Source organism: Mus caroli, unplaced genomic scaffold, assembly GCF_978045245.1.
Source record: "Mus caroli unplaced genomic scaffold, Mus_caroli_1 scaffold_3, whole genome shotgun sequence".
NCBI classification, from domain to species: Eukaryota; Metazoa; Chordata; class Mammalia; order Rodentia; family Muridae; genus Mus; species Mus caroli.
The window spans coordinates 71,283,825-71,353,516 of NW_028227258.1; the positions used below are offsets into that span (position 1 = coordinate 71,283,825).

At 46.9% G+C, this 69,692-nt stretch overlaps 5 protein-coding genes and 1 pseudogene across 6 annotated transcripts; 1 reads left to right on the forward strand and 5 right to left on the reverse strand.

The window, feature by feature from the left end:
• Window positions 1-15,579: 15,579 nt before the first annotated feature.
• Window positions 15,580-16,930, reverse strand: LOC110291598 (protein S100-A6). The gene is made up of 3 exons (XM_021158816.2): window positions 16,795-16,930; window positions 16,097-16,258; window positions 15,580-15,804 (listed from the first exon to the last, which is right to left on the reverse strand). The coding sequence occupies exons 2-3, from the start codon at window positions 16,232-16,234 to the stop codon at window positions 15,673-15,675; spliced, it is 270 nt and encodes an 89-aa protein (XP_021014475.1). The 5' UTR covers window positions 16,235-16,258; window positions 16,795-16,930; the 3' UTR covers window positions 15,580-15,672.
• Window positions 16,931-18,247: 1,317 nt separating this feature from the next.
• On the reverse strand, window positions 18,248-21,536 carry S100a5 (S100 calcium binding protein A5). 2 transcript variants are annotated; one of them, XM_021159160.2, is made up of 3 exons: window positions 21,494-21,536; window positions 20,067-20,217; window positions 18,248-18,517 (listed from the first exon to the last, which is right to left on the reverse strand). In XM_021159160.2, the coding sequence occupies exons 2-3, from the start codon at window positions 20,202-20,204 to the stop codon at window positions 18,374-18,376; spliced, it is 282 nt and encodes a 93-aa protein (XP_021014819.1). In that variant the 5' UTR covers window positions 20,205-20,217; window positions 21,494-21,536; the 3' UTR covers window positions 18,248-18,373. The 2 variants fall into 2 exon arrangements, with proteins under 2 accessions (XP_021014819.1, XP_085691458.1); XM_085835332.1 differs by having other exon boundaries at window positions 20,067-20,222.
• Window positions 21,537-23,945: 2,409 nt separating this feature from the next.
• On the reverse strand, window positions 23,946-26,151 carry S100a4 (S100 calcium binding protein A4). Its single transcript, XM_021158926.2, has 3 exons — window positions 26,131-26,151; window positions 24,803-24,958; window positions 23,946-24,214 (listed from the first exon to the last, which is right to left on the reverse strand). The coding sequence occupies exons 2-3, from the start codon at window positions 24,941-24,943 to the stop codon at window positions 24,050-24,052; spliced, it is 306 nt and encodes a 101-aa protein (XP_021014585.1). The 5' UTR covers window positions 24,944-24,958; window positions 26,131-26,151; the 3' UTR covers window positions 23,946-24,049.
• A 1,127-nt stretch (window positions 26,152-27,278) lies between these two features.
• S100a3 (S100 calcium binding protein A3) lies at window positions 27,279-43,320 on the reverse strand. Its single transcript, XM_085835333.1, has 4 exons — window positions 43,288-43,320; window positions 41,680-41,700; window positions 28,161-28,306; window positions 27,279-27,751 (listed from the first exon to the last, which is right to left on the reverse strand). Exons 3-4 carry the CDS (start codon window positions 28,299-28,301, stop codon window positions 27,587-27,589), a joined length of 306 nt encoding a protein of 101 aa, XP_085691459.1. The 5' UTR covers window positions 28,302-28,306; window positions 41,680-41,700; window positions 43,288-43,320; the 3' UTR covers window positions 27,279-27,586.
• Window positions 38,778-40,028, reverse strand: S100a2 (S100 calcium binding protein A2). Its single transcript, XM_021158899.1, has 2 exons — window positions 39,921-40,028; window positions 38,778-38,984 (listed from the first exon to the last, which is right to left on the reverse strand). Exons 1-2 carry the CDS (start codon window positions 40,026-40,028, stop codon window positions 38,778-38,780), a joined length of 315 nt encoding a protein of 104 aa, XP_021014558.1.
• A 12,706-nt stretch (window positions 43,321-56,026) lies between the features above and the next one.
• LOC110291487 (nucleolar transcription factor 1 pseudogene) lies at window positions 56,027-58,396 on the forward strand (annotated as a pseudogene).
• Window positions 58,397-69,692: the final 11,296 nt, after the last annotated feature.

Consider the following 69,692-nt stretch of genomic DNA (forward strand, 5'->3'; position numbering starts at 1 on the left):
GTTCTAAGGACTGAAGCTTTAATGCTGTGATCACTTTCTCTTAAAATTCCTGTTAGCAAACCAAAATTGTAATGTGCCATTTTTTTACCTGCAAGATATATGTTCTCCCATTAATGAGCTATCCTCTTTGTAAAATATTAGCACTGGCTTTAGTATATCCCAGTGTATTTTGCTTGTTTTGAACAGTTAATCTCTCATGGGACTGTAATGTCTTGACCTGCACCATCTGACAAATGTCACCTTGTCCATACATTCTGTTGTGACCCACACTTCTCCAAGATAACTAAAAGGAAAGTTTTTGGTTTTTTATTGGAGAGTGTTTGCTTGGGGTTGGGGGGGGGGGGATCATTTGGGAGGGGGTTGGTATGGTTTGGTTTGGTTTGGTTTGGTTTGTGTGTATGTCCAGGAATCTCTGTCCAGCTGTAAACTTTGGCCTGGAGAAAAAAAAAAGAAGTTGCAGAAAATGAAACAGAAGAGGCAGAGACACAACTGTGGAAGGCTTGATGTGCAAACTCAAGGACCTGGCCCATGGCTGAAGCCCATAGAGAGTTTGAGGTGCAGGACAAGTTTGGTTTGAAAAAACAAAAGCACTTTCAAGAGCAACATGAGAGATACATGGGCATGTAAAATCTTAGCTCGGCTCTTCCCTCTGGGAGCCTATGCCCTGCTGTGGCCCAGTGACTTCGCCCTGAAGAGGAACAAATGGGTCTAGCTTCTGCTCAAACCGCTATTGTCCAAACATCTGGCCAATGGGATCCCCCAGCAATAGCAACCTAACCACCTCAGACGGATTTCCCTGCAGGACCATAGTGAGTGGGGATGAAGTGGCCAGAAGGAGGTGCCAAAGGATGGGTTATGAGACAGCACAGGCTAGTCAGCTCCCCCTGTCTTTCAGAGAAGATACCCAGTCTCCTGGCCTTATGCAGATAGGCTCCATCATTCCTCAGGCTCTGAGCTCAGAGGGGAGCACAATAGAAAGGGGGCATTTTTTTTATTCCAACATTTGGAATACACAGTATGAACTGGAGTTCCCAGAAAAGAAGCTACCCCTATGTTACAGATCCACAAGATGGACTGACTGTTTAGACCTTCGTGGTTAAAGCCCTGGAACATGGCAGATTCAGAGCCAAAATATCTTGGGTTATCTTTAGTTCCCTTAATAATCATTCATTTCTTCCTCTGTCTCTGACTTAACTTCCTTATGACTGTCACATAAGTCCTTTTAAAATATAGTGACAAACCACTAGTTCTTATCAAACAAAAGTTAAGCACACTATCGGCCAGCGTCTAGAAGCTACAAGAGATTAGCTGCAACTCACCTGATGTCCCCACACACCTCACAGCAAATTTTCTGACCCTCTGACTTTTGCAACCTTTCCACCCCATCTTCCACAATGATCTCTAAGCCTTAGGTGTGTTGTACATGTGTCTGTTAAGACTGGGACTTTTTCTTCTTGATAGAGTTTCTCACTGACCTGGAGCTTTCTAAATAGGCTAAGATGTGACCACAGTGATGGTCAGGGAAGCCCAAGGATCCCTGGGACTAACCATCTCCCCGGTTCTGGGATCATAAGCACCATCACCACACTCAGCTTTTTTAAGTGGGTTTCAGGGACCCCCACAGGAGATATCCCCTCAGCTCCATCTTGGGGTAGATTTTACTTACCAAATTCGTACATCAACAAGTGGCCACGTCTCAAACAATTAGATGTGAGTGTTCCTGACCTAAGACTGTGGCTCTGCACTGCCAGAATGGCTTGTCAACACAAAATGACATAGCAGGGCTCAGCATTAGAGAGATCTGAAAACTGCTTCTGCTCTGGAAAATCACCACCACAGTGAAGCTGCCTCCACTGACACATTCTCCATAAGCAATCCGTAACGCAGGGAAGTGGAACCAGAAACCGTCTCCAGAGTCCAGAAGGAAGGGGCTTTAGCAAACACCGCATACCAGCAGTTTATGTTAGCAGTCAGTTAACGCTATGCTTTTTCTAGGAAGACTTGATCAGGAAACACAAGTTCAGGGTGGGGCTGGAGATATGCAGTGAGAGAGCAGGTTGCTGGGGCAAACCCTGAGTATCTCTCACCAGAGACTAAGAGAAGGCACAAAGAACTTCTTGCTTGGTCCGAGATTTGGGTGGATACAGATTATTTTTTGCCTTTTATGTGATGTTTTATAGTATGCTTTTAATTTTTCCCAAAATATACTAGGTAGGTTGTTCCAATCACTTAATAGGTTCTGAAAACTTCTACAGAAAATATGAGGAGTATCCATCCATATTTTGAACTGTGTGAAATATAAAAGTACAAGTACTGACCTTTGCCTCATGAAACAATCACTAAGAATGGGGCCTCCCAGGCTCAACCGGTTTTTCCATTGCTTTATATTTAAACTTCAGTTAACACTGGGGTTCTGTAGTGGAGGATAAAGGGAACTTGAGGTTGTCAGGAAAAAGGATAAAAGAACCAGGGCATCAACATGGGGGTAGGGATGGGGAGACTTAGAACTTGCAGAGCTGGAGGAATTGTTAAAGAGACACCAGTCACCTGCTGAGGGTGTGGGATACAGGGCAAGAAAAGCCAGACCCTTGGAGGAAGTGTACAACTTGGCTTTTCCTGCTGACCCTTCAGTCTTCAACCCTTTGGTCTCTGTTCAAACCCCTTGCTGTTCTGCCCAGTGAGAGCCCTCACAACCAGACACACATACCAGCAGGACAGCTTTCCTGAGACCCCTCAGGACAACTGTGCAGAAAGGGGCACCCTCAGACTCTAGGTGGGGTAGTGGAAGGGACGCCCTACTGCTGTATGAAGAATAAGTTAAGCATGTGGTGGGGACAGTTTATGCCACGGGTCAAGGCGAAAATGTAAAATGCCCAATGATGATGTCACCACGTAATGGTGACATAAGTGCCTTGGAACACAATATGAAAATTCATCACGGTTAGGTGGTAGAACCCGAAACATTTAGTTTTATTTTTTTCATCTGTAAAATTGTCTTTTCAAATTTCCTATGAAGTTTACTGCCCCTGCCTTTATTCCTCAGGAAGAGCAGAGCTGACTGTCCACCACAGTCCATATCCACTGTCTATATCCACCTGGGCCACCAGTCCCTCACCCTGCAGACGGTCAGCCTGCATTACAATGTCATTCACCCGTAACAGCCTCTTCCTCAGACAGGCCACACGGCCTCTTCCTGGATGCCCGCATACACACACACCCCCTCCTGGAAACTTCTCAACAGCTTCCCACAGCCTGCTCTCTCCCCACATGCTCCTCATACTCGGGATCTCCCAATAATGGGCTCGCCCTCCCACCTTGCTCCATCCCAGCTGGCTTCACTCTTTTGATGATTATTGTTCTTATGGTTTGCAGCAAAAACAACAGCCAGTGACAGACTGAGTGGTCAGCTCCCTTCCCCTGGGCCCTGGGCCCTGGGCCCTGTGACTGGAATTCTAGAGTGGCATTTGTGTTGACTACCCTGCCACTCCATCCATCAGCTTTTTGGTGTTGGTGTTGTGTTCACACGGTTCCAAACAAGGAATACCAGCATCCCTTACAAGGAAGGCGACTTTCCTCACCATGGCCCTAATTCACTTCAGTCACTCCTCACACTTTTACTCGCTACTCCTGGTCTAGTCAGTCCCAGTCTCCGTCACTTCCCCCCCCCCCCACCCCCACGCTCACTCACCAGATCCATAATGGTTCCTCTGCCCACCACCAGGATGTGGCTGTCTCCTCCATGGGGTGATGGTTGCTTGGCTCCCAGCTGCCCATGCCCCCGAGCTGTGATAGATCTAATTGTGGAATGATATCACTATTATCTTTGAACCTACTCTAACTACTACCTAATAAGTACTTATATACTAAGTAATAACATTTTTAATATGCTAATAATAGTTATCATTTACTGTGTTGTAATGCTAAGGATTGTAAATGCATTGTTTCCTTTCATTCTCAAAACATCACTAACAGGAAGCTGAGTGTATCGCAATTTAAAGAGGATCAAATTGAGGCTTCAGGACTTTTTTCCACCTAAGGCAAAGTGAGGGTTTGATAATGGTTTGGTTTGAATCAGGGGTTGTTTTACTTTGTGGGCTTGGTTGGGGAGTGCTTTCTTTTGTTTTCATGTGGTGTGGTAGGTTTGGTTTAGTTTGGTTGAGCTGGGGTCTCACAGTAGCCCTGTCTTGCCTGGAACTCACCACATAGACCATCCTGGCCTACAACTCCTGGCCCTCCTACCTTGACCATTGAGTGCTGGATTTCAAGCATGAGCACCACACCAGGCTCACAACAAGGTTTAAACTTGATTCTGCCTATTCCAAAATCTAGGTTCTAGCCACTGCCCTTTACAACAGCCCTTCTGAAGCAGTCGACAGAGTCTACCGTCTGTCTCCAACCAGGTTCTTGTCCCACCTTTCTCAAAGAATGAAGTAGGCAGACAGTGAAGAGCACAAACTGGGGGTACTTTATTGTTCGTTCCCTTTAAAGGAGATAGAAGTTGAAACAGGTGTCCATGCTAACTCTGAGAAGTATTAGAACCCTGGGAACTGGTACACCTCAAAGGCTGGAGCCCTTCGAGTGCCAATAAGGAGCAGAGCCTTGGAGAGCAACCCTGCAGGTCAGCAGTGGGAATAACAGAAGCAGCAAGTCTTCTGTCTCCAGAAGGCAGGAGCGGAAGGTCTCTGGAACAACAGGTCTCCAAAGCTGGAGTCACAGGTCTCTCAAGTGTCAAGATCTGAACATTTGGGGCTTCCAGGCTCAGAAGCCAAGTCTCAGAGAGTACAAACAGCTGCAGAAGAAAATTCCCTTCCATAGCCCACCAGGCAAGGGGAGCCTTGAAATATGAGATGCGCACAGGTCCCCCACCTGCAGCTGCTCAAGTCCCGGAATCCAGCAAGCTTCCTGCCTAAGACCCAAGGACCTTCCTCTCTATGTCCCTGGTGATTATGGAAGGCACTCTTCCTTCTTCAATGAGCAAGCCAGCTAAAAGCCAGACACTTAAGTCTTCAGGAAGAACTTCTGAAGAAACCAGGAACATCTGGAGCACAGCTGCAGGCCAGGGCCAGGGAGCAGGCTTTGAAGTCTTCCTTCTGTTCTTCCCGGGTGGGCTCCTACAGCAGCTCTGGAATCGAGGATTCATAGAAGTGCCAGGGTGCCAGCTGGGCTTGACTGGTTGGATGTGGGTGTGCCAATAAGGTGAAAAAGGTAGCATCAATCAGGGAAAATGTGTCAAACCTGGGGAAGAGAGGGCAAGCAACATGAGCAGCCAAGAGCTGCCAAAAGTTCACAATGAGGTCCACAGGTCTTTTATATCTTCAGGGGCAGGGAAACTGTATGAAGGTTCTGTCTGTTTCTGGTTGCTATGGTGACCTTGGCAGCATGCCTACTGCTTCCCAGCTGCTGGGTTCACTAGGGGATTTCACTCAGCGGGCGCTTTTGTTTCTTGAGGCCTTTTGTTTCATTTTGCAGCTACTGTGACTGTTCTAACACCACAAAACCTCTGAGACCCCTTTGCCCTCCCAGCTTCAGAAAATTCTGGGTGTGGGATCAGGTGAACCCACAAAACACTTCTGCTAAGCTAGTAAGGACCACTGAGCTAGGGGAGGATAACACAAGTACCTGAATCAGTGATCAGGATAAGATAACACATTAGAAACCAACCTAGGCTACATGGTGAATTTCAGGCTAGCCAGGGATATATAATGAGACCCTGCTTCAAAAAGGACCCACAAATCCACAAATCCACAAAATGTCAGAGTTCTGCATTTTTAAATCTTTAAAAATGTGTTTTGCCTATATGTATATCAGTAAGCTACTATCGTGGGTTCTGAGAACCCAACCTGGGTCCTCTCTAAGAGCAGCCAAAGCTCTTAATTGACAAGGCACATCTTTGGCTTCAATTCAAAGGCATTTAATAAACTCAGCATTCTATAACCACTACCATGATTTGATATCAGCCCATTTTAACCCCTTTAGCAACCTCATGCCCACTGACAGTCCTTCCCTCTGTCTCAGACAACCACTAACACACTTTCTGTCTCTGCATGTGTCCGCTCTGGGAATTGCATAGACATGAAACCACTCACTAGCCTTTAATGACTGTCTCCTTCACTTGCTTTCAGTTCGTCTCTGCAGCACACATCAGTACTCAGTTCTTTTTATGGCTAGCACTCCATCAGGTATATACCACACTTTGTTGACACATACAGCAGTTGATGAACACCTGTGTTATTGCTACATTTAAAAAATTACAAGTCATACTGTTCTCAGCATGAGTGTTCACACGGCTTTTATAAAGATACACCTTTTAATTAATTCACTCAGGAACATACCAAGACATAGATAGTCTCCTTGTACACAGAAAGCAAACTACACAGCTTTTCATGCCATTCACCTTCTTTGTGAAGTAGTGTGCTGACTTTGTGTCAACTTGACCCATCTAGAGTCATCAGAGAGGAAGGCGCCTCAGTTGAGGCAATGCTTCCATGAGACCCAGCTGTAGGGCATTTTCTCAATTAGTGACCAATGAGGGAGGGCCCAGTTCATTGTGAATGGTGCCATTCCTGGGCTGTGGTCCCTGGTTCTACAAGAAAGCAAGCCATGGGGAACACATACACACATACACACACACATGCACACACAAAATAAATACGTGCTGGAAAAAGAAATTACAATGACTCATAGGTGTCAGTGAGTCCATCTTAGCTTGTTGATGCTTTTCCCAGAGGGGAAAGTGCATGGAGCAGACGGAAGTCATCATGAACCTTCCTCTAGAGCTGTAGTTCTCAACTTTCCTAACGCTGAAACCCTTCAATACGTTCAATACAGTTCCTTTCATGTTGTGCTGACCCCAACTATGGAGTTATTTCCTCGCTACTTCATAACTGTAATTTTGCTACCGTTATGAATCACAATGTAAATATTTGATACTCAGGATATCTGATATGCAACCCCAAAGGAGTCAGAGGGTTCTTTACAAAGGTTAAGAACCTCTGCTGTAGATAATTCATGAGGAAATCAGTAGCAGCCTTTATACAAAAAAGAAGAAGGGGAATCAGTATCCTGATCATCCTCCACCTTGGGTCTAGACAAGGAGGCATGGGGAAATTCCCTGAGCTTTATTCTAGCACACCAAGAGGCTACCACTGGGATGTCTTTTGTAAGGAATGAGGCAGAGTGACCCAAGGGAGAACGTGAGCATTCGGAACTGTAGAGAGAGGAAAGGTGTCACTTCCTCTCAGTGAAGAGGAAGCATCATGTGAGATCCTCCCCACATGAAAGTCCTAAATGAGTCTGCAGGCAGAAGAGGGTCCTACTGATGGGTGGTTCTTGTTTTCCTCTGGAGGAAGGATGGAAGCAGGAACCCACGGTCTCTCCACCCCCTCCTCCTTCTTCTGGAATCAGAAATGAGTTGAGCTCCCAGAACTCTGAAAAAGCATTGCCGTGGGGTGGGCAGTAGGTGACTCTTGACGTACCCCTGCAACATCCAGTGGCTCCCAGGTTCCTCTCTGCTCCCAGTTCACCTGCCACACCCTCAGGAAGAGCTCCACTGCGAGCTTCTTCCCCACCCCCTCTCCCATCTCAGCTCCCCAAGTTCTGCCCCCTCCCCCAGCTCTGTCTATGAGGGTTGGGACCGCTTGGCTTTGAGACAGGGGTTTTAGATATATATTTGAGACTGGCCTTGAGCTCACTATATAATCTACAATGGCCTCACACTTGTAGGAGTCCTCCTGCCTCCACCTTTTGAGTGCTAGGGTAACAGGAATGTACCATCACTCCAGACTCAAGACACTTTCTAAGGTAAATGTGTATCGTTTTGAGAAGTGCCACAATTCATGCAGCCCTCTGCCAACTCCCTTTCCTGCTTCATTTTTTTTTCACCAAAAGTAGTTAATATTTCAACTGAAGTACTTATATATTTAAATCTTTAAGGAATGATGCTTTTATTTCAATGATGTGGTTCCCATGAGTGAAGATGCTGGATGCTAGGCACATGTATATTTAATTTATATTACTTTCCAAAACAGTAATAACAGTTCACACTTCCATTAGCAGTCAATGAGGACAGCCTTTCCTGGCATCTCTGACATCTATGAAAAGCTTGAGCAACTCAAAGGCACTAATGGAGTTTGAAAGCCCCACTTCCAGGCTGAGGGTGAGGAATAGCTTGGGGGGCTCTTGAAAGATGGGGAAGGCCTGGACAGCAAGGATATCTGGGGCCTGAGGAGGGTAGACTGAGGCAAGTGCTGCTGGCTGCTGGTGAGATTCTACCCAACCTGGGTGGTCTGGAAAGGTGGGGGCCAGGCAGGGAGGAGAGTAGACACACACTCAAAAGTGAAGAGCTGCTTTGCTGGACATAGACCAGAAGGGTGGGGTCTTGGCTGGAGACTAGGATGGTGGGGCTTGGCTCCTGGGAAGACAGAAGACTAGCAGGGATGGTGACATTCCTGAGGACCACACACACCAGTATCCTCTGACCTTGGGTTTTTTTCCATGGACCTAGTACACATTGTACACAGGGACAGACTTACTGGGACCAAATACATAAATATTTTAAACCACAAAATTTGTAGTTTAAGGGTGTGGGAGCTATAACTCAGTGGTAGAAGAATTGCCTATCACTCAACACACAGGGGGAAAGTGTAGAACCTAGTGAGATGTCTTCTTGTCAGTGGAGATATATCCCTAAAGGGGATATTGAGGCCACAGCCTTACTCTTCTCTCTTACATCTAAGTCATAAGGCAAATTGTTTCATATGTGTTCCCATTACAGTGCACTGCCTCTAGGGTCAACCTACCATGAACTTAAGTCTTTAACACTGTGAACCAAAATTAACCTTTCTTCTTAAGTTGACTGTTTCACATCTTTTGTTACAGTAGCAGAAAGCTAATACAAGTACCTACTTTCAGGTTAGATATGATTCCATGTCATTCAAAGATATTGAAAATAATCCTTTAAAATGAAGAGATGAGATGGACATGGTGGTACATAACTTTAATTCCAGCACTTGAGAGGCAGATACAGACAGATCTCTGAATTTGGGGCTAGCCTGGTCTACAGAACTAGTCCCAGGGGATCCAGGTCTGCACAGAGAAACCCTAACTCAAACCAAACAAATGAAATATAAATCATATTCATGGGTTTCAAGGGTCAACATTCTCTATAAGTTGCCCTACAAAATCAAAGCAATGTCAATCAAATTCTAAAAGGTTTTATTGTGGAATTTGTTGTGGAACATCTCACACTGAAGTATATATTTTTTTAAGATTCATTTAGTTAATATATATGAGTACACTGTAGCTGTATTTAGACACACTAGAAGAGGGCATCAGATCCCATTACAGATGGTTGTGAGCCACCATGTAGTTGCTGGAAATTGAACTCTGAACCTCTGGAAGAACAGTCAGTGCTCTTAACCACTGAGCCATCTGTCCAGCCCCTGAAGTATATTTTTTTAATATTTGTTTACTTGAGGGAGGGTATTTGTTCAGGTTTTATTTTATTTTGTTTTGAGAAAAGGTCTTCTTTTTTTTTCTGCAAAAATATCTTTTTAATTACCAGTAATTGGGGGACCTAAGATTTCCCAATGATGATTTTGTGTTACTTCTTTTTTTTATTAATTAGGTATTTTCTTCATTTACATTTCCAATGCTACCCCATAAGTTCCCCAAACCCTCCCCCCCCCCACTCCCACTTCTTGGCCCTGGCGTTCCCCTGTTCTGAGGCATATAAAGTTTGTGAGACCAATGGGCCTCTCTTTTCACTGATGGCCGACTAGGTCATGTTCTGATACATATGCAACTAGAGACACGAGCTCCGAGGGGTACTGGTTAGTTCATATTGTTGTTCCACCTATAGGGTTGCAGATCCCTTTAGCTCCTTGGGTACTTTCTCTAGCTCCTCCATTGGGGGCCCTGTGATCCATCCAATAGCTGACTGTGAGCCTCCACTTCTGTGTTTGCTAGGCTCCGGCATAGCCTCACAAGAGACAGCTATATCAGGGTCCTTTCAGCAACATCTTGCTAGTGTGTGCAATGGTGTCAGCGTTTGGGGGCTGATTATGGGTTGGTCTTCTTAAGTAACCTTGGCTAGCCAGGAACTCATAGAGTTCTGCCTGCCTTTAGCTCCAGAGTGCTAGAATTAAAAGTCTGTGGCACCATGCCTGATTTAATCATTTTTATATTATGTACATTGGTAGTTTGCTTGCACATATGTAAGCGTACCACATGCATGCCATACCCATGGAGAAGGCATTTTTCTTTTTTTTTAATTTTTAATATTTTTTTATTACATATTTTCCTCAATTACATTTCCAATGCTATCCCAAAAGTCCCCCATAGTGCCCCCCACTTCCCTACCCACCCATTCCCATTCTTTTGGCCCTGGCATTCCCCTATATTGGGGCATATAAAGTTTGCAAGTCCAATGGGCCTCTCTTTCCAGTGATGGCCGAATAGGCCATCTTTCCATACATATGCAGCTAGAGACAAGAGCTCCGGGGTACTGGTTAGTTCATAATGTTGTTCCAACTATAGGGTTGCAGATCCCTTTAGCTCCTTGGGTACTTTCTCTAGCTTCTCGATTGGGAGCCCTGTGATACATCCAATAGCTGACTGTGAGCATCCACTCCTGTGTTTGCTAGGCCCCTGCATAATCTCACAAGAGACAGCTATCTTTGGGTCCTTTCAGCAAAATCTTGCTAGTGTATGCAATGGTGTCCGCGTTTAGAAGCTGATTATGGGATGGATCCCTGGATACAGCAGTCTCTAGATGGTCCATCCTTTCATCACAGCTCCAAGCTTTGTCTCTGTAACTCCTTCCATGGGTGTTTTGTTCCCAATTCTAAGAAGGGGCACAGTGTCCACATTTTGGTCTTCATTCTTCTTGAGTTTCATGCGTTTAGCAAATTGTATCTTATATCTTGGATATCCTAAGTTTTGGGCTAATATCCACTTATCAGTGAATACATATTGTGTGAGTTCCTTTGTGATTGTGTTACCTCACTCAAGATGATGCCCTCCAGGTCCATCCATTTGGCTAGGAATTTCATAAATTCATTCTTTTTAATAGCTGAGTAGTACTCCATTGTGTAGATGTACCATAATTTCTGTATCCATTCCTCTGTTGAGGGACATCTGGGTTCTTTCCAGCTTCTGGCTATTATAAATAGGGCTGCTATGAACATAGTGGAGCATGTGTCCTTCTTACCAGTTGGGACATCTTCTGGATATATGGAAGGCATTTTTCTTAATAAATGATTGATGTGGAAGGGCCCAGCCCACAGAGGTGGATGCTGCCACCCCTGGGCTGGTGGTTCTGGGTTCTATAAGAAAACAGGCTAAGTAAGCCGTGGGAAGCAAGCCAGAAACCAGCACCCCTCCACCACCTCTCCATCAGCTTTTTGCCTCCAGGTTCCTGCCCTATTGGAGTTCCTGACTTGACTTTCTTCAGTGATGAACTACTATGTAGAAGTATAAGCCAAATAAACCTTTTCTTCCACAACTTGGTCATGGTGTTTCCTCCCTCACAGCAACAGTAACCTCAGGACTGTACACTAATGAGATGTCCAGTGGCCCAAGACAAGATGGAGTTGGTCATCAGAAAGACCCAGATGTTCATAACACTTTCATCCTCATGTGCCAACCTCCAGAGCTGAAGGCAAACTTGGTCAATGGCTAAGGATGTAACCAATCATGCTTCCTAACGAAGCTTCCATCAATAACCTGAAAGGATCAGGCTCAAGCCAGGTTTAGTGTCATGCACCTGTTATTCCAGCACTCAGCAGTGAGAGGGAAGAGGATCAGGAATTCAAAACATGCCTCAACTACAAAGCAAGATCAAGGCCTCTGGGACTACATGAGACTGTATAAATAAAGCAAAATGAATAAGAGGGCTCAGATAGCAGAATATATAAAGGTTCCTTGAGTGTAAAGTGCTCAGAAGGCAGGAGAGTCCTTTACTCCTCACATGCCTGGCCTTGGGCATCTTTATCATCTGGCTGCTAATCGGCTTCCTTCATTAGATCCCTAATGAACCAGTACACCAATGTCTGCCTGGCTCATTGACCCACTCTAGAAAAATTAATCAACCATATATCTGTTATAGTATGTTTAAAGATTTAAGATTATTTTTTAATTAGATGTATATATGTATTGGAAAAAATAAAATGTGCAACTGAGTGCACATGGCTGCAGTGACCAGAAGAGGGCACCAGATATTTCCCTTGGATCTGGAGTTCAGGCTGCCCCACGTGGGAACTGTAAACACAGTTTCAGTTCCCTGCTGAGCTAACTCTCTAACCCTATTTCTCTTTTTTTATTGTATTACATTTATTCATTTCTGTGTGCATATGCATTGTGCACACATATATAGGCACACATGCCACAGCATGTATGTGGAAGTCAGAGACAACAGGAATTAGTTCTCCCCATCCACCATGTGGGTCCTAGGGATTAAATTCAGGTCAGCGGGCTTAACACCCGATGTTTTTACCCACTGACTCACCTCAGCAAACTGGTCAGGGGTTGTTTTTGTTGTTGTTGTTGTTTATTTGGTTGGTTGGTCTTTTGGGGTGTTGTTGTTGTTGTTGTTTTTAGTTTTGTTTGTTTGTGTTTTGGTTTTTTGAGACAGGGTTTCTCTGTGTAGCCCTGGCTGTCCTGGAACTTAATCTGTAGACCAGGCTGGCCTCAAAATCAGGGATCCACCTGCCTCTATCTCCCAAGTGCTAGCATTAAAGACATGTGCCTCAATATTTGTTTCTTTGACTGGGTGTTTTGTGTTGCAATTTTTATATTTTTGGTGTAGTCTATAAGCTGTTTGTACATTCTTGACATTTAAATAAAACATTTAAGAGACAGGCATGAAGAAGAAAGAGTGACATTAAATCCTGAAGCAGCAGAGGAAAGCATTGATGAGCTGGCCTGGGTCAGAAGAGTTCATTCCCTCCAAGAACTTCTACTGTCCCTCCTTGGTGGACAACCTGCAACTCTAGCCTTTAGTAACCCACACTACACATAATTCGTTGGAAGATGAGGCCACAGTGACTGTAGTAACACCCTGTACAAATGCAAGTACTGTGGAACACAGACACTGTGGGAAGTGGTGCTGGTGTTCTTGACAGTTTCTGATATTCATGGCAGAGGACAGATAATACATCCCAAGTCAGTCCTACCCCAACAGCCAACCTGGGTGACCACCCAGTTTATGGACCCAGTTGCCACTGTTCCAACCTCCCATGTGTAAGGGTAACTAGATGATAGGGTTAGAGCTACTTAGGCAGGGCAAGGAAAGAATAGAGCTGACTACAGGAAGAGGGAGAGCAGGACCACGTCCTCTGCCTAGCCTCTGGGTGTAGTCTTGGGCCATGTGCAGGGAAGAAATCCGCTGCAAAGTTCCCAGCTCCAACCCTCTCCTGGGAACCTAGACGATGCTCAAAAGCCAACTTGAAATCGTTTGGACTAATGAAAGTCAGTCTACATCTGACCACACCCAATTCCACCCCTTGCCTTCTGCCCCCACCAAAATTTCCAGTGTCAATGGCCCTTCACGTCTCAGTTTTAATTAAACTATATCCCCAACGCAGGCAAATGTTTTGCTACTCATTTTATCTCACTTTGTTTTGTTTTGTTCCTTTTTTTCAAAGCTCCCCCCTACCACTCACCCCACCCCACCACCCACCTCACTTTTTCATTAAGACTGGGTCTCAGTATGCAGCCCTGATTGGCCTGCATGTCTCTATGTAGACCAGGCTAGCCCCAAACTCAACAGAGATCCATTTGTCTGCCTCCTGAGTACTGGCATTAAAGATGTGCACCATCATGCCCAGGGAGGTGAAGTTTTATTTAGCAGATGGGCTCTGCACCTTCATCTCCTCTCTAGCCTTGTGATCCTGATACACAGCAAAGCCTGCCTGCCAGCCTCCTGAGGGACCAAGCATCTCCTTCCACCACCAGACCCTGTACCAAAAAAAAAAAAAAAAAAATCCCCCTTGCCCTCCAAGAGCCTAGCTGATTGTCTGGTCATCTAACCACAGAAAGAAGGGGGCAGGATGGGACTGGATTCCACCTGTCTTTATCAAAACTTTCCCTCCCTTGACTTGCTTTTAATAGATGTACCTCAGATGAAGTAGGGTTAATTGCTGAGAACTAAACGATGGCTCAACTCTTACATTCCCTGAATACCTAATTCTGACTCCCTCTCACAGCCCAGACCTCTTAAGCTTTGGCTCCCATCCACGGTGCCGCCAGTTCTTCTTCCACAAGGCTCAGAAAATTAACTGACTTTCTTCCTATGCCCACCTGCCAGGCTCCTTCCCCACCCCCCTCCTTCTTGACACGCCCCCCACCCCACCCCCACCCCCACACAACCGCAGCTTCCCTACCAGTAACCTGCTCTCTGTCCACAAGAGGGCAATCCCTCCACACCCCAAAGTATCAACAACTGGGTGTGGTGTACTTTTCCAGAGCCACTGAATAGAGCCTATACTGAACAGCATGGAATGGGGGTGGCCCGCCCGGGGACCCTCTGGCTGTCCAACAATGTGGTAAGACCAGGACACTGCTGGAGAAGAAAGGTTTTTAAGAAATATAGCTGTTGCTGTTTACTTGCCCTACCCGGAGCAAGGGAAGACCATTTAACGTCTTAAGCGGATTGGAGAAGGGGTGGGTAGTAAGAAGTGAAAACAGCTATGGTCTCCACGTGAAGTCCAGATCTTTGCCCCTTGGGGCTTGGCCAGGATGTTGTCCAACTTGGGTTAGGCCTTCCCTGGAGGAATGGCAACAAATGCTGTCTCCATGATACCCAGACACATCACACACAGCTTTCCCCACACCTATGATTTAACTGTACACAATAGACAGTTACTCCGTTGGCCATCTACTCTGATAGGGATTGAGGGTTCAACTAGGTTCCAGGGAAGTAGCTCCATGAGTCATTCTGCAGGGATAGGCTGGGTCAATATTGACAGAAAGGCCTGATGCCGCATTTGGCATGTCTCAGGACCCCAGCCCTGCCCTGTTTACGAGCACCTCGTGAGTCACATGTGCGTGGAGCTGCCAGCTCCTTAGCTCAACAAAAAGGACCCCATACCTGACACTAGGGACCGTCTCCTACAGTCTCCTCCACCTCCAACTGGAACACAGGCAACTACAGAAAACTCAGTCATCCTGTGTCCCTGCTCACCTCAGATGTGCCTCTCCCCACCCCTCCCTCATATAACACACAAACACACAGTGAAAAGGTGGATTGCCCAACGTCAGGGCCCACCTAGTACACCCTGTTTCACCACACCCAGACCAAAGTGTGTCTGCCAGGAGACTGCTGGGACTACTGCAGACCTGCTTCTAGAGGCCACTTTCTCCTGAAGGTCACTTGATTGAGCCTTTGTTTAAAGTGGCTTTGCCTAGAGGGGCCTCCTCTTCTAATACCCATAAAGATTCCTGGTCAGCTGGCAGACCTTGCCTGCGTGGGTCAATGAGCTACTACTCCCAGAGATTAACTGTGGCTAAGACCACTGGGTGGTGGGTCCAGCAGCAAGGCAGGAAGCAACTGGAAATCAGTGGGAAGCCAGAACACATGAGTAGGCATAACAAAATCGAAATATTTATTGTATAACTACCCACCACTGGATTCGACCAAGATAGGCCCCTGGAAGTCATCTCAACCGTCCCATTTTATTTCAGAGCTTCATTGTAGATCAAAGCCAAGGCCCCCAGGAAGGCAACATACTCCTGGAAGTTTACTTCCTGATCCTTGTTACGGTCCAGATCATCCATCAGCCTTGCAATTTCAGCATCCTGCAGCTTCTAATACATTAAAAAGGAGAAGTCCACACTCAGTGGTGGCCAGCACCCTAGATTCCTTTCCCCTTCCCTGGAAATCCGCTCTCACACAAGTAGCTCTGCTCGTTGTGACCAAAGATGGGCCTTCAGTTTGGGTTTACCTTGATTTACTCTCCTCAGCCCCTGCTCCTCCCTCAGGGGACAGGGCAGCATGGAGGCATATGGGCATCCCTCCACAGGAAGTAAGATCAGGAACTGTGATTAAATGCCACTCAGATGAGAGGCGGGAGGGGGAACCGGGACAGGCGCTACTCACAGAGCCAATGGTGAGCTCCTTCTGGATCAGCTCCTTCAGCTCCTTCTTGCTCAGGGTGTGCTTGTCACCTTCCTTGCCAGAGTACTTGTGGAAGATGGCCACGAGAAGGCCAATGGCCTGATCCAGAGGGCATGCCATGACTGATCACTGGGCTAGAAGAAGCTGTTTGACAGAGGGGCTATTCAGTGCTGCTGATAGCAGAGAGTTCTCTCACCATCGCCTGAGCCGGGTGACTACTTGCCTGAGGCAGCCAGTCTCAAGCCAACACAAGTGGCAGCCAGAGCAACTTAGGTGAGGGATATAAGAATGGAAGGGACTTTGGGATCTGTGAGCACTGTCCTCCAGGGCTTCCAAGAGAACTAGGGCATATGACTGAGCAAGGAAGAGAATGGAGACTGCCCCTGGGCACCTCCTGACAGAGCCACACACTGGGCCGGTGACACACCCAGGCCAAACCCTCCTGCACCCCAGAAGAGCAGACTCGGGTTGCCGCCCCATAGGGATGCATTAGCCTCTGGGTAGCTGATCATGGCTCTCCCTGCCTCCCTGGGCTCCAAAAACTTGGATCCCAATGCATTCCACCCACTGAGCGTGCAGAGGCTGACGGGGGAAGGAAGTGGCTTAACCCCTTGCCCAGGAGCGGATAGACCCTAGAGGGACACCCCCACCCCACCCTCCCACCCCCAGCGAGAGCTCACCGCACGGTCGACAGCGAAACGCCAAAGGAGTGGTCGAGGGGATGGACTGTGTCGCAGTCTGGCTGGCCTTATAGTGGCCAGCATCCGTGAGGTCCGCCCAGGGAGTGCTGGCACGCCCCGACCCCACCCAGCGCCTGAGGCTAGGCAAACGTACATCCCAGCCCCCTCAACTTTCCACGCCCCTGTTGCCTGGACTGTCCGGGATTGGGAGCGGAATGAGGGAGTTTAGCGGACCCTGACGGGCCCAAAGGAGACCAGTGCAAGTCAGAGACATTAGAGTTTTCTCTAATTCCGTGTTTAGTTTTCCCTTCTGGCACGTGACTAGAAACTCTGGCTTGTGTGCTGAACCTGCCGGCCGGAGAGCAGTGTCCTTAAAGTTAGCATCAGTGTGAGGGGGACTGGGAACCACACTGATGCTGTTGCCCTCTAGTGGCAAGGTCCCCAAGTGAGGGAGGGGAAGCAGTCAGTCTACCACATCCTCTAAGATAGTGGTTCTCACTCAACCTGTCTACTGCTGCGGCCCTTTAATACCGTTCTTCAAGTTGTGGTGGTCACCCAATCATAAAATTATTCTCGTTTCTACTTCATAGCTATAATTTTGCAACTGTTATGAATCGTAATGTATATATCTGTGTTTTCAGATGGTCTTAGGCAATTCCTGTGAAAGGGGTCTCAACCCACAGGTTGAGAACCACTGGTCTAAATCTTGATAATATAGCTAAAGATGTTGAACCCAAGAGGTAGAATTTTGAGCCTTGTCTCAAAGGGGGTGTGGGGGGAAGAACACAGTCTAAAAGATTTTAAACAGCATCCCCCACCAACCATAAATTTCTAGCAACATCACTCGCCTCCTCCCACTCACTGCCTGGAATTTCATCCTTAGAGCAGCTTATGCATGAATGTGCACACAGTAGAGCCAAGCCCAGTGAGCGTTCTCAGTTACTCATCTCAAGTGAAAAGTTTTGAACATTTTCTCCTTGGGGGCGGGGGGGGGGGGGGTAGGGGGAGGAGTCTTGAGAAGAGGAAGTTGGTATGGTGTGGGGAGGGATTAGCATCCTGAAGTCACTCTTCAGTGAGTAATGGGAGGGGTGTTCCTGGAAGGGAGAGGAGAAGGGCTCCTGGGGTGGTCTCCTGCGGGCTATCCCCAAGTCAGAACTGCGGGACCATCACTGCTGGACAACAGCCCATCCCTCTGGCCTCCTAGCTCTCACGGCCTTTTCTCTTGTTTTCTCTGCATCTTTGCTGTCTGGGCAGCTTTGTTATTTTACAGGAGTGCAGAACAAAGTCAAGACACCTCCAACAATGTCCATGATGAAGGACTGCCAGTGGAGTGGGATGAGAGCCCAGCTCCTGCTATCCACAGACCATCTGTGTGTGGCCCAAGGCTGAGTGGTCCAAAATGTCTGTTCTCCCCTGCCTCAGCCAAGAGACAAACCACCTTAAAACCAGTGTGTGCAATGGATAAGGCTTTATTTCTCTGCTGGAAGGATTCATCTGGGAGAAAGAGAAGGGCAGGGGGCATAGGAGGGGCAGTTAAAGAGGCTGCAGAGGTCAGGATCAGGAGCTGCCAGTGTCCTGGTCATTTGTTATCCTCTAGGAAGAAGTCATTGTAGGCCATGCACAGCGTGGTCAGGAACACAGAGTACTCCTTGAAGTCAATCTCCTGGTCACTGTTTTTGTCCAGGCTCTTCATCAAGTTATCAATGCTGCTCTCCTTCATCTTCTGCAAGGGCCCAAGGGGAGGAGACTAGTCAGCAGCTCAGCCCCAGCCCACACCTTTACCACAGGACCAACATGCTTATTCCAATTGAATTACAGTAGGAAGGCTTAGTCTAGCCTTTGCTCCTGGAACATCTTCCCATCCAAAGAAATAATAATCTGTAATTCATACCAATTCCTACTGAAAACAGCTTGAGGTCTGGCTATGTGGCCCTGAGCATCATCCTGAGCTAAGTCCTAGACTTATCCTGCCTGCATTGTAAGGCCAAGCTGGTAAAGGATCCGGACAGCACCACTCTCTGTAAGGTCAGTATACTGGAACTGAGAACCCAGCATGCCCCCTGCCCTAAAACCTGGCCTGGCACCAGATGTCCTCCTCCCAGTTTGGTCCCTGCACCCTGGCTCTACTAGAAAGTTGAAGACAGAGCCTTAGGGTAAAACAAGGAGATGCAAATGTGTAGACCCTGCTTTTCCTCCATTGCAATCAGTTCTAGGTCTCCCTTGCAGGATGTTGCTAGTCATGATGCTGGAAACTGCTTCTCTGGAACACGATCCTGGTCCCAAGACAGGATCCTCCCCTGGGGCTCTGTCCCCCTAATTATCACCAGATGAACCAGAGGTCCTCCCCTCTACCTTTATTAGTTCCAGGATAGCAAAGCAGTTTCTGGGATTGACGGTGTATGGGCCAGGCCAGGTGTGGGGGCACTCAGAAAGCAGAGGCAAGTGGATCTCTGTGAGCTAGAGGCTGGCCAGGTAAGGGATTACAGAGTGAGTTCCAGGGCAGCTAAGTCTACACAGAGAAATCCTATCTCAAAAAGAAAAGGAAACGTATATACTATGGTAAACTTCATGTGCCTTGGAGAGAGAGGTCACAGAGGCCTAGGAAGTGTGGCAGCTGCTTTGCCACTGCCCGTGGACATACTCCAGGAACCTTGTCTCCAGGGAGACACTGGTATTTAGGACTTCATTGTAAAAATAAATAAGAGGTTGGTACCCAGGCCTAGAACTCCAGCTCAGTCCCAATGGACAAGGTCTCAGATGTTTCCAAGGTTCAGTTATTCTGTGGAGTAGACCCTCACAGCAGCCTATCATGGCCAGCCAATCAGATTCAAAGCTCTCTCCTCACCCCATGTTCACAAATCAGCCTATTAGTCTATTTGTTAGCATCACTTAGGTCCTTGGCTCTGCCAGGCATGGAGGAGAATCAAGAAGGATCCCTACCCTCCAGTCATACATAGCCAAACCTAGCACCCCACATCCCTCAGACCCTCAAGATCCCTAACACAGGCTATGCAACCCGTCATCAAAGTCTCCTGTATCTGATTCCTTAGCCTCCCATGGACAGAAGTCCACCCCCAGACTCACCTCCTCCTTTCCAGAACAGAGGTCTAGAGACTCAGTAGCCAGGGATTCCCCAGCTCTTTCCTTGTCTCTGGCCCTTCAGCAGTCCTGGCACTTAAACTGCTTAAACTACAGTACCCTGAGAGTAGGTGGGTATCTCCCAGAAGGAGTGCTCAGAACATGTAGTGGGATATGGAAGGATAGTCACCTACCTCTGCAAGACTCAGCTCTGTCTTGATCAACTCCTTCAGTTCTTTCCTACTCAGGGTCAGCTTGCTACCCTCTCTCCCTGAATATTTATGGAAAGTGGTGACCATGGTGGTCAGTGCCTTCTCAAGAGGAGTCTCCATAACGATGTGTACCCTGGACTAGGAGAGAGGACAGTCACAGCACTGGAGAAGCTAAGCTTGCTCCTCACCAGTCATGCATACCCAAAGACCCTCTTGCAAACAAACCACCACTGACAGGAGTCCACAGTGAGACCAACAAGGAAAAAAATGTGTGTGTGTGTGTGTGTGTGTGTGTGTGTGTGTGTGTGTGTGTGTGTTGTAATGAGAGCCATGGCAAACACTAGAACAGCTAAAATTGTAAGTCCAACCCCCAAAGGAGGTGCAGCTTCCCTGATCAAGACATGCTGACAAAGAGAGTATAGGGTCGCCTCTTCAAAAGAGCAGGTAAAACAGATGAAGGGTCAGGATTTTTCACTTCCCTACTCACTTCCAGCCACAGTTCTCACCTAGTCACCCTCCTTTATCCTGAGGCACCTGAGATGGAGTGTCTCACAGTAAAGGGGGTCAAAAAAGAAGTCCAAGGGTCAGAGGGGGCTGGGGCTGAAACTGGGAGATAAGGTCTCAGCAGGAAGTCGGAGAGGGGGAGAGGAGTCTGGACTTGCTCAGTAACCTCCAGTCTGGTGCCCAGAGAGCTGTACGCAAAGCCCGGCACGGGCAGGAGATGAGGGGCAGGGCTATCAACATGGCCAGGATCTTGTAAGAACTAGTTCTAGAAGTTAGGTTTGATTGATGATCTCAATTCTGTCAGTATAGCCACTCTAGCAAAAGAGCAGACAACTGAAGCTTGTGGGACCCAAGACTTAAAACACATTTCCCCTTAAAGAGGAAGGAAGCAATGCCCACAGAACCGGAGGCTTCTGCAGATCCTGTAGAGAACCCCGGGCTGGGTGGGAGGGTGGTTGAGAAACTGACAGCCTCTGGCTCCAACCCAAGAAGTTCTTGGAATGGACAGGACCCATCCTTCATCTCCTGCCACTCAAACTGTCAGCTTCTCACCTCACAGAGGCTCAGCCAGGACCACAACTCAAGGTAAGGAAGGAACTCTGAGCATCTGCAGGGACATCTGGCTGGTTTCCCACACACACCCACCTCTGACAGTGTCTCACAATTTATCTTAAGATAGCTGGCCTCAAACCCATGATCATCCTGCCTCATCTTTCCTGCTGCCAGGGTTGGATCTCAGGGAATCTTACAGTCACAATTCCAAGTCCTCTGTCCTCTCCTCCCCGAGCATGCTCCCACTCGCAAGGCCAAACCTTCCTTGTGAAGGGGCTCCATGTCTTGTCACAGTTTTCTCCCCCAGACTGACCCAGCAGAAATGAAAGAGGTAATCTGAAGGAAGGACTCACCAAGGAAGAAGTGAACCTGGAGAATCTATTCTGCAGCCACAGCCTCCCCACCAGTGCCTTTATTCCCTTGTCCCTAGTACCCAGGAGATCAGGATGGGTGGAGCCAATGAGAAGGGTCAGAAATATGAGGGCTTCCAGACAAGGTTGGAGGGAACCTTCACTGGAAATTTTGACTTGCTATTTACAAACAGAGCTAGATATGGCACATGAAGTTACCCAATGACATGTATTTTCAATAACAGAAACCATTTTTCCTATGAAGCCTCACCATCTGGTGAAGTAATAGGCAGAGAAAGGGAAAGTCTCCAGAAAAGAAATGGTAAAAGGTGTGGGTCAAACACAGGGTAACTCCCCATATGCTAGGATAAACGCCACACTGAAACCTTCCATCTCTGAATCCATTCCAAAAGCAGAAAGGACCCCTCTTGGGATGGGATCAGTGAAGGAAGGTAATTTCTGCCAAGGACATGGCTAAAGTCACTAGCTAACATAAAGTGAAAGAAGGAAAATAGTTGTTGGAGACTTCCTGGCTTGGAGAACTAAGAATCCAGGATTGGGGGAGGTCCAAAGGAAGGTTTGGGACTGGAAAAGGGATTGAGAGTATGGACTGGGGAGGAGGCTCAGGTTAAGGTACAATCATTGGCACAGAGGTCAAGGCAAGTTGCCTGTGTTCTGCAAACACTCACACTGAATCTAAGAACAGAATTGGGTTAGGGGCATAACACTCATCTTGGCTGAAGTCCCATGCTAGCCTGCCTGTTTTCTCTCTGCTGCCCCCTTTGTCATCCCACCACAACTATTACACTAGTGATACATCTGGGACTTGTCCCTAAGCAACAGGAGTTTCCGAAAGTAGAGTGATGCAGAAGGAGGCTCTAGGGAGCACACTCCCAAGATGGGAAAATTGACTGGGAGTGCAAAGAGAGGAGACAGGCTTAGCCTGGACCTAAGTCTCTGTAGTCAAACTCCAAGGGAACATCTGAGTCACCTACTCCAGTCCTCTGAGGCTAGAGAGAAAAGCACAAAATGATGAGAAAGGAAGCCTGAGGTCAAGAGGGCCAAACCTGCCAGCCTTGGGATAGCTTCTGCGCACCTTTCATTAGGCATCTCCATATCACCCAGGGAAGAGCTTGGCATCTAATCTCAGGCCATCCTCTTCACTCCGGAAGCACTGGCCTTAAGCCTATCCCAAGGGGAAGCAACATTATGTCTTGTGCTCTAGGGGTGAGAGGATGAGGAGATGGGGATCTCAGTTCTATTTATTAGATCCTATGGCCAAAATTACGTCTCTAAAACTATGGTCACCTCCCCATCATCTCCTTCCCTCCCACCTAGCTACTACCCCCTGCCTCCTTTACTCTCCCTGAGGTCTCTTGTCTTCCTCTAAGCAACCTGATTCTTAGTAATAGTAGATACTATCATAGTAATAGTAGATAACATGGGCTGGAGAGATGGCTCAGTGGTTAAGAGCACCGACTGCTCTTCCGAAGGTCCTGAGTTCAAATCCCAGCAACCACATGGCGTGGTGGCTCACAACCATCCGTAATGAGATCTGACGCACTCTTCTGGTGCATCAGAAGACAGCTACAGTGTGCTTACATATAATAATAAATAAATCTTTTTTAAAAATAGTAGATAACATAATAATAGTAATGGCAATCGCTTGTCCCACAGCCTCTCGAGGGCAGAGACACTATGTTAAGAGAATGACTATTTCAGTCATCCATGGTAGCATATGTCCATAATGCCGGTGCTGAGGAGGTTGGCAAGGAGGATCAGAAGCTCAAGGAGAGAGAGAGAGAGAGAGAGAGAGAGAGAGAGAGAGATCCTTGTGCTACTACGAATGACCTCCCTCTATATTACCCTTCTTCATCCAACCCTTCATGGACAGGAAAGGATTGATCCAGTGTTTGAAGCCAATGAGCTAGATTGGGTAGCAGGACCTGGCCTATAAATGTCAGGGCTGAGTGCCAGTCCACCTCTCCATTCTTCTCTGGCTTCAAGACTCCTTCCTCATGACTCAGGCAGGCCTGTTGTCTTCCCTCCAGACCCCAACCAGCAGCAGATGTGACCTTTAATCCCATCCCAACTTCAGTTTGAGCCCAGAGGCAGTTCTGGAGAGAGGAGGGAGAACTGTGAGCTGGCTAACAGCACACATCTGGAGCCTTTCAAGCTAAGCCTCTGGTGGTTTCTGCCTTTAGTGTTCCTGGAGTTTGCTCTGTTGCATATATAGGAGCACGTAAACACACACAAACACACACGCACGCACACATAAGCACGCACACACAAATACATACTTGCAATGCACTCAAAATAAGCCACCCACCCCTCCCCAACCTTTTTTAGTTTGGCCCCCAAAAAACTCCAGGTCAACTTCCAGAAGTCTCTACCACAGCCCTCAGCCCATAGTCTCCAGTCTCTCAGACAACAGCTCATAGTTTCAAAACCCTTTATTGAATTTGCTCAGCACTGTGCACATGTATGAAGAAGCCAGAGTAAGGCACTATGCTCGCAGCCAACAGGGAAGATCCCCCACTGGCAAACTAGGAGGAGTCTTCACTTCTTCCGGGGCTCCTTATCTGGGCAGCCCTCAAAGAATTCATTGCACATCATGGCAATGCAGGACAGGAAGACACAGTACTCCTGGAAGTCAACTTCATTGTCCCTGTTGCTGTCCAAGTTGCTCATCACTTTCTGGAACGCAGCTTCATCTGTCCTTTTCTGGCAGTAGAAGAGGAGCAATTAGAAGCCAACTCAAACCAGATATTTGCCTCCAGCCAGGAGCTCAGGAAGGTTTGCAAGCACTCCTTGCTAGCCTCGGGGCTAAACTATGGGATGAACACATGGGATAGCTGGGAAAGGATGTGACCACATCTTCCCCGTGCTTGTTTTAATTATCTTAATAGGAAACTGTCATAATAGTGATCCGTTAACTAATATAAGGTGTTATTGAGGGGAGAATCTGCAGGCATTTGTGTGCCTCCATGATCATGTCTTCACAAATAGAAATTCGATTTCTAGTGCCTATCTCCGGAAAGACAGCCCTGATCTAGGCTGTGGTTTCAGACACTGACTGCCTAATGTGGTTGTTTTGGTTTTCCTCTGCCTCTTCAGTTATCTTCATCCTAAGCCTATCTCAACTGGGGGGCTAGTATAAAGTAGATGGTTCGTTGTGGTTCTGTACCACGTACCCAGAGCAGGGATATATGCCAGCTATAGCTAAGTACTGCATCAAGACTAGTGCCTACCAGCTCCAGCCTCCTCCTGCAGATGCATCACGAATGCAATACACAGGCAGGACCCACTTACCCCCAGGAAGCTAGGCAGCTCCCTGGTCAGTAGCTCCTTGAGCTCTGTCTTGTTCAGCTTGAACTTGTCACCCTCTTTGCCTGAGTATTTGTGGAAGGTGGACACAATTACATCCAGGGCCTCCTCCAAGGGTCTCACCATGGTAACCGTTGAGAACTAAGGGCAGGAGACACAAAAGTAACATTCTCCAACCCACGCCAACAGTGTGTTGAGAACTGGACATGTGTTGTTGAGCATGACCCAAGTCACACTCATTCTGTCCCCATTTTAAGTGCTCTATCCCAGCCGACTCTCTAAGAGATGGACCTCACCCCCTGGGGAGATCAGAGGAATGGGACCCACTGATGGCAAGAAGGTCACATGTGCTCTGGGCTCTGAAACCTGCAAAGCCTACCCCTCAAACTCTGGAAATCCATGCCAGCAGCCTTCTATGCCTCTCAGGCCTGGCCTCAACAACAGCAGTTTTCCATCCCTCACTCAGCTTACTCACTCCCACGGCTCAACCACAAGCACCAGGCCCTGGCCCATTCTTCTCCCTCCCAGCATTGGGCGCGGCTGCTGGCTGCCTGCCCAGGGGCAGACAAAAAAGTGGAAAAACCCCAGCTGCCTAATAGGAGTAAGATGAAGTGGCAGAAGTAGGGATGCAAAAGGAGAGGGTGGGGAAGCCAGGCTCTCTTGGCCTAGGTGCTATATGTTCATAGGGCTATTAAAAACAAGACACACTACAAACACGAATGCCTGCAGGAGGGTGCTGGAGAGATGGCTCAGTGGATAGAGGTGCTTGCCACCAAGCTCCAGGGCCTGAGTTTGATCCCCACAACCCACATGCTAGAAGGAACAGACTGACTCCCACACAAATTGTCCTTTAGCTCCCACAATGTCGCCTTGGCATTTGCTCCAGCCCAACCCATACACTCATACACACAAATAAAAACTATAATTTAAACATTGTAAAACAAAAAGGCCTACTGGTGCCTTCACTTTGCTTCCTGTACCCGAGTGTCCACACACTGGCTTGTATGACCCAGCAACACGAGTCAGCATCCTATCCATGACAGTGGCTCCCAAGCACCACCAACATACACTATAGCAACATGCAAGCCAGCCTCGGCATCTCAGAACCTCCGGGAGCTCAGATGTAGCCATTTATACACTTTTTTTTTTTTTTTGGTTTTCATTCTTGTGAAACACACACACACACACCTCCACATCAGAATCTCTCATCTGGATTTATTAAAGACATCTGTTCCCCCAGCAGCCCCCCTTTCTTCTGCCCTAGCCTCAGCCTCTAATGCCGCTAGCAGTGCTATCAGACCAACACAACTCACCAGACCAAGAGAGAGGAAGTGCTGAACAGAGAGGTTTGGGGAGAGCCCAACAATCTGACCTATTTATACCCTGCCAGGCCCTGCCCATGCAGAGGATGGGGGAACATGGATACTGTGCTCTTGCTGTTGGTTGATGTAGTAAATGTCATAACACCCTCAACCAGCCTAGTCTGGGAACCAGGCTTCCTGCTCTCTCCCCGGCAGGCACAATCAAGTAGTGAGTGAGCTCCAGTGGGCACAGCAGAGACTTGGATGGGGTAGACACCACCAAGCAGCCACTGCTCAGCCAGAGGTTTAGGAAGCTTTGAGAACGGGCAACCTGGACATGAGGTGTGGGCCACAGGAAAGGAGATGGAGATGTTATGGGCAAGGGATAAGGAGCTGCCCTGGAAATATGTGGCCCAGGAATGAAGGAGGTGACCCCACCCAGTGGGACAATGTCAGCACTTCCCTCCAGCCTAAACAGCTTCTTGTCACAATCAGGAAGACCCAGGGTAGAGGCTAGCAAATCAGGAGGGACCTTGGGACCACTCCAGGTATGAAGTAGGAGCTATATCTAGGAGGTGATGATGGAGTTAGGGTGGCAGTGTAGCCTGGAGGTTTTTGAATGGATGGAAGCTGGAATAAGGGTAATGGGGAATGACAGGAGCATTCGGGGTTGAATGCTCAGCTTGAAGAAGAGAGTTAAAGAGGAAATAGGTAAAAGGGGGAATCAGGATTAATCTCTAAGGATAGGGTACAAATGCAGGGATTGAGTGAAGGTTAGATGGAGGTTTGGCTTTGGGCTCCCACAACCATACTCTCCTTGCAGCATCTGGTCACAAGTACCTCCCAAGGAGCCCCTTGTCCTTCTAGAAAGTCCAAGATAAGGACTTCTACCTCAAGACAGGGGACAGAGAGAGAGAGACAAAGATCCTCCAGTCTCCTCTGATGGGACCTTTGTGTTGCCCCTACCCTCCTGAAATGTGTGCATTTCTACAGGGTCTGACATTGCTTTGGGGGTCCATGCCTTCCATGGTAAGCCTCCTTCCTCCAGTAGTAAGGAGCATAAAGGAATAAGGACTCAGTCCCAAGGCCCAGTGTGTCCCATCAGAAAAAAACAAAGTAAGCCAAGATGACATTTCTTTATTGGGAGTTGAGGAGGCCCCTGCCACAGCGGTCCCAGTTGTGTGCACATGGCTGAGCAGAGATATTCTTCCCTTCCAAGAAGAGAAGCAGCAAAGGCTGGCTACTGTTTCACCCCTCACAAGCTAGACATCCCTAGGAAAGCCTCAAAAGCTCATGGGTAGCTGGGTGGGGTTAGCACATCAAGAACTTGGCAAGTCTAGATTGAAAGGGGTACCACAGAGAGAGTGGGAAGGGTGTGGCTACACACCCAGAACCACCTCAAGGACAAAGATGGAGGACTGGAGCAGACTCTGCCCTTCTGGGATAGCGTACACCTTTGGATCAGAGGCTACTGGGGGCAAGGAGGCTCAGGGGGGCACTCTTTGAAGTACTCGTGGCAGTAGAGACAGAGGCTGGCAAGTGAGCGCACGTACTCCCCAAAGTCCACTTCGCAGTCTTTGTTGGTATCCAGAACACTCATGAATTTATTGTAGTCACACTCCCGGAACTCACTCTGTGGAAGGGATGAGAAGGCAGGGTCAGAAAACCAGAATAAGGAGCCAAAGTAGCTTCCCACACCACTTCCCTCCGATGGTTAGGCTGCCCCCATTCCAAACCAAAACGCTCATGGGGCCAACCTCATCCTACCCACCTGATAAGACATCCATTTCAATCCCCCTTCCCAGCCCTGTGTCTCAGCTCATGTGCTGAGCACCTACTCCCCACGATGAGGCATTGTCCTCAGGACAGTAACTGTCATCCTATTTACATTCTATTTTACCAAGGCTCGTGAGGCCATGTCAGCTCACTTCCTTAAATGCCCCCTCCCCACACTTTAGCTTCCGTCTTGCTACCCTATGCTGGTGCTTGGCCCTAGGCCACTCTTTGCAGAGTCCAAGTGGGGAGAGATATGAGGTGCTCACCGGCGTCCAGGTGGGCAGCTCCTTCTGCAACAACTCCTTGAGCTCCGACTGGCAGATCTTGTATTTATCCCCACAGCGCCCTGCATACTCCTGGAAGGTGCACACGATGGCAGCTACTGCCTGCTCCAGGGGCCGGGTCATCCTCACTGTCACAAAACAAGGGTATGACTCACAAGGAGATCCAGGCTCTGACTCTCCTCTTCCTCAGTGTTTCCCAGGAATTAATTCCAAACTTGTCAGTCTCCACCATGCTAAAGTGCCTCTCTCTCTCTCTCTCTCTCTCTCTCACACACACACACACACACACACACACACACACACATCAATTCACCTCCCCGTTGTGCCTGTTGTGATTTTTATAGACAGAAGTTTCAGTTCCCTGACATCACCATAAATTCCTCAGGAGCAGAATATCTACCACCTTCACCCCAACTGGGAGCCTCCCTCTGACTCTGACTCCCTCCCATCCTTTCCCATCACAACACCTGGGAATTCTCAGTCTTTTATTGGGCACCATTCCATGTGATGCTGCCCTTGATCCTAGAAAGCCTCTGCCTTTTGGAGACCCGGAGCCTCATCCTGTAAGAGCTTGCACAGGAAGCCCTGCCCAGGGCTTCTTTGTCCAGATCCTGGTGAGGCTAAAGCCAGAGGCAGTGGTGAGGCCTGACAGGACCCCTCCACCTCACTATGCCTCCTACCCTGAACTCAAAGAAACTGCAATTGATGACCCTCATTCTATTGTGCACTCTGAAGCCCTGGGTGAACTGTTTATCTCTGGGTCTCAGTTGTCTTATCTGCAAAGTGGGATAATCTAGCCTCACAGGCCTAGTCAGAAACATGGACCAGGTGGTGTCTGCAGAGTCCACCAGTTCATAGATCTACTCATCTCTGACCTACTCCATCCTTTAACTATCCTCCCATCCCCCGGGGGACCTCAGAAGGCTTTGAGAAGAGTCCCCCACTGAGATGGAAGGGAAACACTTCCTAGAATTCCTTCCCTCACCCCACATCTATTGTCTCCTTCCATTGCCCATGCAGCCTGGGCAAACCCTGGGCTGGCAGGGAGGCAATGGAGTTGTTTCCATGTGAGTCCCGTGACTCACTCCTGACTCCCTCGGGGGACTGGAGTCCTCCAACACAGGGTATCCAGAGCCAAGACTCTTCCTGGTGAGTTCCCTTTATGGGGAGCAAATAGCTAGCAAGACTGTAGCTGTCAGGGAAGTAGGGGAATGGGGCTGAAGCGGCAAGCATTATGGGGGTCTAATTCTCTGTGATAGCCTGACACTGCAGCAAGGATCCACGTTCCCAGAAGAGGAAAGCACCATGATCCTTGGAGAGGAAAGAAGGGTGATCCCAGGAGCTCAGCTCCTCAGAGCCCTTCTGATTCCTCCCAGCCTGCCTGGCGCCACTTCAGTTGCTATTTCAGAAGCACAGGGCTTGAAGACTCAAAGGAATCCTCTCTTCTCCTGCAGCCCTGGCCTGTCCCAACTCGTCCCCAGGAATGAAGCAAAGAGTCAAGGAGCAAAAGCACGGAGCTCACTCAGGGCTACCCCAGAAGCATAGCTGGCCACTGTCCCCACATCAGTACAAGATCGTGGCTGGGCACACTACCCAAAACAAACTTCCTTACAGCTCCTTAGTGTATGAGGGACCCTCTGAGTCCCCATCACCTGCTGACAGCATCTTTCTGCTCCCATATCCAGACCCTGTCTCCAGGAACAGGCTACCCGTTGAGGGCTTTCTGAGCTGCCCCAACTCCGAGCCCAAGGCAGTTCCCAAGCAACCATACTCACCACTGCTGCTGTTGCTTCAGCTGTAGGAGCCTACCAACTGGGTGTCCCTATTTGTAGCCTCTCGAGAGATGAAGGGAGCAATTATAAGGACCCAAGTAGGTCAACGCTGAGGCTGCCCTCAGGGTCCCATGCCTCCATCCCTCAGTAGCCTCTATTACAGGCCCACCGCCCACCTAGCAACGCACACATCAAAGACCCAGTCAGAGTCTCAGGCACCTCTCCCCTACTCATTCCCCCTCTGCCCTTCCCCAAAGCTGGGAACTGGTAACAGCTTCCTGCTTGCATCTTCCAGCTACACACATCCCTCTCCTGAGCTCTTTATTGTGAAGAGACCAAGAATACAAAATGGGGACACATCTTGGGCTCTCTTAGGATGTACCTCCAGAGAGTATCTGTGCAGAGGAGACCTTGGGAGCATCTGGCTAAGGCTCCTATTTACAGGTGAGGAGTCTGAGGCCATGGAACACCCTCTCTGCCCAGCCTCCAGAGCACTGAGTGTTGGGTGGCCTTTGACTATGAATTGCTTATTTCACTGGAGGAAAGGAGGTATTTTTGAAGCCCAGAGAGAAGGGTGTTCCTCTGAGGCAGCCACCAGCTGTCAAGGCTTGAACTTTCTTGCCTTTCTGCTCCAAGTGATAATGAATGAACTTGGGTCACAGATTCATGAAAGAGCTGGCGTGTCCCCAAGCTCCAGAGCTCACAAGACTCCACTGTTGTGTTCTGTGCTGGGGCGAGTGACTTTCCAGGCAGTCCTGGGGCAGAGTGTTCATTTTGGCTTAAGCATATTACCCCATGGGGTTCCAGGATCAAGTCTCTACTTGTCACCTCTGTGAGCCCTGGGCTTCAGCTTGTGTCTTTTCCCCCAAATCATCAAACCCAAATTTGAGCTTGGGTATGGCCAGAGCCCTCAGGGTGCCCGCCCTGCTCAGCTTCACAGACTTTGCCATCACTTGAGGTTTTCGTTTTTGTTTTTGTTTTTTTAAACAAGTTTTTATTTGTTTGGTTTGTTATTGTTTTAAAGATCTGATTTTATTTTGAAAGATTGTAATTTATTTTCCCTTATGTGTCTGTCTGTAAGTGTCGTCTGTATTAGTGCGGGTACCCATAAAGGCCACAGGCACTGAGTCCCCACAGAGTTGGGGTTACAGATAGTTGTGAGGCCCCTGGTGTGGGTGCTGGGAATCAAATCTGGGTCCTCTGCAAGAACAGAAAGTACTCTTAACCTCTGGGCCATCTCTCCAACCACAGTGGAACTTGTTTTGTTTGTTGAGAGAGAGTCTCTCTACATAGCTATCTCCTGGCTATCCTGGAACTCACTCTGTAGACCAGGATGACCTTAAACTCACAGAGATCTGCCTGCCTCTGCCTCCCAAGTTCTGGGGTGAAAGGTGTGCAGAAAGATGGGCTTAATTCCTTGTTGGTCTTTGATGTTTGAACTTGATCATTTTAATTCTGCCTGGCATTTCTGGCTATTCTTTGTTTTCCCGGGCCATTCTTAGCTGGCATGGGGGAGACCACCACTGACCAGACATGGAAATCCCCTCCTGCTGCTTCTCTGTTCTCTCCCACCCAAAGCTTCTCCGTTCCACAAGAAAGAAACCCAACACCCAGAAGAATACAGGAAGGAGAAGAGAAACCTGGCTTCCTGGCCAGTGACAAAAAACCTCATGCCTGTATGGACCTCACCCTGGGCCCAGTACCCAGCTTTGTCTGGAACACAATCTCCTCTTCGAGGTTGCCAGGCTGTGGATGAGGGGAGTGGGCAATGGAGGCAGAAGGAAGGAAGAGTTGTGATTAACTCTGTTTTATTGGCAAGGAGTTATGAGCAGTCTGAGACACAGGACAGAGAGGGTCACATGGCCGCAGAAGGAGGGGCCAGAGTAGACCAACAATTAATTTGCTTCTAGGTCAATAACTTAATCTCATCTGTGTTAAGCCTCTGCTACCAGCTACCTTAAGCATGTCATCTCTGCTCTTGTGACCTGATTTTCCTCATTGATGGAAATAAAAATAGTAACCATCTCATAAGACTGTTGTGGAGTTTGAGTTAGCACAAGCAAGGCTCATGGAATAAACACTGCTAAAATACAGTGAAGGCTTGGTAAATGTTAACTCTGAGAGGTAACAACTTGCCCAGAATCATATGACTAATGAGTGGCAGGCTTGCTATTCACTCTTTATAAAAGTAATTAGAAGCACTGATACTAGGCATCGGGGGTATAGCATAAACAAAACAGACACAGTCCCTCTCAAGGGAGATGACAATCTAGTGGGAGAAACAGACAATAACAAACGAATGTTTAATAGGCTGGACGAGCCCAGCAGCCTGGCTCCTGAGCCCACTTTCTTATCCAACAGTCCTTCATGTTTCTGGGCACAGCCACAGCCCCTGAGAACACAGCTTCTCTGTCCACCGAGAGAAAGCTGGGAGAGGCCTAGAGGCATGTCTTGGTGGAGACATGGAGTTGGAGAATGCACATGGAAAGAATGCTTAATTGGGCCTTCACTCAGAACTCCACCCCACCTCAGCACCTAACTTCACCATGTCTGCACTTTACCTTGTTAGAGACTTAATTTCCTATCTCGAAGATTCCTACCGAAAGAATCCTAAGTATTGCCATATATGGTGGAACATGTCTTTTATCCCAGCACTTAAAAGGCAGAGGCAAGCAGATCTTGGTGAGTTCAAGTCCAGCCTAGTCTATATAGCAAGTTTCAGGCCAGTAAGAGCTATGTAGTAAGACCTTGTCTCAGAAATTTTTTTTGCAAATACATTTTGTTACTAGTTATTGTGGCAATGTGAGTGCTCTGGACTCTGAGTTCAACTTAATGTGAGTTTCCCTGGATTACTGGGGGGGGAAGGGGGTTAGAACCCATCCTTCCTCACCAGGTCATCTTGCCCACTTTTGCCTCCATAAAGATGATAGCGATGACTCTAAACTCTCTTCCCTTGTATCACCCCTCCCCCAAAAAAGAACAAAGTGTCTAGACTCTTCCTGCCCTATTGAAGTTTCCAGACTCTTCCCTAAATCCTTTTTCTACAGTGGTCCCAGTGCACAGCAGAGGACCCCAGTTCCAAGGCCTGGACTAGAGCTATCTTCGATCTTTCTTGCTCTCTCCTATCCGCATGCTCCATCCCCACCCTTAGGCTGAGCCTAGGACCATGGCTTCTCACCTTGCATAACTAACTCCCTGAGGACAGGAGAGCTGACCGCTGGAAAATGTGCCGTGTCTGGAGACTGAGAAGCTTGGCCTCAAGTGTGCAAAGGGTGAGCACAGATGCTAGCCGATCTGGCCGGACTTCTTACAAGCTAAAGCTCTGACTCTCCTCACTATCACCACCATCGCCTACGATCCCTGGAAAACACATCACCCTTCTAAAGGACAGCATCTGCTCTTGCACCTCAGGGGGGAAAATAAGATAGGGTGTCCCAAGGATCTGGACACACTATTTACTTCTGGCAAAAGTCCTGAGCCCTAATGTCCAGAGTAACCACCCATATCCAATAGCCCCATGAGGCTAAATTAATTGACTGAAACAATAGACATCCTTTCTGATCTTCTGAGCCATGTATGGAGAACATTTGGAAAGGGATATCTGATTACTGGGGCCAGTGAGGAAGCTAGAGTCAGAACTGAAGCTACAGAATTGGAACTGGGAGGTGAAGACAGAATCTAAACCAAGAGCCTGCAGAGGTTAGACCTATCACTTGCTTTGACAACCAAGCTGTGTCCATTGCACAGATGAAAAAAGTGGGTTGGTGGAGAGATGAAGTGACCCACATGGGAGCTGTAGGGTACCAGATCACTCCATCTTCTCAGAACCCATGACTGAGTGTCGTGTGGGTTATGAGAACCAAACTCAGTTCCTCTGCACACACAGTACATGCTCTTAAATGTGGCGCCATTTAATTCTAGCTTTGCTGGCTCCTAGTTGACTTTGAACATCAGTAGCTATGGAGGTGATGAGCTGGGCAGGTCTTGTGCTCATGCAACTGACATCTCTGATGTTTGGTTTAAAATGATAGAAGCCACATAGGGTACTTTTCAAGGTCTTACTTGAAAGCCACTTTACTGACCTTCTGGCCCACAAGAGTCTCTAATGGATAGCTAAAACACGATGAGATTGAGCTTGGCACTGCTTACCTGTCCTCTTAGAACAAGGAAAGCTGAACCAGGGTGATTGCTGAACATTTGAGCACAACCTAGGTTTCATAGCACAACCTTGGGATCTAGCAATAACTACAAGTAAAAAACGCTAGGGATTTCCACCATTTGTGCTTGTCTCCTTTGCTACCTTAACCTTTGGGTCAGTTTCTGCTGAACTCTGCACAGAGGCACATTAGTCATTTAATAAATGTTTGTCTGGGGCTTCTGATACGAGACCAGCTTACCCTAACCTCTGTCCTCACCCTTCAAGGCTAAAGCCACCAAGATAAGAGTAACTCAGCTAGTTTCAAAATTCACAGTCACATCACCACCTTGTGACCACACTCATACCAACCACGTTTCTCGGTGTCCTCTTCCAGATCACAGAAAAAAGGCACAGTCCATCCCTAGCCCGGGGTGGAGCCATACAATAAAACGCTGATATGACAGGAGGTGAGGTCACCGTGTTTCTCATCCCAGCAGCAATTCCAGGAGACTAGGGGAGATCTGGCCACAGATCCTTGACAAGCAGAGTGATGTCCAGACCCTCCTCTGCCTCAGCACAGAGAATAGGGAAGCTCCTTAGTCAGGATTCAACAGTCTGGTGACAGTCTGACAGATACCAAAAGGAATGAATAGCCTCTTTAGAACATCTCCAAGTGGGGGAAACCTCAGAGACAGCAAGGTAAGTCTGGTCCCGCTAGCCCAACTGATTGTCCAAATACAAAACTGAGAAGCCCTGCACCTATGGCACACCAAAAGAAATCAGAGGTCACAGAGCCAACCACCTGCATGGGGGTCTCATCTCCCTGTGATTCAGGATGATGGGACAGGTACCTCTGAACCCTGTTCAGCCAGGTCCCCTCCAGGTCACACAAAGACGGTTTCTGGAGATGGTTTCAGAAAGATGAACAAGGCCCAGACCACCATCCCAGTGTCCCAAGGGATGGGGAGTTTTCTTATAGATGTGGGTCATGCTCTGACACTATTCCTTATTTTATGAATCCCAGCCTCTGTTTCCTCATCTGCAAAGGGCAGGATCACTGAAGATTAAATGGCCGGTGCTTTAGTATCTCAAGCACCTGGTCAGAAGCAGGGATCACAAATGGCTAAAGCTGCCTCTCTCAGCTTTCCCATCTGTAAAAAGGTTAATGACAGCCCCTTTGGGGTTACCATGAAGCTAAAATGACAGTGTGCTCATCAAGAGCTTTGAAAACTTCCCCGAGAATGTTAATTACTGGCATCATGATTTCCTGACCTATACTTACCAGGTCCCTCTCCAACAGAGTGTTAAGAAGGTGGGCTTCTCTCTTTTTATTACCATGAATAGAAACTATTTGTCCCAGAGGCCTGCCTGGTCTTATCTCCCAGCCCTATATGAATGAAGGCAGATGCACCCAGAGCAAGTGACTGTCACATGGCCTCTCAGTGGCTCCTTCCTCCTCTGCAGAGCTCTGCCTGATGTGCTCTACAAATGAGCCATACACACATCGGAGTTTCCTAGGAGGAAGGGTCCCCACACAGCTTGGGCTTCTCAGAGCATGGCCCCTAGCTTCTGACATGCCTTAGAGAGAGCAGTACAAGAGGCTAAACTGGGAGCTGAAACATTCTTAAGATGTAGTTCAGAATTCCCAGGGCATCATTTCTGCTCTATTTTACTGATCTCACCAATCATTAAGGTTGGCTCAGAATCAGGAGGAACTCACATAAAAGAGTTGTCTTCTAATCTCCACAAGCACACCTTAGCATATGCTCACGCTCAAGCATGCTTGTGGGCAAACACACACACACACTCATGCTCTTCGAGTTGTGTCCAGGCCCCATCTGAAATCCAGCATCCTTTTATTGTTTTGTTCTTTAAACCTACAGCACACCATCCACTACACTATGTTCATTGATTCCTGATCACACATGACTGCTATACTCAGTGACCATGCTCTAGTTAGAAGGCAAAGTAAAGATGAGACGTGAAAAGCTTTTTCCTCAAGAGCCTTTGTCTTATTGATATGGCAGTAGTGACCTCTCTATGCAGGGTTTTACCTGTATCTTTGAGAGCTTAGCTATGTAATATGGCTACTTTAGCTGGGTATGTTAACAACTTGGGGGAAAAAAGGTTGGTGGGTTTTTTTAAGTAAAAGAATAAATGAGGATGATGATGAAGAAGAAGAAGAAGAAGAAGAAGAAGAAGAAGAAGAAGAAGAAGAAGAAGAAGAAGAAAGTCAGTGCTTTTCTGAATTTTTTTTTCTTCCCAAGAAAGCTCTGATGTGTGTGAGGGTCATTTGTAGAGTACATCAGACAGAGCTCTGCAGAGGAGGAAGGAGCTACTGAGAGGCTACATGACAGCCACTTGCTCTTAGGTGGTGCTCTGTCTTCATTGCAGGTATAGGGCTGACAGACAAGGCCAAGGCAGGCACTCCAGGACAAAGGGTCTCTTTTCATGGTGATAAAAGAGAGAAGCCCACATTCTTGACACCCTGTTGGAGGGAGATCAGTAAACTAAATGTCTTAGCTAGGATTTCTATTGCTGCGATGGAACACCATGACCGAAAAGCAAGTTGAGGAGGGAAGGGTTTATTGGGCTTACACTTCCATATCATAGTCCATCACTGAAGAAAACTAGAACAGGAACTCAAACAGGACAGGATCCTGGAGGCAGGAGTTGATGAAGAAGTCATGGAGGGGAGCTGCTTACTGGCTCATTTCACATAGCCTGCTCAGCCAGCTTCTTATAAAACCTAGGACCACCAGCCCAGAAGTGGCCCCACTCACATGAGCTGGGCCCTCCCCCATCAATCACTAATTAAGAAAATGCCCTGCAGGCCTGCCCACAGCCTGATCTTATGGAGATGTTTTCTCAATCAAGGCTCCTTCCTCTCCGATGACTGCAGTTTGTATCAAGTTGACATAAATCTAGCCAGCACACTGACAGTTCTGAGCTCCAGGCAAACAACCAGCACCCTTGAGTAACTGTAGCCTCAATTTCCATCTACAACTGCCTGAGACACCCCAAGTACCCACAGAACCATGAGAGATAAAAATGTATGTTTCCAGCCACCATATTTTGGAGTGGTTCATTATACAGCAACAGACAGCTAGTAGGGTATCTATAAGTCACTGAACCAAACTTGAACTGTCCACCAAGAAGTCTAACCACATGGACATTCAAATGTTAATTTAGTTAAGGTACTGCAGGTCAATTCTCGATTAACTTCTGAATGCTATGTAAGTGGTAGAAAAGCCAGTAGCTATAAAGATCAATCAAGAATAATAACTTAAAAGATGAAATTGGATGGAGGTAAGAGTGAAATATAGGGCTTAGAATCTATAGGATGGAAAGCTGGTGGCCCTTGTCACGGTACAGCAAGCCATGTGTTCAAACTGTCACCTGATATACTTTAGAATGCAGAATATGTGGCAACTTAAGTGACAGTCTTAGGAAAAAACGGTAGAAACCATAAGGATTTTTGGTTTGAGCCTGGCTCCTAAGGGTTTTATCAGAGATCAAGAAGGAGGGAGTAAACTCAAAACTGAGCTAGCCCACTTGAAAGCAGATAGGAAAAAAGGTTTTCTAAAAACAAGCACAGTTGCCTAGAGCCTGTGATCTGCGAATGAATCCTAAGGAAACTGCAGAGCAGGTGAGGGCAACAACTCCTTCCCCACCCCTACCCCCACCCTCACCCCCTCCCCACCCCCACACTCCCACCCCACCCCCATCCCAAGGGGCTCTCAGGATCGCTGGCCCTTTATATCCTTCAGTGTCAGGGTTTGTGCTATGTTCTGGGATTGTATCCTCCCTTCTGTGAAGTTAGAATTAGTGGAGGGGGTAGATAAAATTATTGTAGTTGTAGGTAGGTTTTATCTTTTTGTGTGTGCTGCCCCTGCCCCTGCCCCTGCCCCTGCCCCTGCCCCTGCCCCTGCCCCTGCCCCTGCCCCTGCCCCTGCCCCTGCCCCTGCCCCTGCCCCTGCCCCTGCCCCTGCCCCTGCCCCTGCCCCTGCCCCTGCCTCCTGAGTACTGGGATAAAGGTTGCACCACCATGCCACCAACCTTCCTTTGTCTTGTCTTGTCTTGTTTTTGTTTTGTTTTGTTTTGTTTTGTTTTGCTTTGCTTTGCTTTGCTTTGCTTTGTTTTGTTTTGTTTTGAGTCAGGGTATCTCTGTGTAACAGCCCTGGCTATTCTAGAGTTTGCTTTATATACCACACTGGCCTGGAACTCACAGAGATCAACCTGTTTCTGCACTGCCACACCCAGCTCCCAATCTTCCTTTTTAAAATACCTTTCTTAACCAAATAAAATGTTACCAGCCTACCTCAATTCCCAAAATTTCAGTCGTGTGAAATCCCAAAGAGTAGAATCTTTGAGGCCAAGTGGTAGTGGTGCACGCCTTTAATCCCAGCACTTGGGAGGCAGAGGCAGGCAGATTTCTGAGTTCAAGGCCAGCTTGGTCTACAGAGTAATTTCCAGGACAGCCAGGGCTACACAGAGAAACCCTGCCTCCAAAAGCCTAAAAAAAAAAAAAAGAATAGAACTTTTGGCCTCAGAAAGTTGGGGTACAGTACGGAAGGTGTTAGAAACCAAGATATCCTCTGTTCCCAGGCCTTTAACTGACCCAGTCAAGGCACAAGGCATCACTGAGCCATTATAATACTCTCCACCAGCAAACTAACAAACGTTTATTTAATACAAACTTAAAAAGATAGAGAGTTGTTTCAACCAAGAGATCCACGGCAGGGAGTGGAGCGCTGGGGACCCCTCAAGGAAATTATTAAATGAGATAGCAGAGTCCACCAGAACCAGGGCATACATCCGGAAGTCCACCTGCTGGTCACTGTCCTTATCGAGGTTGTCCATTACCTTCTTCACCTTCTCATCATCTACGTTATCCTGAAGGTGACAGGGACAGGAGTCATCATGGAGCAGGGCACTGCCCAACCCACCTCCAACACCTTCCCTGACATCAGTGTGCAGCTTTCATTCCCAAGATGGGCAGCCAGGTTCACAGTGGGCAGGAAACCCTTGTGAGGTACCAAGAAGGTCAGTAAAGAAGGACAGATAGACTTATGATGTAAGTGTCTCCAGTAGGCCTACTGTGTGTGGGGGGGAGGGGGGGTGTTCCTGGGTATTCCTCAGAGTATGAAGAAACTAATCTTTGCTAGGCCCCAGCTTCATCTTGATAATGAGAAAGTCAGAGCTTCACTGCCCTCCCCACCCCCCATCAGTAGGATGAATTCAAACAAGACAAACCTTTCCATACCAGCCAAAACAATGAAAAAGAATTAACCCAAAATGAAGAAAAGGGGGGGAGGCAAGACCTGCCTCCTACATTAAGTTCTGAGACCTAGCTCTACGGTTACCCATTAGTCTGTACGGGGCAGGAGACAAATTGAGAGGTCACAGCGCTTCTCTGGCAAATGCCCCAGGGTGTATGTCTTGGCTAGAATCCACTCTCTATATATACATTCTTGGTTTGACATATAAATGTGTAAAATAAAAGGAGAAATTAATGCCCACTAATAATGTCCTTGTGTGACCCATGGCCAGCTGCTACCTTTCTCTGAGTTTGGGACCATTCAACTAGCCAATTACAGGATTAGACAGACTCTGGAGCCCCCAATAGCAGTGTGCTCAAGAATGCTGAAGGGAACAGCCATCAATAGCCCTTTCACATATAGACCTAATGGGCACCCCGGGGACTGTGAAGTGAGAGCTGATGGGAAATCCTCAGTCCCACCCTGGCACTGGCACCAGCAGGCACCTTGGAAATGAAAGCAGGAACAGACTTGCCCTATCCCAGGCTCCCCTCCTGGCCTGCCTCACTACCCCCACATAGCTCAGCAGCTCCTTACGCAAAAGCTCCTTTATCTCCCCTTTGTTGTGTTTGAGCCTCTCATCCTCTTGACTGGTGTACTTGTGGAAGGTATAGACCATCACATCCACAACCTATTGCAGGTCACTAGACGCCTTAAGTCCAGTCTCCAAGGCCAAGCCCCTCCAGGAATGACAAGTCACTGCCTGCCTGCATTCTGCCCTAGAAGTATGGCTGTCTAAGGACGAGGGTCCACACTTCCACTTTACGCTGTAATCAGACGTTAAACTTTCCTGTGCTGTGAGAGTCACCTAGAGCAGAACCTTGTGTCCTGAAGACATATCTCGAAGGTAGATCTTCCAGCCTGAGTGTCTAATGGGAGATGAGGAGAGGGATGAGAAGGGGAGGGGTTGCAGGCTATCTAGAGTCTCAGTTGGATTCCTATCTGTGCCAGGAATGCAGAGCACACATGTGTCCATGGGCTCCCAGAATCACCTGGCAATAATTGTCAGAACAGCCCAGGAGTATAAGACTCCATGACGGGATCAAACCGTTCACAAACTCTAGGTCAGAGTCTCTGCCATCTTAAGCTCCCTTAAGCAAGAGTGCTTCCTTCTTCATACCAGGGACGCTCATAGAGTGACAGGTGTGCCTCCTACCAGGCTGAGCTTTAGCCTTGTGCACAGTGCTGGTTCTTCGTAGTCAGGGCATAGGCAGGATGTAAGTGACTCAACATCCTCTCCAACAGGAAGGATTTGGCTGAAGTTAGAACTGAAGAAATTAAATGGCCAGTGTCTTGTGGTCAGGCTAGAAGCTGAAGAGATACGGTCAGAAGTCAGGGGTCACCTCTTCCAAATTCCTCTAAGAATATTGAGTGGGTTCCAGAGTAAGGCCAGAGGAGCCAGTGTTGGAGGCAGGAAAGCCTCCAGCCTGCGCTGCCAGCCCTGCTCTGTTAGTCCCACCCTCATCTACTTAGAAAAGCACAGGAAGTAGCCTTGGGCATGGCTCTGCCACTACAGACAGAACTAGGGACCCAGGCAGGGCTAAGCACTGAGAGCCTGTCTCTCTGCCTTCTTAGTCCTAAAAGAATCCGAGACTTTGCAAAAGCAAAAGCAACTCAGTATTGATTGTGACATGTCACTGTACAATCTAGTGTGACCTTGACCTCATGACTTTACTGCCTCAGTCTCCTGAGAGTGGGATTACCAACCAGCTCCATTGTATCTGCCTCAAATTGGGGATTCTTATAGTTTTTAATATTTTTTTATATTTTTTAAGATTTGTTTATTTATTATCTGTAAGTACACTGTGTGCCTGTCTTCAGACACTCCAGAAGAAGGCATCAGGTCTCATTACAGGTGGTTGTGAGCCACCATGTAGTTACTGGGATTTGAACTCAGGACTTTCAGAAGGGCAGTCAGTGCTCTTAACCGCTGAGCCATCTCTCCAGTCCCGGGGATTCTTATAAAAACACCGCTCACATATCCATGACCTATTCCTAGACCTAACCACCACCACCCCCCAAAAAAAGTTCCCTAAATAGTCATATCTAGACTGAGAGACGACACAGAGAGAGACCGGAGAACAGGCAACAGAGTAAGCCCCTAAGCCCTCAAAGGAGAATGTGGGAAAGACCCTTCCACCTGAATCTTCACTGAGAGGATCCCTTCAAATGAGAGATCCCACCAGCAAGTCAAAGAAGATCTACAAGGACCAGGATCAAGATGGAACGAAGATAGAAACCCAAGTCCTCTACAGGACTGAGGTACTCACCAGATCAGGTAGCAGAAAGACCTAGGAGGAATTAAAATGGTCAAGACACCCAGGGTAGAGATTTATATGCCAGCCCAACTGACCTCCAATTTGTCATTTTGGAGAAACAGAACTTGTCCTAACCTGTTCTTGGCAAAATCTGGCCTCCTTCCACCCCATATATTCCCTCCCAGGTAGCACTGGTCTCAGCACCAGCTGGAGGAACCTCCAGGCCCAACCAAGAACATACCTGAGCTCATCTAGGCCCCAGCAAGAAAACAGAGGTGTGGTGGGAATGGGGAGTGTACTGGCTAGTTGTGTGTGTCAACTTAACACAAACTGGAGTTATCACAGAGAAAGGAGACTCCCTTGAGGAAATGCCTCTATGAGATCTAGCTGTAAGGCATTTTCTCAATTGGTGATCAAGGTACAAGTTGCCCATTGTGAGTGGTGCCATCACTAGGCTGATAGTTCTAGGTTCTATTAGAAAGCAAGCTGAGCAAGCCAGGGGAAGCAAGAGAGTAAGCAGCACTCCTCCATGGCCTCTGCATCAGCTCCTGCCTCCAAGTTCCTGCCCTGTGAGTTCCTATCCTGACTTCCTTTGGTGATAAACAGCGATGTGGAAGTGTAAGCCTTTTTGTGCAGGAGTACAAACCCTGGCTAAGATAGGGAGCCTGGTCAGGGATGAGAGGAGACAGCTCCTATTCTGGAGCCTAGACACTCATTCCAAGCCTGGTTTTCATGTTATGCCTGTGAGTCACAGTTCCTTCCAGTGTCAGAGAATGCAGTGACACAGAGTGGGTGGGAACTTCACAGCCTGTGCTCACTCGTGTGTGTGTGTGTGTGTGTGTGTGTGTGTGTGTGTGTGCGTGCATGTGTGTGGAAAGAGAGAAAAGTAGTCCTGGCCACCCTTAGAAAACTGGCCTCCAAAAATACAGCTGGGGGCATCCAGAAGAGGATGCCAGGAAGTCAAAGAAATCTTTTCTCATTGTTTTGTTTTGTTGTAAATGCCTGGCACCAGAACACCTCTTAAAGAGGTATTGAGGTGACTGGATCTGGTTAAAACTGTTTCAAAAGGAGCAATGGAGGTTGCTCTGCATCAGACACAGCTTCAGTGAGCAAGAGTCTGTGCAGAATGCAAGAGAGCACCAAAGAGGAGGAAAGGGAAACATGAGCTTCCTCTTCTTCGTTTTCCATAGAAGTGAGTGGCTAGGAAAGACTGCCCTGCCCAGAGCTGAAAACAGGGGCCTGGACCCAGCCATGCCCTCCCTCAGGCCCTCACCGGTCCCCAGAGTATCTTCTCCATGGAGAAAAACAAACACTGTGTCCTTTAGCTGGGCCCAAGGGAGGGGTCTTCAAGGAGGAGCTGACTTTAAGACTTCAGACTCAGTACTGCCCCCTTCTGCTCCTTACCCCATCCCCAGTTGGGCACCGCCCTTCCTGTGGACCCAGCTCTCTTCCCCCTCCAGACACCAAGCAGCTTCTCTCAGCTCCCCCAGGGCGGGGTGACTCACCCGTGGTTCCAAGCCCAGATACCCAGGTGGTGAGTCAGCGGCACACCCTGCTCCCCGGGGCCAGAGCAGCAGCCGGAAACCCCAACCCACAAGCACCAGAGTGCAGCCCCCTCACCTGGCAGCACCTAGGGAGACGCTGGTGTTAACGCTGCTGAAATCTGAAAGGTAGCAGAATCAGACTCCCAGGCCTTTGCCTAGGGCTCACATGGCAACCAGCCTGCACAGCACAGTTAAAGTGGGTCTTGGGCCCTCCAGTGTCCTCTTCTAAACCTTTTCAAAGCCACTCGGTGTCCCTCTCCTCCCCGGGGGCTGTGAGCTCCTCACCAACCTACTTTAGGTAGAACTCAACAGAAACTCTCTGATGCTCACAGTGACTACCTCCACCTCATTCAGCATCAGCAGGTTCCTCTCAGAAACTACGTGTGTCTCTTCATAAGGTGCACAGTAAAATACTCCATACTCTAATACCCACTGATTTCCAACCTCCCTCCCATCTCCCACCGTCGGAACACGGGTACAAGCACGCGGTGCAACCAAGGCCCTTGGCTTCACGGATCATCCTGGTGAGAACGTGCCCACACCCCCACATGGCGTCTCCTTCTGCTGAGATCCCATCTATGCTTTGAAGGCCACATAAAAGGCCTTCTCTAACCCAGCTAGAGTCAGTTTCTACCTGCCCTGGCACATACGAAGCACTCCTCGTGCCCTCCCTTCTGTCTTAACGTCTTCCTATTTAGGCAGATTCACTGCCTACTTGCTTTCTCTTGCCCTCACTGCCTCACGGTGAGCTCACCGATGAATACTGAGTCTTGTTCATTTCTGCATGAGCACAGGACCTCACCCACGCCAGGTGCCTACCAGCGTCTATGACTGCTGACTGGCAGCAGGGGTCACTGGAATCAGTGGGTAGGTAGGAGCCAGGGGGTCCCTTTTCTCGCTGCCTGAGAGCACACCACTAATAAATAAGTAAATAATAACTTCTCTTCTGAGTCCCAGGAGTGGCAATGAGACGGACTTGGAAAACAAAGCCTTGGAGAACTACAAAACCCTGAGGAGCGACCACAGGAAACTTCCTGCTACAGGGACCCAGAAAAGGAGCAAAGTTCCCAGAGGGCAAGAATGGAGACTAGAGGCTGACATTCCATCCACCCACTCCCAAACTCTGAATGCCACAAGTTTTACTGCAGTTGTTGGCTCGGTTTTGCCTATCCGGCTTCTGCCCCCTGGTGGCTGAGATGTATCATTGCAATTTAGTTCTTCGCTCTCCCTCCTGTCCACCAGCTAGCTGTTCCCAAGCCCCAGCCATGATTCACCAAGGAGGAGGCAGTGGTGACTCATCTCCAAAGAGCCTTCCCACACCCACACCTGCTTCACACAGAAGGGGTTTCCTGGACGAGTCCCTGCTGAGAAGCCTAGGTGGACTGAACGGGAAGCCAAATACTGGGAACCCATTTCAACGCCTAGTCTAGGATAGGGGAAACAGGAGGTGAGTGTCAGAAATGAGAGCCTGATGACTGCCCAGATCGGCTCACTGGCCCCTTTTCAGGGGTGGGACAGAGGAAAGAGGAATGGTCTCACTATCAGCACCCCAGGTGTAAGTCCGTGTGCTGTCGCTGACTCACCCTGCAATGTCGAGTAAGTAGCACCACACCTCAGAGCCTACACCTTTTTGCCACAAGGATCATTTTTAGTATCCCCCTGTACCCTAAAATAAGTTTTAAAGTTATTTTTCTTTTCTTTTCTTTTTCTTCTATATATATTTTTTCCAGCCCCGCTCGCTCCAGCCATATTCATTTCATATATATGAGTACAGTGTCACTGTCTTCAGACAGAGCAGAAGACGGCATCGGATACCCATTACAGATGGTTGTGAGCCACCATATGGTTGCTGGGAATTGAACTCAGGACCTCTGGGAGAGCAGTCGGTGCTCTTAACCGCTGAGCCATCTGTCCAGCCCCATGAAGTTCTTTTTCTTATCAAGTTGCATTAAGCCATTCATGATCTGTTCTATAAATCCTACCCATGACTCTTCGGATGGTAGCATGGTCAGCATAAGAACCCATGCCTTGCATTCTTGATTGCTATTCCCAAGAGGTGTGTGTATTTCTGTAGCTGGGGACTACTGTGTGCCAAGTGCTTCCCATAGTTTATCCCACCTAGCTCATAAGACAACCCCCGGAAGGTGGAAAAACTCACCCTACTTGATAGAAAAGAAAGTTAGGGCTCACGGAAATGTTCCCACCCAACGAATAAGAGAGGGGAGAAGATTTAAAGATGACCTATTTAGTGGCGTTAATCTCCTGCACGCTCCAACCGCCAGTGACCCCGGGAGTCCTCAAGGGTAGTTACTGCTGAGACCAACCTCCACCTGCCCAGCAAATTAGCCTCAGGTCTCAGCCACACTGGGGTCCAGAATCCTGTCTTCTCAGCATCGCCACTTCTGGCACCTTCTCCTGTGGCCTATAAATGTACTGTGGCCTGGACTTGAAATAAACTCAAAAGAAGCCTTTGTCAGCTCCCCCCCACACACACACACTCCCACTCCCACCTTCCAGTAAAGACTAGGTCTTATTCACTTCTTCATGAGCACAGGATCTCACCCACGCCAGGTGCCTACCAGTGTGCTCATGGCTGCTGAGTGACAGCACGAGTCACTGGGGGTAGGAGCCAGAGGGTCAGGGATCCCTCTCTTATCTCGATGCCTGAAAGCACACCACTGGTCACACTAGCAAATAATAACGTCTCTTCTGAGCCCCAGGAGTAACAATGAGGGCTTGGAGGACAGGCATGGAAAACAGAGCCTGCAAACCCCTGAGGAGTGAATACAGGAAACAGCTCGCCACTGGGACCCAGAAAAGGAGCTGAGCAAAGTCCCCAGAGGGCCATGATGGAGACTGAAGACAGACTGATGGATGAACCAGGCTTCCCCTATGCCACAAAGAACACTACCATTCCACCCAATGGTCCAAACCAGACACTTGGCTTCTGCCCAGCCTCCTGCTTCCTGCCCGCTAACCAGATGTCTGGTCCGTCTGCTTATTGTCTCTAAACAGGTCTGGACCCTGTCCACGCTGCTTTCGGCCTCTTCAAAATCATCTGGCCCTGCTGCAGGCACACCCAGATGCTCCTCCCACCCCTGCTCCTGTGCCTCACTCTAAACCCTCCTCGGCTCTGCCACCAGGGTACCTATTTAAAACCTCAGATCTCTCCAGATTAAAGGACATGGTGAATTAGAAGGTCGAGGGACGGCATACTATCCTAGGCACTTCTGCCCATGCCCTGCACTCCCATGCAAAGCCCTTCCTCGGTGGAGCTATCCACCAGCCTCTTGCTTTATTCTATTTTTGGAAATTTTGTTTATTTATTTACTGTTTTAGTTCATGTGTATGAGTGTTTATCTGAGCGTATGTCTGTGTGCCATATACATACAGTGCCCAAGGCAACCAGAAAATGCTGTCAGATCTCCAGGGACTAGAGTTACAAATTGTTTTAAGCCATTGAACCTGGGTCCTCTAGAAGAGCAGCCAGGTGCTCTTAATCACTAAGACATCACTCCAGCCTCAGCCCCTGCCTCTTAATCACCCTTTCTGCTCAGCTCAAAGGTCATTTCCTCTGAGTATTGTTCTGTCTATTTTCCAGGTCTCCTGCAAATCTGAGCACACTTACGCATGCAGTTAGCTGCTTCTCAGTGCCCTTCTGAAGCCTCTTACCCACAGCTCTATAACAACATTTTATTAATGTTATAATGAATAGATAGATAATGATATAGATAGATATAAATCACTAGAAATATTCACAAAATCCTCCATCCCTTAGTGTATAGCACAAAGCAAGTGTTCGGTGGATGGTGAATGGAGGCTCAGGTGCTGTCCCTCACAGCCAATATCTTTTTTTCTCCCTGAAATACCCTATCTCCAGATACACTCAATCCTCTACCCCAGGTCTGAACCTTCTGAAAACTGACTCCTTACCGTTCTAGGGAATTAGGTCTCTTCAGTGCTATGGGAAACTCCCTTCTTGCTGTGGAATAGGAGCAGTTTAATACCCACCTCTTCAGAGCTCTTCAGAGGGAGCCCCCTCTCTATCTCTCTGAGAAGACTGTGTTCTCTCCGTCCTCTCTTCACCCCTGACGCTGCTCCTTCCTGTTCTTCTGTGTTCTCTCCACCACCCCCATGAGGCCTGTTGTTGGGCAGCCCCCATGAGGCCTGTTGTTGGGCAGCTCCCATCTATGAGGAGGTATAAGATGTCATACCTCATGCTGTGTGATTTTTTTTCCCTTGGGGAGACATGAGTGAAGTGGTGAGTTTGTTAAGGTTACTCACTGGAACATGGATAGTCAAAGGCATTACCAAAAAGTCCACCCCCACATGGGTGACAACTTGTGAAACTGCATCCTTGGCACCCCTTGCTCTGCTTGCAGGCAGCTCAGCAAATCAACAGGTCTCCTCTCCCCACAAATCTTTTCCGATTCTACAGCTCAGGGAGGCACCTTGTGAATCTTGTTTTAGGAGCTTCCTGAGACATGAAAGTCTTGTGTACTGCTTTGGGGGGATGTTTCAATGCCAAGGATACAGCTACACAGCTGTCCACGATGAAGACATCAAGAGCTTGGGGCTGGGAAGGTAGTTCAGTAGTTGAGAGCACTGGCACTCTTCCATAAGACCCAGGATCCAGGATCCAGAACCCACATAATTTTCCAGGGGATCCACTGCCCTCTTCTGGTCTCCTTGAGCACTGCATGCACAGAATGCAGAGCCATACCTACAGGCAAAACACGCATACACATAATATATAGACCCTATTGGCCATAAAATATATAGATCCATAAAATAATAGAAAGATCCTATTGGCCTGCACTAGTTATTTTTCCCATCACTGTTATGAAAATACCTAAGAAAAATTTAAAAGAAGAAGAATTTATTTTTGGCTACTGATTCAAGATAGAATAGTCCATTATGATGGGGAAAGCCATAGAAGCAAGAGCAACTCCGTGAAGATAGAAGGACCATTGGACACTGCTTACATCATGTCCTCAGCCAGGAAGCAAAGAGATCCAACAGGAGCTGGGCTGGGCTATAACTCCTTAAAGCCTGCCTCCCTCCAGCTTGGTCCCACATTCTAAAGGTTTCTTAATTTCCTGAAGCAGCACTACCTGCTATGGACCAAGTTTGCAAACACATGAGCCTGTGGAGGACAGTTCCCATCCAAACCATTACATTCTGCATCTAGCTAGGTGGTCTCACGGCCACCCCATAATGCAGGATGCATTCACACATTCAGGACAACTTTTAAAGTCACCAGAGTTGCTGGAGGAATGGCTCAGTCAACAAAATGGTGGTTGCTCAAACGTGAGAAGCAAGTTTGGATTGCCATAATTCATAAATTGCTGGGCATGGCAGCACACACAGTAACACTAGTGCTGGGAGACAGAAACAGGATTCTTGGGGCTCATTAGTCAGCTAGTCTGTCTAGTTGATGAGCTTTAGGTTCAATATGACAGCCTGCCTTGGATAATGAGTTAGACAGCGATTCAGGAAAACATTCAGACTTAGCCTCTGGCCTCTACATGTGTGCCAATGTGTGCACACACACAAGTATATACATACATGCAAACATATATACAGTATATATACATATATACATTTTATACATATACATATTATATGCACATATATTTGTGTCTTATGTATATACTACTGTGGGGCAATGGGCTATGCACAGACAACCTAGTCTCCAGTCAAGCTGAGGTTGTGATACCCAGTGAAACCTAGTGGTGGTAATCCCACCTACATGGGACAGAAGGCATTCCCTCATGTCTCCTGGACCCCTGGCTCCTGTCAAAGTTACTGCCCCCACAGCCCCCACAGGAGAGGCTCGTGGCTAGTAGTCACATAGACAATGTCCCAAGCTTCTGACCTTCAGGCTAGACTCCTCCCAGTTAAGTAGCAACAACAAGATAACAAGCCCACTATAAGAGGGACTGCTTGGCCCCTCCTCGCTCTCTTAAGCTTTTACTTTCCTTACTCTCTCTCTCTTACTCTCTCTTACTCTCTAAGCCTTTACCTCTCTCCCTTTAAGCTTTCTTACTCTCTAATCTTTCTTCTCTCTCTCCTTTTCCCCCTTCTCTCCTCTTGTCCATGGCTACTCTCTCTCTCTCTCTCTCTCTCTCTCTCTCTCTCTCTCTCTCTCTCTCTCTCTCTCTCTGTCTCTCTCTTTCTACCTTTTCTCTTCCCCCTGCCTTTCTACAATAAAGCTCTAAAACCATAGACTGTCTCTGTTCATCAAGACCTGCTGTGCTTGGACGATGGAATAGGCTTTCTCCTAATGAGCAGTGCATAATCTCCCGACCCGATGAAAGGCCTTCCTGTGCTCCAATCAAGGCCTGGACTAAGGACTCTCACCTGCATGGGAACCTCTCTCCCTCTGCCCTCTTCTTGTATCTCCAGGGCCGAGAGTGTTGCTCTGGGGCCCCTGGTACCAGGGGCTGCCCCTTGTCCACCTCACCTCCACCCCTGTGTGGGGTCAGAGGCTTAACACAGCCAGATGCCCACCCGGGGCCAAGTGGAAAGCATCTGGCAGTCCTCCCGAGTCTGCCTGCCCAGAGACAGGAACTCTGGCCAGACGTGGGCTCTCTCCCTCCCTCCTCTTCCCCTATACTCACAGCCCCACACACTACGAAAAATGAAAATAATAAAATAGAATAAAATAAAGATTGAAAAGTCCCTGAACTCTTAAAGTTCCAATACTTTTCAGAAGTCCAGAGTCTCTTCTGAGACTCAAAACAAACCCTTAGCTAAGAACTACCCCCCAAAAAAACAAGTTACATACTTCCAGCAGACAATGATACAAACATACCCATTCCTAAAGGAAGAGATGGAAAACATCAAAAGAATGGCAGACTAAAGAAAGACCAGAATCCACACAGACAGATACCAAACCTTGCAACAAATGCACAACCCGTATCTGCGACTCATGACAGCATGGTCTGGCCTCCAACAGGTTTGAACAGTCCTGTCACTCCAGACCTGCAACCTGTAGCATATGTGTGATCGCCCTTGGCCTGGCTCTTCTCAGTGCCTGCAGAAGTCCAAATTCGTGGCATCCCATAATCTCCACTGAAAGTTGAGCTTCAACTTTATGCACAGCCCACTCAAGGGCTGCGTGCAGAGACTGTAACGTTACTACACATTCCCTGACCTCAGCAGCTTTGTGGAATCTTGGTGCAAATTTCCATCGGCCCATGAATCTTGAGGTTTGTTTGCCTGCCAAGCCAATACTACATGGGAAATAGCACCAAGTTTTCACTGCCAACTTGAAAAGTAGCCTGACCCACTTGGACTATGGCTGCAGTACCTATATGACTTAATCTGTGAAAATTTCCCTAGCCAGCCATTTTCAAGCAAAAAGCACCCTGAGGAGGCGCTTTCCTTTGCAGACCCTCTCCTTTCAAATGAATGTTTTTCAAATAGGTTTTCAGTTTCGTGCCCTGAACCCTTCAGTGAGTAAGGTCTTGCCTTTAAGGCACCATTCCTATTGTCCCAAAAGCAAGCTGCATGGTTTACCCTTAATTGTGCGTTTTGTCTTTATCATTGCAGCTACTTTGTCTGCAAAATCCTTATCTGCCCCTTCTGCAACTTTATCTTGGCTCGTGCTCCTGTGCACATTAAAACTGTTCATTTTCCGCATTTTTCACTCCAGAAATTTTGACCGGAAACCTAGCTAAAGACAGTGATCAATAACCATGTGACAACCTGAATGCTGCTCTGTCTGGAAATGTTCTCTACCAAACAACGTAGTCTATTGCTTCTGAATTCAACTTCACTCAAATTCTTAAGACTTAAGCCAATTCCTTTACCTGAATGCATCATAAACAGCACATAGCCCAGTGTCTGCTATAATTCTTGCTTTTTTTTTTCAAAGGTGTATGTTAGTTTGGTTTGTTTTTCTTTGTTGTTCTTTGTTTTGTCTATTTTGAGAAATTTCACGTGTAGTCCAATCTGGCCTCAAACTTGCTCTGTAGCTAAGGATGATCTTGGGCTCCAATACTGGTGCCTCTACCTTCCAAGAACTGCCACTCCTAGCCATTCCTTCCCCTCTGAATCCTCATGAATCTAAATAGTGTCCATCTATATATCTATCAATCGTATGCTCTGAGCACTTACCAGAATTTCTCAGTAAGCTCTGACTACAGAGTTTTAGGGCCTCTCTAAACCACAATTCTAAACTCTTCCACATTCCTCTTACAAACCACCACCAAAGACTTACAAACAATATAGTCAGTTTCATAACAGCAACAGCTTTCTATATTAGTTATTTCCTCATCACTGACCAACCCCTGACAATTTCAAGGAGAAAGGATTCATTTTGGTTCATGATTTGGGTGGGTCTAATCCAGCAAGGAAGAAAGCATGGCTGTGGATGGCTTCAGGGCAGGAGGAACATGAGGCAGTTCCTTGCTACAGCGCCACCTGGAAGCTGAGAGTTCATGCTGTAACTGTGGATGGGCTATAACTCTTAAAGCCCACTCCTGTAGCCTCAAGTCCCCAAATAGACTCCAGGTCCAAAAGGTCTTGCAATCTCCCAAAATAGTGCCACCATCTAAGAACCAACTATTCAAACATAGGAGCCTGTGGGAGAGGATTACCATTCAAACCACAACATGGCCTCAGCTCCAAATTGCATTATCTGGTCCATGGTTGTGATTGGGAGCCCTCCTTGAGTCTTTCTCTGAACTTCAAAGGGAAGAAGGTGGGAATAATTAACAATCTCCAAAACCCCAACACCCAGATCTTTACCTTCTCAGCCTCTTTATAGCCTTTTATACCATTCCCCAGAGTCATTCTTCAGAGGAATGTGGTCAGAAAAAGAAAAACATTGTTCCCCCAACCTCTAACCACCAAGACCACCATTGCATCTCAGTAAAAACCAATTAGAAGGACAATGAAATGGACCACATGAAAGTACTGGAGGGTGACAGATTCAGAGGGAACACAGAAATTCTGAGCCGCTTTCCCTGTGCTTAACACAATGCATTTCTTCATCAACAATAAACAAGCAAACTAAGACATAAGATAATTGGAGAAGTAAATAACCTTGAAAATATAAAGGAAGAATGGGGTCGCTGTGGTTCAGTGGGAGAGCACCTGCCTGGAAAGAGCAAGAACCTAGATTTCATCCACAAAAGGAGAGATTGTGAACCAGGCTCTGATAACCAACGCCTTCTTGGTAATCAATAAACAAATCCTTAATATTTCATGAACAGCCTTTTTGAAGAAGCTCAGATGGTGTCAAATACTTGCTTTTCACTGAAGAGCAGAAAAGATTAAGTATATAAAATTATGGAAAAGCAGGGCTAGTGAAAAGGCTTAGCAGGTAAGATGCTCGCTGTCAACTTGAAGGTCCCACACAGTGGAAAAAGAGAGGTGTCCATGTGCACCATGCACACATGTGTGTACACAAATATATAAGTAAGTAAAGCAACAGGTTAAGTAATGCTAAAGATGGGAAGAACTCCTCCCCTGCCCCTGTCACCAGGCCTCCCCCTTCCTGGGGCCTCAGGTCTCTCAAGGATTAGGCGAATCCAGTCTTCTCCCACTGAAACCAGACCAGGCAGTCCTCTGTTATATATGGTGAGGGAGCATCCTCTTAGAGACAGGGGGCAGGAGAAATGGGATGAGGAACTGTGGGAGTGGGGAGCAGGAGGGAGGCAACAGCTGGGTTGTAAATAATTTTTAAAAAAGAATAAAATATTTTAAAATGAGAAAAAGTAAAAGAATACATGTAAAAATTAAATGTCAGTTTTATTTGTTAGAGAGAGAGAGAGAAAAAAACTCCAGAGACAACTTTCCCCAGGACAGTTGCAGGCTGGAAGTGTTACTTAGAAAATTGGTCCTGAAATTGAAGAAAATGTTGCTGTCTCACTACACAATTTGGTTGATCGTTTTGCTCTGTTCTGTCTTGTTTCATTTTGTTTTCCTTCTCCTTTCTTTCTTCCTCCCTTCCTCTTTACTTAGTAACAGGACCTCACTATGCGTTGGGTAGCCTCCAATGCTCCTTCTGCCTCAGACTTCCAAGTGATGGGGTTGCTGGCACGTGTTGCCACATGCAACTGTCCTTTAACAGCTTAACCATCACTCACACGCAGCTCCAGTTAGTCAGAGGTAAATGATCATCTAGGAATGTGGTATGTCTTGGAGTATTGGGCTTCCATATTCTCTTCTCACTGTATCCAAGTCAGAGACTCATCAGCAAATACCACATCTCAAAAAAACATTTCTCCCTGGCAACAGCTCTTCTTCCCCTTAAATTGCTAAGGAAAGCATCCTACAAGGAAGCAGGCTTCTAGACTGCTGTGACATTTGATGGACTCCAGCTGCTGCGGAAGCATCCAAACAACTTTTGAAGCATCAGACTAACTGGAAATTTTGCAGAGAAATAGTGAATGGGAGGAGGGGAAGCCAGAGACTCTGAACGCTCGTTAAAAATGCGAATCGATCTCTCCCAATGAGATCTTTAAGTGAATTTCCTAATACTCGCAGCGTGTTCAATGCACTTTTTCTGCAAGGATCCCCAGAAAGAATAGTAGAGTTACTTTCTAATACCAATGAGTCAATATAACATATGTTAAATAGCTGTCTCATTAGAATCTTCAAATAATATAGATTAGCAAATGCTTTCACAGCATGAGTTATTCAAACACCACCACCACCACCCCCTCTCTCTCTCTTCCATCCCCCCTCCAATGCTAGAGATAAGGCCCAGAGCCTTACACATTCTAAGCAGACACTCTACCACTGCCCTACATCATTGCCAAATAGTACAAATGTGCTTAGATGTCAGAGTTTTAACTGGCAATACATTTTAACTATACATAGCAAATTAAATAAGCCATGTGATTACTTCATAGCAGTTACCATCACATTGCTAGAAGGGCCTGCTTCCTCCACAGCTATGCCTAAACCTCCAAGTGTTCTCTGTGTTCATTTTGTAGTGGCAAGATAGACTGCAATTCTAACCTGGGTGGAACAGGTAACACACACTTCCTTTCTTTCTATGTTTGTTTGGTTTGTGGTATAAGTCATGGAACCCAGGGTCTCACACATGCTGGGTAAAAGCTCTACCACTGAGCCACATCCTCAGCCTGCGTTTTCATTTAAGGTTTAAGTTGGTGGCTTAGTATATCAGCTGTTATTAACCTGCCAACTTACATTTATGCAGTTCTAGAACTATGCATATTTTTCGAGTCTTTCTCCAAGAATTCCAGATCAGCTCCTTTCTATTTTATTTTTTTTTTTTAGAGTCTGTTTGTTCTTGGGTAATATTTGATTACTCATCCACTTGTAAATCCAGAGCTATGCCTAAACCTCCAGTGTCCTCATTTTTCAGTTTGTCATGTCAAGATAGACTCCAATATTAAGCTGGGTGGAGCATCTGAGTTGTACTTCCTCCCAGCTAAGGTCACATCACCAGGTAATGAAAATTCTTTAACTGTGCCCCACAAAGTGCGGTTTTTTATGTCATATATCAGAGTCAACCTGTGTACACATAAAAGGATGATTTATTACATTCTAAGATCACAAAGAGGAGCATTTTGTTAGTTTAAATTAAATCAAAGTAGACCTCTGTACCTCACTGTTGTTTTAAGTGCCCTCCCTCCCTGTGAAAAGAAAGAAGAAAAGACCCACTGTCTGGACCCTCCACACTGAGCTAAAAGGACTGAGCCAGACCTCCACATCCCACAGCTCCTGACAGCCAGGCTGCAGAGGGCCTGTAGCTCCAGAGTTCTGCCACCTGATGCCTGAATCAAGAGCTCAGAACATCTGTACCCTGGCTGTCAACTCCTGGGACCTTCCCTAGCCAGAGGCTGGCTGCTGTCCCAGCAAGTGCATAAGCCTCATGTCAGGCAGGTTTGAGACTGAAGCTAGGCTCCACCGCTTGCCAGAAGAGAGGGCCAACAATGGACAGTGTTGCTTGGTGGAACTGGTGCTGAGAGGAATCCAAAGTGATTAGCAACCCTCTCAGAAGCATCTAACTTGAGAGCTATGTCCTGGTGTGTTCCGATGAACTCAGAGAAGTTCCTCATTCCAGAAAGGGATGGGAGCCAGTTTCAGAAGGGAAACAAGTGACTCAATGGGAGCAGTGATTTTAAACCTAGGGTGTTACTCATGAGAAAGTGGTTTCAGAGATCAGTTATGGAAAAAAGAGTTAAGACTTTGGGATCCATACTTGAATCTCGACCCAGTAATTAACATTAATTCTATTACTTAAGTCCTTTCAGGGGCTGAAGAGATGGCACAGTGGTTAAGAGTCTGTGTTGTTCTTGCAGAGGTCTAGAGTTCAGGTCCCTCACCTACACCTAGTGGCTCACAACTGCTTATAAGTCCAGCTTTAGGGGGTCAGAAGATCTTTTCTGGAAGGTACTCACATGCATGTGCACACTTAAATATCCAGAAATAAAAATATTACTATTTTATTTTAATTTTTTATTCTTTTTGTTTGTTTGTTTGTTGTTTGTTTCTTGAGACAAAGTCTCACTGTATAGCCTTGACTGACCAGCTACTGACTATGTAGACCAACCTGGCTTCAAATTCAGAGATCTACCTGCCTCTGCCTCACAAATGCTGAGATTGAAGGTGTACACCACCACACCCAGCAATAATCTTTCTTAATCTTTCGGGAGCTGCAGAGATGACTTATTAAGAGCTCATACTGACTGATGAAGTCTGTGAGCCTCCTGTTCGGGTCTCGCTGAGAGTGTGGACCTATGCCCCCTCCCATGTGTGAGGGGGTGGGATAGAAAGCTCCCCTCCTCTCAGCCTCCCTAAGTGAGTTTGGTGTCTCTTCGAAAGGGTGAGGTGGCTTTGATCCCGGGTGGCCCGACCAGCGCGACCGAGGAGGTGGCTGGACAGCTGGAGAATGAACGGAGAAGCGGACTGTCCCACAGACCTGGAAATGGCCGCCCCCAAAGGCCAAGACCGCTGGTCCCAGGAAGATATGCTGACTCTGCTGGAATGCATGAAGAACAACCTCCCATCCAACGACAGCTCCAAGTTCAAAACCACAGAGTCGCACATGGATTGGGAAAAAGTTGCATTTAAGGATTTTTCAGGAGATATGTGCAAGCTCAAATGGGTGGAGATTTCTAACGAGGTAAGGAAGTTCCGTACATTGACAGAATTAATCCTCGATGCTCAGGAACATGTTTAAAAAAACCCTTACAAAGGCAAAAAGCTCAAGAAACACCCGGATTTTCCAAAGAAGCCTCTCACCCCTTACTTCCGCTTCTTCATGGAGAAGCAGGCCAAGTACACAAATCTCCACTCGGAGATGAGCAACCTGGACCTGACTAAGATCCTGTCTAAGAAATACAAGGAACTTCCAGAGAAGAAGAAGATGAAATATATTCAGGACTTCCAGAGGGAGAAACAGGAGTTCGAGCGAAACCTGGCCCGATTCAGGGAGGATCACCCTGACCTTATCCAGAATGCCAAGAAGTCGGACATCCCCGAGAAGCCCAAAACTCCCCAGCAACTGTGGTACACCCACGAGAAGAAGGTGTATCTCAAAGTGCTGCCGGATGCCACTACGAAGGAGGTGAAGGACTCCCTGGGGAAGCAGTGGTCTCAGCTCTCGGACAAAAAGAGGCTGAAATGGATTCATAAGGCCCTGGAGCAGCGGAAGGAGTACGAGGAGATTATGCGGGACTATATCCAGAAGCACCCTGAGTTGAACATCAGTGAGGAAGGCAACACCAAGTCCACCCTCACCAAGGCCGAGCGCCACCAGCTCAAGGACAAGTTCGATGGGCGACCCACAAAGCCGCCTCCAAACAGCTACTCCCTGTACTGTGCGGAGCTCGTGGCCAACATGAAGGATGTGCCCAGCACAGAGCGCATGGTGCTATGCAGCCAGCAATGGAAGCTGCTCTCTCAGAAGAAGGATGCGTATCACAAGAAATGTGACCAGAAAAAGAAAGATTATGAGGTAGAGCTGCTGCGGTTCCTTGAGAGCTTGCCTGAGGAAGAGCAGCAGCGGGTTCTGGGAGAGGAGAAGATGCTGAACATCAATAAGAAGCAGACCACCAGTCCGGCCTCCAAGAAGCCTTCACAGGAAGGTGGCAAGGGTGGCTCCGAGAAGCCCAAGCGGCCTGTGTCTGCTATGTTCATCTTCTCGGAGGAGAAGCGAAGGCAGCTACAGGAGGAACGACCTGAGCTCTCAGAAAGCGAACTGACCCGCCTGCTGGCCCGCATGTGGAACGACTTGTCCGAGAAGAAGAAGGCTAAATACAAGGCCCGGGAGGCTGCGCTAAAGGCGCAGTCTGAGAGGAAGCCGGGCGGGGGAGCGTGAAGATAGGGGCAAGCTGCCGGAGTCGCCCAAGAGAGCTGAGGAGATCTGGCAGCAGAGTGTCATCGGAGACTATCTGGCCCACTTCAAAAATGACCGGGTGAAAGCCTTGAAAGCCATGGAGATGACTTGGAACAACATGGAGAAGGAGAAGCTGATGTGGATTAAGAAGGCAGCAGAAGACCAAAAAAAACTATATGAGAGAGAGTTAAGTGAGATGCGGGCCCCTCCAGCTGCTACAAACTCTTCCAAGAAGATGAAGTTCCAGGGGGAGCCCAAGAAACCTCCTATGAACGGTTACCAGAAGTTCTCCCAGGAACTGCTGTCCAATGGGGAGCTAAATCACCTGCCGCTGAAGGAGCGCATGGTAGAGATTGGCAGCCGCTGGCAGCGCATCTCCCAGAGCCAGAAGGAGCACTATAAGAAGCTGGCGGAGGAGCAACAGAGGCAGTACAAGGTGCACTTGGACCTCTGGGTCAAGAGCCTGTCATCCCAGTACCGCGCAGCATACAAAGAATAATCCGAATACATTCCAATAAACGTAAGAACATGACCAAGCTCTGAGGCCCAAACCCCAAGTCTAGCCGGACCACCCTGCAGTCCAAGTCGGAGTCTGAGGAGGATGACAACGAGGAGGAGTAGGAAGAGGAAGATGATGCGAACGGTGACTCTTCTGAGGACGGCAGGGACTCTTCTGAGTCCAGCAGTGAAGATGAAAGCGAGGATGGGGATGAGAATGATGATGACGACGACGATGAAGATGACGAAGACGACGATGATGAGGATGAAGACAACGAGTCTGAGGGCAGTAGCTCCAGCTCTTCATCCTCAGGGGACTCTTCGGATTCTGACTCCAACTGAGGCTCAGCCTCCACCCCAGGCAGGCAGGCAGGCAGGCAGGCAGGCAGGCAGGCAGGCAGGCAGGCAGCCAAGGAGAGCCCCTGCAGAGCTCACCTCCCCAACTGACAACCTTTGTCTCTCCCTATGTTCTATCCTGTACCCTCCAGACTCCCCCACTTTCTTTCCTTTTTTTTAAATCGGGGGGGGGGGGGGGGTAGGAGGCTGCATGGCCCCAGGCTAGGACTCTGCAGCCTTGGAGCCTCAGCTCCAGGGTTCTCCAGGGACAGCAACCATCAGACTGAGCCAGCGCTGGACCGGCCCACCCCGCCCCTCTTCTGCATTTGCAGTTCCAGCATGGACAATGGACTGGGGAGTTTGGGGGTGGGAGAGAGTCTTAAAAGAGTTTGGTGAGGCCCTCCACACCTGCAGCCTGCAGCAAGGTGGATGTTCGGGGGGGGGGGCCTTTCCTTCCCAGATGGGCTTGCTACCTGGACCCCCCACATTGAACTGGAGGGAGACAAGGGTGCTGCCTTCAAGAAAGCAGGCAATGGCCCTGTCCCTCTTCCCTGCCCCTTCAGGAAGGAGCTGCCTGGACCCGTTCGTGGGGGAGGGGCAGAGTGTTTTTTTTTATATATGTGTGTATATATATACACACACATATATATACATACACACATATATATATATATATATATATATATATATATATATATATTAAGGTAATATAAATATAATTATATTATATATTGCTATATTAAGCTCTGAGCTGTCAACGAGACGTTTCCTACCGATTAAAAAAAAAAAAAAAAAAAGCTCATACTGTGCTTGTAGAGGACTAGAGTTCAGTTCCCAGCACCTATGTCAGGCATCTTACAACCACCAGTTCCAGGGGGAACCCATGCTGCCTCTTCTGACCAACCACAGTGTGCGTGTACACATACACAAACACACACACACATACTTTAGAATAAGATGAGTCTCATTTTAAATCTTTCATCAAGGCCTGATTTGGGGGGCAGGGGGGGAAGCTAAGATTCTATTTAACTTTAATTCTTTAAAGCCTACTTTAAAAAAAATTATTTATTCATCTTTGTGAGTACACAGTCGCTGTCTTCAGACATATCAGAAGATCCCATTACAGATGGTTGTGAGCCTCCATGTGGTTGCTGGGAATTGAACTCAGGACCTCTGGAAGACCAGTCAGTGCTCTTAACCTCTGAGCCATCTCTCCAGCCCTAAAGCCTACTTTTAAAGAAGGTTTTTAAACACTTTAACCTTCCTTCTAGCCCACCACTCACCAGAGGTCGTGGAGAAGAAAGGATACAGGGGAAGTGGACCTGTTTAGAAATGGTTCTTTGAAGCAAATCTCATCTGGGTTGTCAGGAAATTAGTTTAGTTCACAGGTCAGCAGCTTTATCCATTTGCAAACACTTTATGGATGTATCAGCAGTCCAGTTCAGTAGAGTTGGGATAGCAAACATGAATCAGCAGCAGTAGCACTACCTAACAGAGACAGCCAGTGCTCAACCTCGGCATGAGTCAGCAGAAGGGACCAGGAGGTACACCAGGAGTTCTCAGCTGTGCCTCTCTCAGTGAAGCGAAGATCAGCAAAGATTCGAGACCAACAAACATTGCACAGCTCGCTCTATACGCAAGCCTAGCTCAGCCTCTTTCACTGTCCATCAAGTTCTACTTATACACTCTCCAAACATCACGTGTCCCCCACAGGTCTTGTCTCAGCATGTGTCTTGCCTCGGGGAGTCTGCCTCAGCTGACATCACTCCACCAATCAGCCTGAGTCCACAGAAGTGACAAGAAGCCACAGCACATCAACAGAAGTGCTCAACTACACAATGCAAGGCAGACCAATGCATGTGTGTCAGTAGCAAAGAATCCTTCACCACGTGTCCTCTCATGTATTTGCTTTTACAGAATGTCCTTTTGCCTGTGTCTGCTTCAGCAAAAACGTTCATTCACATGTTTGCTTCAGCAAAACATCCTTTCACTTGTGTCCACTTCGGGAAGACACTCCTTCATATGTTTGCCCCAGCAAAACACCATCCAACACAACTGACTTCCCAAAGAACCCTTAAGTTTCCACTCCAAATCTATCTCTGTGGTGGTTGAATACTTGCCCCGTGAGTACAAGGCCTGCCTAGGTTTAGTCCTCAGTGTTATGACAGAAAACGTCCCCATTGATCCCAAGCTGGTTGCTCTGTTTTGAAAACTATACAGCTTTTAGGATATGAGGCCCAACCTGAGGAAGTAGGGTAGGCCTTGAGGGTTGGAGCCCGGCCCAGTGTCCCATTCACACCTCTGCTTCAGAACTTGCTGACAGAGTGTAAGCTTTCTGCAGATTTAGCACTGCTTCCTTCCGCTTTCCGGGGATGATTGGCTATACCCTCTCAAACCTCAAGCCAAAATGAAGCTTTTCAACTTTAAGTTGCTACCCAGGTTTTTTATGTAAAGTAACAAAAGGCGAAGCTGCTGGCTATACTCAGTGTTTCAGCTAAGAGACAAGCTCAGCTAGAGCTCACAGATCACTAAAGATAGAAAGGTGTTGGGAAGTGGTGGCACAGGCCTTTAATCCTAGCACTCTATACCAAGCTGGAGGCAGAGGCCAGCCTGGTCTAGAGAGGGAGTTCCAGGACAGCCAAGGTTACACAGAGAGACCTTATTTTTAAAAAGGAGGGGGGGAGTTGGTAGCCTGCTTGCCTAGCATTCAAGAAATCTTGGGTTTAGTTTCTAGCATCCCATAAATTGATGCAGTGGTATAATCCTTACACAGGGGAATTAGAGGCAGGAGGATTAGGACTTCAAGATAATCCTCAACTACATAGTAAGTTTGAGGCCAATTTGGGATGCATAAAATCTCAAAATAAATAAATAAACTTATCTTTACAGCCATTCATTGATCCAGCCTCAAGGGCCACAAGGAATTAAATATCATCCATTCATTCATCCACTGGCCAGGTGTTCTTCCAACCTAGGTGTGATGGTTTGTATATCCTTGGCCTAGGGAGTATCACTATTAGAAGGTGTGTATGTCACCCTAGCTACCTGGAAGCCAGTATTCTGCTAGCAGCCTTCAGATGAAGAGGAAAAACTCTCAGTTCCTCTTACACCATGCCTGCCTGCCTAGATGCTGCCACCTTGATGATAATGGACTGAACCTCTGAACCTGTAAGCCAGCCCCAATTAAATGTTGTCTTTATAAGAGTTGCCTTGGTCATGGTGTCTGTTCACAGAAGTAAAACCCTAACTAAGACACTAGGATCTGCAGGAATTCAAGGCCCATACCTAAACATAATAAAAGCAATATACAGCAAACGAGTAACCAACATCAAACTAAATAGAGAGAAACTCAAAGCAATCCCACTAAAATCAGGGACTAGACAAGGCTGCCCACTTTCTCCCCACCTATTCAATATAGTACTTGAAGTCCTAGCCAGAGCAATTCGACAACAAAAGGAGATAAAGGGGATACAAATTGGAAAGGTAGAAGTCAAAATTTCACTATTTGCAGATAATATGATAGTATATATAAGTGACCCTAAAAATTCCAACAGAGAACTCCTAAACCTGATAAACAGCTTCAGTGAAGTAGCTGAATATAAAATTAACTCAAACAAATCAGTGGCCTTCCTTTACACAAAGGATAAACAGAATGAGAAAGATATTAGGGAAACAACACCCTTCACAATAGTCACAAAAAATATAAAATACCTTGGTGTGACTCTAACTAAAGAAGTGAAAGACCTATTTGACAAGAACTTCAAGTCTCTGAAGAAAGAAATTGAAGAAGATCTCAGAAGATGGAAAGATCTCCCATGCTCATGAATTGGCAGGATTAATATAGTAAAAATGGCTATCCTGCCGAAAGCAATCTACAGATTCAATGCAATCCCCATCAAAATTCCAACTCAATTCTTCACTGAGTTAGAAATGGCAATTTTCAAATTCATCTGGAATAACAAAAAACCTAGGATAGCAAAAACTATTCTCAACAATAAAAGAACCTCTGGTGGAATCACTATGCCTAACCTCAAGCTGTACTACAGAGCAATTGTGATAAAATCTGCATGGTACTGGTAGAGCAACAGACAGGTAGATGAATGGAATAGAATTGAAGACCCAGAAATGAACCCACACACCTATGGTCACTTGATCTTTGACAAGGGAGATAAAACCATCCAGTGGAAAAAAGACAACATTTTCAACAAATGGTGCTGGCACAACTGGCGGTTATCATGTAGAAGAATGTGAATTGATCCATTTTTATCTCCTTGTACAAAGCTCAAGTCTAAGTAGATCAAAGTACTCCACATAAAACCAAAGACACTGAAATGTATAGAGGAGAAAGTAGGGAAAAGCCTCAAAGATATGGGCACAGGGGAAAAGTTCCTGAACAGAACAGCAATGGCTTGTGCTGTAAGATCAAGAATCGACAAATGGGACCTCATAAAATTGCAAAGCTTCTGTAAGGCAAAAGATACTGTCAATAAGACAAAAAGGCCACCAACAGATTGGGAAAGGATTTTTACCAATCCTAATCTGATAGGGGATTAATATCCAATATACACAAAGAGCTCAAGAAGCTGGACTCCAGAAATCCAAATAACCCTATTTAAAAATGGGGTAGAGAGCTAAACAAAGAATTCTCAACTGAGGAATACCAAAGGGCTGAGAAGCACTTGAAAAAATGTTCAACATCCTTAATCATCAGGGAAATGCAAATCAAAACAACCCTGAGATTCCACCTCACACCAGTCAGAATGGCTAAGATCAAAAATTCAGGTGACAGCAGATGCTGGTGAGGATGTAGAGAAAGAGGAACACTCCTCCATTGCTGGTGGGATTGCAAGCTGGTACAACCACTCTGGAAAACAATCTGGCTGTTCCTCAGAAAATTGGACATAATACTACCGGAAGATCCAGCAATACCTCTCCTGGGCATATACCCAGAAGATGTTCCAACTGGTAATAAGGACACATGCTCCACTATATTCATAGCAGCCTTATTTATAATAACCAGAAGCTGGAAAGAACGCAGATGTCCCTCAACAGAGGAATGGTTACAGAAAATGTGGTACATTTACACAAAGGAGCACTACTCAGCTATTAAAAAGAATGAATTTATGAAATTCTTGGGCAAATGGACATATCTGGAGGATACCATCCTGAGTGAGGTAAACCAATCACAAAAGAAGTCACTTGATATGCACTCACTGATAAGTGGATATTAACCCAGAAACTTAGAATACCCAAGATACAATTTGCAAAACACAAGAAAATCAAGAAGGAAAATCAACGTAAGGATACTTCATCCCTCCTTAGAATAGGGAACAAAATACCCATGGAAGGAGTTATAGAGACAAAGTTTGGAGCTAAGACAAAAGGATGGACCATCCAGAGACTACCCCACCTGGAGATTCATCCCATAATCAGCCACCAAACGCAGACACTATTGCATATGCCAACAAGATTTTGCTGAAAGGACCCTGATATAGCTGTCTCATATGAGCCTATGCCAGTGCCTGACAAATACAGAAGTGGATGCTCACAGTCAGCTATTGGATGGAACACAGGGCCCCCAATGGAGGAACTAGAGAAAGTACCCAAGGAGCTGAAGGGGTCTGCAACCCTATAGGTGGAACAACATTATGAACTACCCAGTACCCCCAGAGCTCGTGTCTCTAGCTGCATATGTAGCAGAAGATGGCCTAGTCGTCCAGCACTGGGAAGAGAGGCCCCTTGGTCTTGCAAACTTTATATTTCCCAGTACAGGGGAAGGCCAGGGTCAAAAAGTGGGAGTGGGTGGGTAGGGGAGCAGGGTGGGGTGGGGGGAGGGTAATAGGGGACTTTCAGGATAGCATTTGAAATGTAAATGAAGAAAGTATCTAATAAAAATTGAAAAAAATAAGATACTAGAATCTGCTTATTAATGCAGGAGAAAGCCCTGATTGGCCCTGCTTGGTTCATATGTTCTGCCATTGGCCAATTGCTGTTGCCAGGGAGAAAGAGTGCTATGATTGGCCAGGTTAAGGTCAGATACTCAGTTATTAGGGTCTTTTACTAAAGAAAGCGAGCAAGTTGTCAAAATAACTACATTCACTATGTGCTCTCACAAATAGGTAACTCTCTGCAATCTATGCTCCCCTCTTCTGTAACAGACAAATACTATCCCAGCCACAGACCAAATGAGATAGTACATGTGACATACACAAGAATTCAATGAACTCAAAAGGAAACCAGAGCTGCAGAGATGGCCCAGTGGTTGAGAGCATTGACTGTTCTTGCAAAGGACTTGTGTTCAATTTCCAGCAGGCACATTGTGGCTCACAACTGACTGTCTCCAGTTCTAAGGGATATAACTCCCTTTACTGACCTCCACAGTCATCATACACATAGGCATGTAGAAAAGCACTCATATGCACAAACATTTAAGATATAACTCAATATTTAAAAAAAATAAAAGAAGAAAAATGAATCAGTTATATTCGCTACAAGGAGAGACATACACCCAAATATGGCCATTTAAGATCATTCACATCTCTAGGTGTATTGGTGGAGACCTGTAATCCCAGCACGAGGTAGGAGGGTCAGAAGTTCAAGGCCAACTTCAACTACACAGCATGTTTAAAACTAGCCTGGTTGCATAGAGGGACTTTCCCTTTCCTTCTGGGAAGAAATGAAGCTGATTCCTGGAATCCTGGGATAGATACTGACCTCACCATCCCAGGCTGAAGAGTCAGGCTCTTAGGACAAGACCATCCCTGAATGAAGTGATGAACAACAATACAAACCTGCCCAGCTTTAAAACAGAGAATATGTCCTTCTGAGAAGGAAAAAGGACAGTCAGCAGGTAAGTGAAAAGAAACTAAATTTACTAAACAGTGTGCACATATATTGCCTGTGTTTTCAAGCTGTGAGTAACAACCCTATCTACATAGGGATATATGAATTCAGTCACAACTGAAATGGGGGGGGGGGTTGTCACAAAAACTTTGGCAATAGTAAAAGATTTTGGAACAAACAACCAGAGGTTAATTCAAAAGCTAACATACAACGAATCAGAGTGTGGGATCACACAGCTTCACTGTAGCCTTAGGGGCTCCAAGCACAAACAAATGTTCTGTGGTATGCAAGGCTTCACTGCACCAATGAATGCTAACACACTGCTCAGACCTGAGACTAGCTTAAGTTATGCTTGCAATGTTTTTGCTGTATGTACAAGGTTTTCTACTTTTATAGAAACATAATTTTAAGATTTATTTTTATTGTCTTTAACTACGTATATGTGCAGGGAAGGGTGTGTGCAGGTGCCCTTGGAGACCAGAGGAAAGTTAGATCTCCTGGAACTAGAGTTACAGATGGTTGTGAACTGCATGTGGGTGCTGGAATCCAAACCTAACTCCTCTGTAAGAGCAACCAGTGCTCTTAACTGCTGAGCCATATCTTCAGCCTGGAAAACAAAGACTTTAATATTTTCCTGTCATCATCCTTCAGCAAATTAGCAACAAATTAGTGTGTTATTATTATGGATATTATTATGGTTGGATGTTTGATTTTAAGAATTGTTGCTTGAGGCCAGGTGTGGTGGTCCACTCCCTTAATCCCATTACTCAAGAGACAGAGGAAGCTGATTTCTGAATTTAAGGTCAGCCTCAGAACAAGTTCCAGGACAGCTAGGGCTCCATAGAGAAACCCTGCCTCAAATTTTAAAAACAAAATAATTGCTGTTTGAGGACCCTGGAAATGTAGTTTAGTTGGCAGAGATCTGATGCTCTCTTCTGTTGTGTCTGAAGACAGCTACAGTGTACTTAGATATAATGATACATAAAACACAAGAAGAAGAAGAAGAAGAAGAAGAAGAAGAAGAAGAAGAAGAAGAAGAAGAAGAAGAAGAAGAAGAAGAAGAACAAGAACAAGAAGAACAAGAAGAAGAACAAGAAGAAGAAGAAGAACAAGAAGAACAAGAACAAGAACAAGAAGAACAAGAAGAACAAGAAGAACAAGAAGAACAAGAACAAGAACAAGAACAAGAAGAACAAGAAGAACAAGAACAAGAAGAACAAGAAGAACAAGAAGAACAAGAAGAAGAAGAACAAGAAGAAGAAGAAGAAGAAGAAGAACAAGAAGAACAAGAAGAAGAAGAAGAAGAAGAAGAAGAAGAACAAGAACAAGAAGAACAAGAAGAACAAGAAGAACAAGAAGAACAAGAAGAACAAGAAGAACAAGAACAAGAAGAAGAACAAGAAGAAGAACAAGAAGAAGAACAAGAAGAAGAACAAGAAGAAGAACAAGAAGAACAAGAACAAGAAGAACAAGAAGAAGAAGTAGAAGAAGAAGAACAAGAACAAGAAGAACAAGAACAAGAAGAACAAGAAGAAGAAGAAGAAGAAGAAGAAGAAGAAGAAGAAGAAGAAGAAGAAGAAGAAGAAGAAGAAGAAGAAGAAGAAGAAGAAGAAGAAGTTGTTGTTCAAGGTCTCCCTCAGCTACACAGTAAGTTCAAGGCTAAACTAAAATATATGAGAGCCTGTTCTTCTAAAAATGTGGAAGGCAGAGGGAAACAGGAAATGGCTTAGCAGGAAAAGGCTCTTGCTGACATATGTGTGTGTGAGTGTGTGTGTGTGTGTGTGTGTGTGTGTGTGTGTGTGTGTGTGTGTGTGCCTTATGGAAACTATGAAAGCTTGGGAGTGGTGGCACACACCTGTAAGGCAATTGGATCTCTATCATTTTAAAGCCATCCTGGTCTACATAGTGAGTTCCAGGTTAGCTAGGGCTACCTAATAAAACCCTGACTCAAAAAGACAAAAAAAAAAAAAAAAGCTTATGGAAACTCACTGGTATGTAAGCTATTTTTTCTCAACTTTAAGAGGAGTTTGAAGACAGGTATTCTCCAGCACCATGTTTACCTAGCCACATGGGTGGACAGTGCTTCCCCTAGAAGTCATGAGCTACTGACAATCTCAATACCAAGTATAGGATATGTCCCTGTGGTTACTGATCAGGGAAGCTTCAGAGCCCCCCTAAAACAGCACAGACTATTGCCATTGCTCTTATCTCCCTACCCCAGCTAGTTGTTAAGATGCTATCAATGAAGATACTATACACTAGTTCAAACATAGAGAAACCTATTGGAACATGTAGTTGTTTGAACAATAATGGCCCCATAAGCTCATATGGAGTGGCATTATTAGGAAGTGTGGCCTTGTTGGAGTAGATATGACCTTGTTGGAGGAAGTTGTATCACCAGAAAGTAGACTCTGAGGTCTCAGAAGCTCAGGCCAGGTCTAGTTGTTCACTGTCACTTCCTGCTGCCTGCAGATCAACGTGTAGAACTCTCAGCTCCTCCTGCACCATGCCTGCCTGGATGCTGCCATGCTTCCCACCATGACGATAATAGACTGAACCCTGAAACTATAAGCCAGCCCCCAATTAAATGTTGTCTTTCATTTAAAATTGCCTTGGTCATATTGTCTCTTTACAGCAATAGAAACCCTAACTAAGACAGAAGTGATCTAGAAGTTTCTTCCCTATTAGCTAGCTTTCAGAGTGACAGGGCGTGCTATACAGGCCACTGAGAAAGAAAAGGCACCAATGGTCTTACTCATCATAGGATCATTCATGCTATGATAATCAACTGCCTAACAAGATGTACCCTACTGGCATGACAGATATAGAAGTAACCAGTCAGTTGCTAATTGGGCTCAAGCCCTTGTCCACAGGAGGAATTTAGACTCAGTATTGTATACCTAGTCAAAAGCCCATGTCTAGGAAAGTTATAAGCCCTGGAGTAGAAGCAGGGGGAACTACTATTTTTGCTAAATTGGCATATTTAACTACCTTCAAAATATTTATGTTCACAGTCATAGATTAGCGCTGATCTCAGCCTTACTCAGAAAAACTTCACTTTTCATTGGTGAGCAAACTTGTAATCAGAGAAAGAGCTAATAATAAATCTCCCAGCCCTAACTGGGACATTTACATCAATTATAACTCTTCCTTTCCCCTCACCAAAGCTCAGAAACCATAAAGGAAGGGAATAAACAATGTAAGAGCAGGAGGAGAACCAGAAGTACTGTGGAATGCTGTCTTCCAGACATGACATGGCTTTTGCACTCCTGAACTCACAACTATGATTACCTGCAGAACATCAAGCCAGTCAACATTCCAGCATGGATGCAAGAGGAGCTCATGAGGCTTCACCCCAGCCGTGGATCTTTTTACAATGACTGCTGGAGGAGGAAGAGTCCTATTTCTTCAGGGCAGGTGGCTGCTGGTTAGCTGCCCATGCTACTGTAGATAATCCCCCATCCATGAGCATACAAGCAGCACTAATTAGACTAAGTGGCTTATTTAGAAGAGGAAGAGGAGGAGATGAGAATATGAGGAGGAAGGGGAAGGAGGAGGGGAGGACGAGGACATGACATAGGAGGGGAAAGTATGGAAGGATCTGAGGGAATAAAGTAGGTGATTTGAGATGGATATGATAAAAATACAGTGTACACATATATGAAGAAATAAAATGAAGATTGTATAGAATATTCTAAAAATAAATAAATAAAATATTTTAAAATAAAGAAGATTGCTGGTTGAGTTGCTGACTTGATCCTGCAGTATCAAATACTCAGCCAAGATTGGCTGAGCGCAGTGACACATACATTTTAATCTCAGCACTTGGGAGGTAGAGGCAGATAAATCTCTGTGAGTTCCAGGCCAGTCTGATCTATAGGTAGTGAGTTCCAGGACAGCCAGTGATATATAAGTGAGATCCTGTCTCAGAGAGAGAGAGAGACAGAGAGAGAGAGAGAGAGAGAGAGAGAGAGAGAGAGAGAGAGATTGATTTAATTCCTTATGTAAGACTAAACAAGCATGTTACCCTTGGCTATCCCCCAGAGGTGGAAGGTAAATCCCTATTGCTGAAGACATCAAACACTTCAGAAACAGAGACTGGAACTAATCTAAATGTCCCCTCCTTGAGGACTGGCTTTCCTGGTACCAGAAGGCACCATACAACCTTCCAAAGGAGGGAGGCAACCAACAATCCTACACAGCTATGATGAAAGGAGGGAGGTAGCCAACAATCTCACCCAGCTATAATGCCTATGAGCCACATCAATGACCAGCATGGCATGATAACTCACGGGTGCAGTAGTGGCACACATACCTTGGTGGGAATCGACAACTCTCTAATTGGACTTAAGACCTGTTCAACAAGAAGGAAATCATGCTTGACACTAGAAACCTAGCTAACTATTCAATGGTAGTGAAATCATGGTTATTGGTGGAAAATCTATAACCACTAACTTACTAAGCCAGCATAATCCCTA

What these genes read in the sequence shown, in the direction of transcription:
- LOC110291598 (XM_021158816.2), bottom strand. Translation starts at nt 16,234, where the DNA reads ATGGCATGCCCTCTGGATCAGGCCATTGGCCTTCTCGTGGCCATCTTC. An exon ending in AGGAGCTCACCATTGGCTCT is followed by an intron (nt 15,805 to 16,096) that starts GTGAGTAGCGCC and finishes TTAATGTATTAG; the next exon opens with AAGCTGCAGGATGCTGAAAT.
- S100a5 (XM_021159160.2), bottom strand. Translation starts at nt 20,204, where the DNA reads ATGGAGACTCCTCTTGAGAAGGCACTGACCACCATGGTCACCACTTTC. An exon ending in CAGAGCTGAGTCTTGCAGAG is followed by an intron (nt 18,518 to 20,066) that starts GTAGGTGACTAT and finishes GGGCCCTTGCAG; the next exon opens with AAGATGAAGGAGAGCAGCAT.
- S100a4 (XM_021158926.2), bottom strand. Translation starts at nt 24,943, where the DNA reads ATGGTGAGACCCTTGGAGGAGGCCCTGGATGTAATTGTGTCCACCTTC. An exon ending in AGCTGCCTAGCTTCCTGGGG is followed by an intron (nt 24,215 to 24,802) that starts GTAAGTGGGTCC and finishes TTCTACTGCCAG; the next exon opens with AAAAGGACAGATGAAGCTGC.
- S100a3 (XM_085835333.1), bottom strand. Translation starts at nt 28,301, where the DNA reads ATGACCCGGCCCCTGGAGCAGGCAGTAGCTGCCATCGTGTGCACCTTC. An exon ending in AGCTGCCCACCTGGACGCCG is followed by an intron (nt 27,752 to 28,160) that starts GTGAGCACCTCA and finishes TCCCTTCCACAG; the next exon opens with AGTGAGTTCCGGGAGTGTGA.
- S100a2 (XM_021158899.1), bottom strand. Translation starts at nt 40,028, where the DNA reads ATGGTCTATACCTTCCACAAGTACACCAGTCAAGAGGATGAGAGGCTC. An exon ending in AGCTGCTGAGCTATGTGGGG is followed by an intron (nt 38,985 to 39,920) that starts GTAGTGAGGCAG and finishes TGTCACCTTCAG; the next exon opens with GATAACGTAGATGATGAGAA.